Source organism: Leptodactylus fuscus, chromosome 1, assembly GCF_031893055.1.
Source record: "Leptodactylus fuscus isolate aLepFus1 chromosome 1, aLepFus1.hap2, whole genome shotgun sequence".
Taxonomy (NCBI): Eukaryota; Metazoa; Chordata; class Amphibia; order Anura; family Leptodactylidae; genus Leptodactylus; species Leptodactylus fuscus.
In genome coordinates this window covers 62,966,539-63,038,627 of record NC_134265.1, presented here as the reverse complement: position 1 = coordinate 63,038,627, position 72,089 = coordinate 62,966,539, and the positions used below count along the sequence as shown (strand labels likewise).

At 44.8% G+C, this 72,089-nt stretch overlaps 3 protein-coding genes across 3 annotated transcripts; 2 read left to right on the top strand and 1 right to left on the bottom strand.

Moving 5' to 3' along the window:
- Positions 1 to 16,780: 16,780 nt before the first annotated feature.
- On the bottom strand, positions 16,781 to 21,807 carry POLR3G (RNA polymerase III subunit G). The gene is made up of 7 exons (XM_075262440.1): positions 21,691 to 21,807; positions 21,160 to 21,289; positions 20,603 to 20,671; positions 19,622 to 19,675; positions 18,638 to 18,702; positions 17,520 to 17,636; positions 16,781 to 16,864 (listed from the first exon to the last, which is right to left on the bottom strand). Exons 1-7 carry the CDS (start codon positions 21,805 to 21,807, stop codon positions 16,781 to 16,783), a joined length of 636 nt encoding a protein of 211 aa, XP_075118541.1.
- Positions 21,808 to 29,990: 8,183 nt separating this feature from the next.
- MBLAC2 (metallo-beta-lactamase domain containing 2) lies at positions 29,991 to 41,781 on the top strand. The gene is made up of 2 exons (XM_075262439.1): positions 29,991 to 30,481; positions 40,178 to 41,781. Exons 1-2 carry the CDS (start codon positions 30,031 to 30,033, stop codon positions 40,561 to 40,563), a joined length of 837 nt encoding a protein of 278 aa, XP_075118540.1. The 5' UTR covers positions 29,991 to 30,030; the 3' UTR covers positions 40,564 to 41,781.
- A 10,454-nt stretch (positions 41,782 to 52,235) lies between these two features.
- On the top strand, positions 52,236 to 60,581 carry CETN3 (centrin 3). Its single transcript, XM_075262438.1, has 5 exons — positions 52,236 to 52,329; positions 55,502 to 55,637; positions 56,256 to 56,370; positions 59,322 to 59,513; positions 60,359 to 60,581. The coding sequence occupies exons 1-5, from the start codon at positions 52,313 to 52,315 to the stop codon at positions 60,400 to 60,402; spliced, it is 504 nt and encodes a 167-aa protein (XP_075118539.1). The 5' UTR covers positions 52,236 to 52,312; the 3' UTR covers positions 60,403 to 60,581.
- The last annotated feature ends 11,508 nt before the right edge of the window (positions 60,582 to 72,089 follow it).

The window sequence follows — 72,089 nt, the reverse complement described above, 5'->3', positions numbered from 1 at the left end:
GTGTGGAGACGTCGCACAACAGCCGTTCCAGCAGGTACAGGCGTTGTAGGAGTGCATAGAGGCTAGCAGCGGCAACTATAGACTTTAAAAACTATCCGCACAAGCGCCACACTTTCACCAGTAGCTCAGGAACATTGGGGTACCTTTTTAAAAAGATTAGCAGCAATGAGTTAAAAACGTGGCCCAGGCATGGAATATGTTGCAGGCTGCCAAGCTACAGAGCCGATCCCAGGTTACGGCCATTATCACACATGACAACATGCCTGGGCCCAGGTGCAGTGGCAAAAACCACATTGCCGTGTCATCGAGGATGGCATGACTCACTTTGTAGGCAGTGTGCTGTCTGGCCCCCAAGCTGATGAGCTTCAGCACGGCCCGCTGACGTCTCCCCACACCAGTGTTGCAGCGTTTCCAGCTCGTAGCTGGGGTCAATCTAACAGCGGAGGAGGAGGAGGGTGGTGTTTCAGCCCTCCTCCCAGGAATGTTGTGTGGGGAGACAAGTCAGGAAAATTCTTGAAACGGGGAGAGTTTTGCATCTTTGCCCTTGCTGCCTATGGACATCCCTTTGCCTCTAGCCACCATTTTCCCTGCTTTGCTTGCCTCCACATCCACACTGCTTTTGCCCCTAGACATCACCCCAGTCCATGCCTCTGCTTTTACCCCCAGTTTTTTATGCTTAGCTTCCCTCCACATCAATAATGCTTGTACCCCTAAACATCACCCCAGTTTCTGCCTGTGCTTTTCCCCAGCTTTTTTTGTTGATTTAGCTTCCCTCCACATGCACACTGCTTTTGCCCCTAGACATCACCCCACTCCATGCCTCTGCTTTTACCCCCAGTTTTTTATGCTTAGCTTGCCTCCACATCCACACTGCTTTTGCCCCTACACATTACCCCTATCCATGCCTGTGCCATAACTCTGCCACCCATGGAAACTCATGGTGCAGAAAGTGAGGGAGCTGACTTTGAGCAACCTTTGGGTTTTGTAGACGGTATTCCATGAAAGGTCTGTGCAGCTCACACACCCTGCTCAAGATATGGTATTGTAGGGTTTCAGCGTGTGTGAATGATGGACAACAGCCTGTGTTTGGACAGATGTAGGCCTTGCTAGAGTGTTTTTAGGCTAGCAGCGGCTAGTGTAGACTTGTGAAAGTGGGTGTCCAAGCGCCACACTTTCACCCTTAGCTCAGCTAATTTGGGATATGATTTGAAAAATCGTTGCACCACGACATTGAACACGTGGGCCAGGCATGGAACGTGTTGGAGGCTGGCAAGCTCCAGAGCCCTCTAAAAAGACAAAAAAAGCCTGGCCCCAGGGGCAGCGGGGATAAAAAAAAAATTGCCATCTCATCCAGGATGGCATCCCTGACCTCAGAGGCAGCGTGCTGTCCGTCCCCCAAGCTGATGAGCTTCAGCACAGCCTGCTGATGTCTCCCCACACCAGTGTTGCAGCGTTTCCAGCTCGTAGCTGGGGTCAATCTAACAGCGGAGGAGGGTGGTGTTTCAGCCCTCCTCCCAGGAATGTTGTGTGGGGAGACAAGTCAGGCCACCACATTTTGCGACCCGGTCCACGCCTCAACTACATTCAACCACTGTGCCAAAATTGAAAGGTAGCGTCCCTGTCCGCATGTACTTGTCCATTCGTACCTGGTCACGTGGAACTTTTGGGCAAAGCGCTGAACTTAGGGACCGCCTCATGTTTGGGGAAAAGTGCTAGTGTGGACGGCACAGGCGCAGTAGCCAGCAGGCCCAAAAAGGGCAGAGTGTCCACAAGCCAGGACCCCAACATCTCCTGGGCCAGAATTTTTGAGATGAGGCCGTTGAAGCCTTGGGCATGTGGGTGGGTTGTGCTGTACTTTAGCCTGGAATGAAAGGCCTGGGAGATGGGGAGTCGCATTGCAAAGTATGTAAACCACACTCAGTTTGTCCTCGACCTATACATTTAGAAATTATCTCCCCCAGCGAGAAACGTGGCTTTGATGGGGGAATTTTTCTAAGGAAGCTAGAAAAGAGGGCATCTTGGGCCTTGCTGGCTCAGGTCTAGCTTCTGTCATGCAGCTGTCTTCTGCCTCTGGACATCCCTTTGCCTCTAGCCACCTTTTTCCCTGCTTAGGTTGCCTCCACATCCACACTGCTTTTGCCCCTAGACATCACCCCAGTCCATGCCTTAGCTTCTACCCTCAGTTTTTGCTGCTTAGCTTGCCTCCACATCCACACTGCTTTTGCCCCTAGACATCATCCCTATCCATGCCTCTGCCCCTAGCCATAACTCTGCCACCCCTGGAAACTCATGGTGCAGAAACTTTGGGAGCTGACTTTGAGGAACCCTTGGGTTTTGTAGATGGAACTCCATCAAAGGTCTGTGCAGCTCACACACTTTGGTCAAGATATGGTATGTAGCGTTTCAGCGTGTGTGGACATCAGGCAGATGTAGGCCTTGCTGGAGTGTTTTGAGGCTAGCAGCGGCTCCTGTACACTTGCAAAAGTGGGCGCACAAGCGCCGCATTTTCACCAGTAGCTTCGGTACATTTGGGTATGTTTTCAAAAAACATTGCACCACTAAGTTAGACGTGGGCCAAACATGGAACGTGTTGGAGGCTGGCAAGCTCCAGAGCCGCTACCAGGTTCCAGCCATTATCACAGGCGCAAAAATGACAGGCCCCAGGTGTAGCAGGGAAAAAAAAATGCCATCTCAGCCAGGATGGCATCCCTGACCTCGGAGGCACTGTGCTGTCTGTCCCCCAAGCTGATGAGCTTCAGCACGGCCAGCTGATTTCTCCCCACGCCAGTGTTTTAGCGTTTGCTGCTAGTAGCTGGGGTGGAGGTTGCAGCGTCGTAGGGTTTCAGTCTACTCCTGCCATGAATTTTGGCCTGGGAGAGGAGATAGGGTACCTCAGTTTGCACCCCGGGACCAGACTCCACCACATTCACCCTGCCTATCCTTAAAGATAAGCAGCATCCCTGACCACAGGCGCTTGTCCAAGTGTCAGTGGTCAAGTGGACCTTGCAGCAAAGCGCGGAACTAAGGGCCCACCTGATGTTGAGTGACACGTGCTGGTGCAAGGCAGGGACGCCACATCGGGAGAAGTAGTGACGGCTAGGGACGGCATAGCGAGGTGCCACAGTTGCCATCAGGTCCGGGAAGGCCGGAGTTTCAACAAGCCGGAACGCCAACATCTCCTGGGCCAGCAGTTTAGCGATGTTGGTGTTCAAGGCTTGCGTGGGTGGGTGGTTAGCGGTGTATTTCTGCCGGCGCTCCAATGTCTGAGAGATGGTGGGTTGTTGTAAAGAAGCGCCTGATGGTGCCCTTGATGGTGCAGGAGAAGGAGATAAGACAGAAACAGGGGAGGATGAGGGAGAAGTCAACAAAGTGGCGGAGGCAGATGAAGTGATGTCCTGGCTCGTCCTCTGGAGTGCATCGTTGCTGGTCATCCGCCACCAAATCGACCGGAGATGGAGGAGACTCTAGTGTTTGAGCATCTGGACACAGATACTCGTCTGTTAGGTCCGTGGAATCGCGAAATGGAGGGGCAGGTTGCGGTACAGTCAAAGGAAGGGAGAACAGCTCTGGGGAGCAGGGACAGTTGGGGTTATTGTTCTGGGAAGATTGGGAATTTTGGGTGGAAGGAGGACAAGACTGTTGGGTAAGAGGAGGAGAGGAGGTAGAGGCTGACTGGCTGGTGGACAATGTGCTTTAAGCGTTATCCGACAGCCATTGCAAGACCTGTTCCTGGTTCTCGGGCCTACTAAGGTTTGTACCATTCAGCCTAGTTAATGTGGAACTTTTTTGCAAAGCGCAGAACTTAGGGCCCGCCTGATGTTAAGGGACACATGCTGGTACAAGGCTTAACTCACCCTAAGGGCCAAAAACACTGCTGGTGCAAGGCTCTACTCATGCCAAGGGCCTCAATCTCTACTGGTAGCTCAGCTTAAGGTCCTGTAACTTTGTTTGGAAGGGCTCATGTTAAGGGCTAGAAAAGTCAATTTTGGAAGGTCTTACCACATCACTCACACACACACACACACACACACACACAATGACAGTTGTGGGTGAGGACTAAAGGATTTCCCATTGCCTATTCCATCTGTGGTTGTCATGGTTTAAAGGGGTGGTTGTTACTGTTTGTTGAGCTTAAATTGGGGTTTGTGTCCATCCATTTGGGGAGTAAAGAAGGTTTCCAGGTATTTTCCCACTTTGATAGAGGTTTTTTTGAATGTGGAAAGTGTGTAGTTGTTAGGCTGTGATAGTGGGGTAATAGAGGGTCTTTGGTGTGTTAGATGCCCCCAGACATGCTTCCCCTGCTGTCCCAGTGTCATTCCAGAGGTGTTGGTATCATTTCCTGGGGTGTCATAGTGGACTTGGTGACCCTCCAGACACGGATTTGGGTTTCCCCCTTAACGAGTATATGTTCCCCATAGACTATAATGGGGTTCGAACACTCGAACAGTGAGCGGCTGTTCGAATCGAATTTCGAACCTCGAACATTTTAGTGTTCGCTCATCTCTAGTAACCATTCGAGGATTTCATTCCACTTGAAAAAGCAGGACTTTTTTCTCTGCCTTTTTCAGACGGAAACCCGGCGAACACAATTATAGTTTATTGGTAACTGCTTTTTAAGCAGATTGGGTTTCTGTTGTTTGGGTCCCCAAGTGGTCTCAAAGAACAGAATCCTCAACACTAGTGTGAACCTAGCGTAAGTAAAAAAAAAAAAAGGCAAACTATTAAACTGTCTGTACACTGAAATATGGTTATATTATGTGGGGAGGGATCCCTTAAGCCAGAATTCAATGATATTTAGCTCAAGTGTCACATGGGATAGACTGTCCCAGAGATGATTTCAGGGTGTCCATAGAACATGATGAGTAGCTATATATTCAGCTATTCGATGACTATAGAGGGCATTGTAGGGATCTGTTCCCACACTGACATTAAAGAGTCTTTTTCCGTTGATCTGCGTCACAAACACCATAATTAATTTGAGTGTGAGTCAATGCAGTTACACAACAAAGCATCAAAAAGACCAAAAGGGAGGGATATTGTACTATTTATATACAGGGCGTAGAAGCCTCTGGTTAGCGGAAAGCTTTATGTACAAAGTTGAATACTACTGCTTTCACTGAAAAACTCCAACTTTTCATTGCATATTGTGGAATGTGACCTTTAATGTATCTCTATATTCCTCATATAGGTTTTCCTACTAATGTTACATATTCCCTATCCAAAGAATAAGAGATAAGTGTCCAGGATTCCTGGGGATCCCATTACAGAGTAAGTAAGTGGCCATTTTCTTGTGGCCTGTGGGCATGCGCAGTCGTCTCTGCCTAAGGCCTAGAAGTTTGAACGCAGCTCCGGAAGACGACGCGCAGAGAGGCCATTCCTGAAAAAGATGGAGGCGGCGCTGGAGATTTCTCCCGCAGCATTGGGGACGTCCCCAGTGCTGCGAGTGAACTCATTTGCATACAGGCGAAAACCAGTATTTCTACCGAACGGCGGCGCGGAGAAGACATCTAAAGGTAGGAGAAGGATAGCCTTTCTTTCCCCCTACGCCCAACCAGCAGCACAACTGGGGTATTTCTGCCCCTGTGTGCTGTTAGGACAGGTGGAACTTTTAATTAACTAACAGCTTTAACCCCCTATAAGAGGCCGCAAGACCTCCTCCCCCCTGTGTTTTTTTCTGTCCTGTGCGGACAGGACAGGTGGCGGGGGGGAGAGGTGTTGCAACCTCTTACAGGGGGCAACTCTCCCTCCGATTTTCAGCTTCTTACCTCCTCTCCTTGTCTCCTCCCGTCCGGGGTGTTCTCATCCTCCCCCTGTGCGGGCGCGCGTCTTCCGGCACTTCGGCGGGTCAGGAGGCGGGGAGGAACTTCTCTTCTCCGGCGGCGAAGGGGAACTGTAGTGCGCGGCCGTGTTCCCGGGCGGTGGACTTCCACTTCTGGGTTTGCCGCGCATGCGCAGTTCTCTGGCCGTCGGTCACCGCTAACTGCGGTTTTTTGTGCTATTTTCTCCCCCCTCCCTTGCTGGTGGTGAGGGGGGGGGGGGGAGTATTCAGGTCTCCTCCTGGTCGTGTCCAGTTTCCAGGGGCCCCGTTTGGACAAGATTCGGGTCTCTGTATTGAGTTGGCGGGGCCTCATCGTAAACCCCGCCCCTATTGGTTTGCCCGGCTTATTTAAACTCCCCCCTGTCATCACTGCTTTGCTTGCTCACTCTCTGGGTGCTCAAGCTGTCGGTTTGTCCCTCAAGCACTTGTGGTGGTTAACCGTATTGTTTCAGGTTTGGCAGGGGGGGAGGGGCGGGCAAACCTGGTTACTTATATGGAGCCTGAATAACTTTGTATTTGCTTTCTCCTTAGCATGTCCTCCTCTTCATCCTCCGTGCTCCCTTCCCGGGGTAAGACGACTTCCAAGAGGAAGCATTTATCCTGCGGTAAATGCAGGATTCCCTTACCCGACGGATATGAATATAGATATTGCCATGGATGCAGAGGCCCCCCCATCAGAGGATACACCCCTGCGTGATGTGGTCGGCTGGGTAAAAGACTTCGTTCATCAGTCTATGAGAGAAGTTAAAGATACCATTTCCCACATGGCAAAAAGACCTCGAGTAGAGCCTAGTGAGCTCTCTCTCCCCCCTTTGGAGGATCTCCATATTGGGGAGGTGGATTCAGAGGAGGAATCCGAGGAAGCGGAGAAATCTATATTTCCATTGGAAAAGATGCCAAGGCTGCTCAAAACCATCCGGTCAAGGGACCGTGAGAGCGGGGAAGGATCCAGCAGAAGATCCAGGTCCTTCAGGGCAAATTCGGATTTAGTCCGAAAGATGGAGGCTGAATGGAGACGGCCGGAAAAAGCCTTTAACTCCACTAAACGCTTTAGATCCTTGTTCCCCATTGCCGAATCCCAGCAGGGAACCTGGGGGTTCCCCCCCCAAAGTGGATATGGCCGTGGCTAAGCTATCTAAACGCACGGTGGTGCAGTCGGAAGACGGATCGAATCTGCAAGATCCTATGGACCGCCGCATCGAGGGCTCCCTGAGGCGGATATATGCAGCCTCCTCCGACCAGGCTTCGGTGGGCATCTCCGCCAGCAAGGTGGGGTCAGGCCTTCGGGCTGAGTTGTCTTCCCTGGCTAGGGACATTGACACCGGAGTACATCGAGATGACCTGCTATCGGCCATGTCAGATATTAATCTGATGGTAGACCACCTATCAGAGGCTACCTTTTACCAAACAAAGCTGGCTTCTAGGGCAATGGTGCTTTCCACCGCGGCCAGACGCCTATTATGGCTGAAGCCATGGAGAGCCGATAATGCCTCCAAATTTAATCTGTGTGCCCTCCCCTTCGAGCCTGGAAGGCTATTCGGTAGGGAATTAGACCGAATTATGGAAGGCCTCGCGGATTCCAAGGGGAAGAACCTTCCTCAACCCTCCAGCAGCGGAAGACCTTCCTTTCGGGGCCGCGGATTTTCCAGGAGAGGTTCTCGAGGCCAGAGACGCTCTGGCCCCCAGGCCAGAGGGAGAGGTCGTGGTTCCTCCCGTGACCAGCAGAAGCACTCATCCTTCTGACTATCCGACCTCTCTTCCCCGCGCCCCCGCAGCTGTAGGCGGCCGGCTTTCCCATCATTCGGCCGCCTGGATTCTTCATATTCAGGACCCCTGGGTCTTACAACTGATCCAGGAAGGATACAAAATAAGCTTCATCTCTCATCCTGCAGAGAAATTTATAACAACTCGCCCTTTTCAGGGCACCAAACAACTTCATCTAGAGAAGTCCGTTCAGGAGTACGTGGACAAAGCTGCGCTGGAACCTGTTCCTCTTACAGAACGCGGCCAAGGCGTCTACTCTCCGGTCTTCTTAGTTCCCAAGTCGTCAGGCGGATGGCGGATGATCATCGATCTCAGATACCTGAATCAATTCAACCACAAGGTATGGTTCCGGATGGAAACCATCAGATCGGTGCTCCCCTTCCTGCAGCCCGGAGATCACTTCGTCACCTTGGACCTAAGGGACGCATACCTCCACCTACCTATTTTTCCAGCCCACAGGAGATTCCTAAGGATTGCTGTGTACCTAAACGGAAAGTTGTCTCATTTCCAGTTTACGGCTCTCCCATTCGGCATATCCTCGGCCCCCCACACCTTCACAAAGGTAGTGGCTCCGGTCGCAGCCGCCCTGTGCCTCCAAAGGATCTTTATAGTTCCGTATCTAGACGACTGGCTCCTAAAAGCCCGGTCAAAGGAGGTTCTCGCCACACAACTAGAGACCACAGTGGCTTTACTAAACGAGCTGGGCTGGCTACTAAACTGGCAGAAGTCAGTAGTGGTTCCATCAACCCGGATCCAGTTCCTGGGATTCATCTTGGACTCTCTCAGTATGACGATCTCCCTGCCCTCTCCTCGCAAGGAGAAGATTGGTCGAGCGGCTCATCACCTATCCATTACCCGGAAGGTTACTATCAGGACGGCCATGAAAGTCCTAGGTCTCATGTCCGCCACCATCGAGGCAGTCCCCTGGGCCCTGTGGCACATGCGCCCGTTACAAAGCGAGATCTTGAGAGTCTGGAACCACAGTCCTTCAGGACTTCAGAAGCCTATCCAGTTATCCATCAGTACCCGTCAATCACTGGCTTGGTGGTCTCATCTCCAAGACGGGAAGTCCACGGTCCAGACCTCCTGGATCCTGTTGACTACAGATGCCTCCCTCACAGGATGGGGAACGCATCTAGGGGAGACCCCAGTACAAGGTACATGGAATCGTCTGGAGAAAACGCGCTCGTCCAATTGGCGCGAGCTTACGGCAGTTCACCGTACACTTCTGGCGTTTGCACCTCACCTGCAGGGACAAGCTGTGAAGATAAGGACGGACAACTTAACAGCAGTTCACTACATCAACAAACAAGGGGGAACCAGATCCCCCTCTCTCCTGCAGGTGACCAACCTAATATTTGCCTGGGCAGAGAAGAATCTGTCCCAGTTGTCGGCAGTTCACATCCAAGGTCGCTTGAACATCCTTGCGGATCAGCTCAGCAGAGGCCTGGTGACGTCAGGCGAATGGTCCCTGGATCTGGAAATCTTTCACCATCTTACCGAGATGTGGGGTCTCCCCGAGGTGGATCTGATGGCCACCCAATACAACGCCAAAGTAGAAAGGTTTTGCTCCCTGTACCGGGAAGACAACCCTTTGGCGGTGGATGCCCTGTCAATACCTTGGAGGTCCAAACTGGCATACGTTTTTCCTCCCATTCCGATGATTCCGAAGGTATTGGCGAAACTCAGGCAGGACCAGACCTCGGCAATAGTGATCATGCTGTTCTGGCCAAAAAGGGCATGGTTTACCCACCTCATTCTGATGAGTCGAGGGATCTACTGGAGGCTTCCATCAGTCCACAACCTGGTAACTCTAAACAGACAGCTCTGCCAGGACCTGGACAGGTTCAACCTCACTGCCTGGAGGTTAACCGCGCCGTATGTGGAGATAGAGGATTGTCCCAGGGAGCGTTAAGGACACTAGCCCATTCAAGAGCGGAATCTACTAACCGGAGGTATCAGAGGATCGCCCGAATATTCCGTGGCTGGTGTGAGGAGAACCAGCGCAACTCTGACAGAAATTCAATTGTGGAATTCCTACAAGATGGCCTAGAGAGGGGGCTATCACCAGCCACCCTGAAGGTGCAAGTTTCAGCTCTGTCCGCTCTCCTGGAGACTCGGCTATCACAAGATCCTCTAATCAAGCAGTTCCTAAGAGGGGCCGCCAGGCTCCGCCCCCAGGTACAAGCTCCAGTCCCCCGGTGGGATCTGGCTGCGGTTCTACAGGGGCTCTGTGCTCCCCCCTTTGAACCTTTATCTGAGGTGGATTGGAAGTACCTATCATACAAGGTTACCTTTCTGTTGGCAATAACCTCCGCCAAAAGGGTTGGAGAACTACAGGCCTTAGCGGCCTCGGAACCCTTTATAACCTTTTTCTCAGACAGGGTACAACTGAGGTTTGTTCCAGGATTCTTGCCAAAGGTACGTTCACTTCAGAATATCAACCAGGTAATTTCTTTACCTCCCCCACTTCCGAGTGGGAAGAGAAGATGCACAAGCTGGACTTGGTCAGAGCACTACGGATCTACCTGGACCGCACAGCCTCCTTCCGGAGATCAGAAAATCTGCTGATCAATGTGTTTGGCCACAATAGAGGTGTCAAAGCATCGAAGGTGACTCTGTCAAAATGGATCAAGGAGGCCATCACCTGCTCCCTACGTGCTCAAGACCTTCCGGTACCTGAGTTTGTCCGTGCCCACGCCACCAGAGCGGTGGCAACGTCCTGGGCAGAAAGACGTTCCCTTTCCTTGGAACAGATATGTGCCGCTGCTTCCTGGAGTTCACAGCTGACCTTCGCCAGGCACTACAGGCTGGATTGGCATGTGGCGGATTCCACAGCGTTTGGACAGTCTGTCTTGGCATCAGCCTGCCAGGATCACCCACCCTAGGGTAATAACGATACTTGCTAAATCCCCAGTTGTGCTGCTGGTTGGGCGTAGGGGGAATGGAAGATTATGAATGATAATCTGTTTTCCCTTAGCCCAAACAGCAGCACAAGGCTCCCTCCCAGATCCTTGTCATTGTATATATTGTATTTGTATACTTTGGTACTAACACAGGGGGGAGGAGGTCTTGCGGCCTCTTATAGGGGGTTAAAGCTGTTAGTTAATTAAAAGTTCCACCTGTCCTAACAGCTCACAGGGGCAGAAATACCCCAGTTGTGCTGCTGGTTGGGCTAAGGGAAAACAGATTATCATTCATAATCTTCCATAAGGCTATTCCTACATGTGAATGACAAAAAATGTGATTATAATAGTAGAATTGCTGTAACTTGCCCAATAGCATACCTCCCAACTTTTGAAGAACTGAAAGAGGGACAAAACATGTGGCACGCGTAGCAAATTTAGCCCCGCCCACTTTTGTGTTGACCCCGCCCATTCTCATTAATTTTTCATGTGCCCGCACACAGTATAATCCTCCTACAGTCACCCGTAAATTATATGTCCCCCCTCTATCTCTCCCCCAGTTTCATATACACCCTTCATCTGTCCCCAGTTTCATGTCCCTCCTCCATCTCTGCCCCCAGTTTCATGTCCCCTCCATCTCTGCCCCCAGTTTCATGTCCCTCCATCTCTGACCCCGATACATGTCCCCACATCTCTGCCCCCAGATTCATGTCCCTCCATCTCTGACCCCAGATTCATGTCCCCACATCTCTGCCCCCAGATTCATGTCCTCTCCATCTCTTCCCCCAGATTCATGTCCCCTCCTTCTCTGCCCACAGATTCATGTCCTCTCCATCTCTTCCCCCAGATTCATGTCCCCCATCTCTTCCCCCAGATTCATGTTCCCCCTCCATCTCTGCCCCCAGATTCATGTCCCCCATCTTTTCCCCCAGATTCATGTCCCACCTCCATCTCTGCCCCCAGTTTCATGTCCCTCCATCTCTGTCCCCAGATTCATGTCCCCCATCTCTGCCCCCAGATTCATGTCCCCCATCTATGTCCACAGATTCATGTCCCCCCTCCATCTCTGCCCCTAGATTCATGTCCCTCCATCTCTGCCCCCAGATTCATGTCCCCTCCATCTCTGCCCCCAGATTCATGTCTCCACATCTCTGCCCCCAGTATCATGCCGTCCTCTCCTTCATCTGCCCCCAGTTTCACGTTCCACTTCAGTTTACAACTTACACTTACCTTCTCCTCGCTCCCCCGCCGCTCTCTCTCTCGCACAGAGTTGTAGACGCGATTTGACGTCATCACATCGCGTCTACACAGCCAGTAGGCGGCGTGCAGTGGCGAAGCGAGGAGCTGAACTGTGACAGCTCCTTGCTTTAGTTGCGTATGTGTTCAACTCAGATCTGCATCCTCTGGACGCAGATCTGAGTTGAAATCGGGATATACCTCCCTCCAACCGGGACCGCGGGACACGTCACCGGAATCGTGAATGTCCCGTGGAAATTGGGACGGTTGGGAGGTATGCAATAGGTGTCCTATATGTCCAGCCAAGAGGACAGGTCATGGAGAACATACAGTATCTTTAAGCTGAGGGGTCAAACCCCTGTAATGTCCTTACTCATTAAAATATAACAATTTCTGTATCATTGGACATTCAAATTCAGGATAGTTTTCTATCACCAAAACATAGGCATAGCATATATGATCTATAGAGAATACACTATTTATACTTAACTAGCAGGAGGACCCAGCTTCGCACGGGTGTATTACATTTTTTGTTTGTGTAGTGGCCCCATAAGAATTGTCCAATATTGCACTGGTGTGTTTTGTATGTTGTTTGTGTGTGTGTCCATAAGCGTCATGCGATTATGTGTATCTCATTTCAGATATCAGTGAAAAACCTGTGATCAGTTGCTATGGATACCTGGAGTAAAGCTGTGTGAATTTGACCTTGTGTAACAGTGTCGTTCACAGTGCCCTGCTTCTTTAAAGCTGACATACAGCAGTGAAGAAAAATGGCTGGGTTGCTATGGAAACCTGGAGTGAAACTCTAATGTGTGGTACTCTGTGCAGAGCCATCTATCTAATCCTCCAGCGTATGGTACTGTGTGCTGAGGCACGTATCTAATCCTCTGGCATGTGGAACTGTGTGCAGATGCACGTATCCAATCCTCTCCCATGTAGTACTGTGTGTAAATGCACATATCTAATTCTCTGACGTGGGGAACTGTCTGAAGATGTGCGTATCTAATCCTCCGGCGTGTAGTACTGTGTGCAGAGGCATGTATCTAATCCTCCCCATGTGGTATTGTGTGAAGACGTGCATATCTAATCATCTTGTGTGTTGTACTGTGTGCAGATGTGCATATCTAATCCTTCCCCAGGTACATTGTGTAGACGCAAGTATCTAAGCCTTGTTGGTGTGGTACCATGTGCAGATGCACATATCTAATCCTCCGGCATGTGGTACTGTGTGCAGATGCACGTATCTAATCCTTCCCGTGTGGTATTGTGTGAAGAGGTGCATATCTAATCCTCAGGCAAGTGAAACTGTGTGCAGACGCGCATATCTAATCTTATGGCATGTGGTATTGTGTGCAGACGCAAGTATCTAATCTTGCCCCATGTGGTACTGTGTGCATACGCAGGTATCAAATCCTCACCAGTCAGCGCCGCACCTCCCATGAGGCGACCTGAAACGACCGCTTCAGGCGGCACTATGCCAGGGCCCCAGGGAGGGTGGCATTTTTGCTAACCTAAGCCAGTCCAGGACAAGCTGTCCTGGACTGGCTTAGCACTGAGTGGTGGTCTGGGGAGGCCACTAGAGCAGCGCTGCTCCAGCAGCCTCCCCTCACGCTCAGGCGCCCTCTCCGTGCCTGCTCTCTGCCGGTGAACGGTGCTAAGCCCCGCCCCCTTCGATTCGCCACTCCTCTCAGCCATGCCCCCGCTCCACCCCCTCCTCCCGGCGGGGGTGGGTGGCTTTCTGTAGTTCGCCTCGGGCGGCGAAAGGGGCAGGTTCACCCCGCCTCACCTATGTGGTATTGTGTGCAGTGGCGCGTATCTAATCCTCCGGCATATGGTATTGTGTGGAGAGGCGCGTATCTAATCCTCCTGTGTGTGGTACTGTGTGCAGAGGCACGTATCTAATCCTCCCCCGTGTGGTACTGTGTGCATACGCAGGTATCAAATCCTCGTGTTTCCCTGAAAGTAGGACACCCCCGAAAGTAAGGCATGTGTGTGTGTGTGGGGGGGGTGTTCCTGTTGAATTGCCTAATATAAAGCACCCCCCGAAAATAAGGCATGCCCGGCAGTGGTGGGCGGGGCTTAGTGGGGTTTGGGGGCAGGGCTTAGTGGAGCTTTCGTGGGCGGGGCTTAGCGATCCCCACTTCACTGACACAGCAGCCGTGCTCTGTGCTCCATGTGCATAGAAAAGGCGGCTGCTGCCTCTGCTGTTGTGTTCAATGTCCCTACTGCTGTAGGATGAGCTCTCCCACCTCATCCCAAAGGCAGCAGCCAGCTTTCCTGTGCACACGGAGCACAGAGCACGGCTGCTGTGTCAGTGAAGTGGGGATCACTAAGCCCCGCCCACGAAAGCTCCGCTAAGCCCCACCCACCACTGCCAGGATGAACAGCAGCACCAGTGCTGCTAGGAAGATGGGAAAGGTAAGTAGGATACCTTCCCCGCCTCCCCTACACTACACTACCTACAACTGGCTCCGCTAAGGAAGTGCCAGCATGACTGCTGGTTGTAATAAGATGTCATCCCCGAAAATAAGACAGGTCCTATATTTAGGGCAACAATTTAATATATAAGACACGGTCTTATTTTCGGGGAAACATGGTATGTGGTACTGTGTGCAGTGGTGTGTATCTAATCCTCCGGTGGGTGGTATTGTGTGAAGACGCATGTATCCAATCCCCTGGCATGTGGTAATGTGTGCAAACGCGCGTATCTAATCCTCTGGCATGTGGAAATGTGTGCAGACGCGCGTATCTAATCCTCTGGCATGTGGAAATGTGTGCAAACGCGTGTATCTAATCCTCTGGCATGTGGAAATGTGTGCAGACGCGCGTATCTAATCCTCTGGCATGTGGAAATGTGTGCAGACGCGGATATGTAATACTACAGCATGTCGAACTGTGTGCAGATGTGCGAATCCAATCCTCTGGCATGTTGTACTGTGTGCAGATGTGCATATCTAATCCTCCGTATGGTACTGTGTGCAGACACGCATATCTAATCCTCGGTCATGTGGTACTGTGTGCAGACGCACGTATCTAATCCTACGGCGTGTGGAACTGTGTGTAGACGCACGTATCTAATCCTACGGCATGTGGTACTGTGTGCAGATGCGCATATCTAATTCTCTGGCATGTAGAACTGTGTGCAGACGCGCGTATCTAATCCTCCAAAGTGTGGTACTGTGTGCTGAGACGCGTGTCTAATTCTCTGGCGTGTGGTACTGTCTGCAGAGGCATGTATCTAATCCTCCAAAGTGTGGTACTGTGTGCAGATGGACGTATCTAATCCTCCCCTGTGTGATATTGTGTGAAGAGGTACGTATCTAATCCTACAGCGTGTGGAACTGTGTGTAGACACGCGTATCTAATCGTACGGCATGTGGTACTGTGTGCAGACTTGTGTATCTAATCCTATGGCGTGTACAACTGTGTGCAGATGTGCGTATCTAATCCTCTGCTGTGTGGTACTGTGCGCAGGTGCACGTATCTAATCCTACGGCATGTGGTACTGTGTGCAGACGTGCGTATCTAATCCTCCCCTGTGTGGTATTGTGTGAAGAGGTGCGTATCTAATCTTCCCCCGTGTGGTACTTTGTGCAGACACACGTATCTAATCATTCAGTGTGTGGAACTGTGTGCAGACGCGCATATCTAATCCTCGGTCATCTGGTACTGTGTGCAGACGCAAGTATCTAATCCTCCCTCGTGTGGTATTGTGTAAAGAGGCGCGTATCTAATCCTACAGTGTGTGGAACTGTGTGCAGACGCGTGTATCTAATCCTATGGCGTGAACAACTCTGTGCAGACGCGTGTATCTAATCCTCCGGCATGTGAAACTGTGTGCAGATGCACATCTCTAACACTACGACATGTGGTACTGTGTGCAGACGTGCATTTTTAATCCTCTGGTGTGTGGTACTGTGTGTAGACGCGCATATCTAATCCTCTGGCGGTGGTACTAAGTGAAGACATGCGTATCTAATCCTCTGGCATGTTGAACTGTGTGATGTGCATATCTAATCCTCCCCTTTGTGGTATTGTGTGAAGAGGCGCGTATCTAATCCTCCCCCGTGTGGTACTTTGTGCAGACACACATATCTAATCCTTCAGTGTGTGGAATTGTGTGCAGACGCGCATATCTAATCCTCGGTCATGTGGTACTGTGTGCAGATGCACGTATCTAATCCTCCCTTGTGTGTTATTGTGTGAAGAGGAGCATATCTAATCCTACGGCATGTGGTACTGTGTGCAGACGTGTGTTTCTAATCCTGTAGCGTGTGGAACTGTGTGCAGAAGGACGTATTTAATCCTTTGGTGTGTGGGACTGTGTGCAGATGTGTGTATCTAATCCTCTGTCATGTGATACTGTGTATCTAATCCTCTGATGCGTGTATCTCAGTTTGGATATCAGTGTTGTATTGTGCATGTGGAGTGACCGTGTGTATTTCAGTTGGAATATGAGTGAAAGACTTGCAGGTTTGTATTGGCTAAGGGGAGGGGGCATTGTGCTTGGAATGCTGTATCTCAGCAACGGTACGTCCGAGCAAGTTGGAGTCTTGTCTTAAACCTTCCTGGATACCTGAAGTATCTCTCTACCAAATTTGGTGAAGATCGGTCCAGTAGTTTGGTCGCGCATAGAGAACAGACAGACAAGAATTCATTTTTATAATATTGAGAGATAATTAGCTAGTAAATGTTATATGGGTGACTTCAGAGACTGCCACCATTAAGGTAGAACAGGAGACCCCAGTTACCCCTCCTCAGCACATCATTTTAATGCAAAGGAGTTGTCAGTCCAGGTGCACTGACACTCCATTCAGCTCTAAGCCATTAAAGGTCCCTTTTATAAATCCTGCTGGAACGTTGAGAGAATTAAAATGCATTGCATTTTATTAGGTGGGTTTTTTGCATACATGGTGGAACAAAAACATACAATATACAAGAACAGAAAGTCTATACATGATATCGGTGCTGCAATGTACACGCCTCTGTACAAGTTTAGTAATTGAACACTCAAACACAGGTGAAATAATAAAGATACCAAAAAAAAAAAAAAGGTTTAGTAAGTGGCTTCATCCATGTTGTCATCACTGTTAGCAACCTCATCTCCATCTTCAAAATAGGAAGCAATATAGTCATTTTCCTACAAGGAAGTAAAATTATGTTTTAGAAAATACAGAATTCACATAAGCAAAGAAACTTCTTGTTATTGAGATAACCTTGCTATACTTTACTGACTAATGTAACAAACTCCGTAATATATCATAAGGGATTATCCATAAACATACCAGTATATTTATGGCCTATTCTTAGATGGGTATTGGTATGGCAGCTATATCCATGTATCAGGTAAATTGAAGGGAACATAGCTCTCCTGAGAACTCACCAATTGATCTGATCATTAGGGGTCCTGTGTACTGGACTCCCCCCTACTCATACACTAATGGCCTATCATAACATCTTCATAATTAAGGGCCCTGATATGGCAGGTCAGTGAAATCCATGAGACTGGGGCTGATCTGAGCTGCAGTACCAGGCACCACCACATGTAAGGATGAGCTTTTGTTTTTGGATAAACATTGAATGGGACATAGCTCTCCTGAGAACTCACTGACCCCTAATTCATCCGATTGGCAAGGGATACTGGGGTCGCACTCACCCGAATCCCAAGGAATGGCCATTAGTATATATTCCTGGAAACCCGCCATTAAGCAAAAATACCTATTAATTCACAGGTAGGTAGCAGAGGAAAGTGTATAAAAGTGGCATTATATAAAATACTACATATGAAGAAATACTTCCTCATGTTCTTCATCTTCAACTTCTACTTCAGCCTCCTCCTCTTCTTCCTCCTCTCCTTTCTTCTCTTCATTTTCTTCATCAGATTTTTCATCATCTCCTTTTTTCTCTAGTTCCTGTAATTAGGAGAAAATATTCAATTACCATCAAAACAACAATAGACTGCAATGATATAGCATTGGAGGAGTCTGTAATAGTATCCTAATGCTGCTCATGAATAAGTATTACGACTCTCCAAATGTCCACTTGTTTTACAAATTTGCCACATAGACTCTCATCTGTAACTAGTCTGAACACAATGTGATGCATGTATGACACAGGCGAGTTACTTCTCCATGCGTGTTGGTGGATATATACATTCCATATCCTGCTACAGCTGAAAGAGTAAGAGAATGCTGCTCCCATCCATTTGACCCCTATGGCTGGGTTCAGATGAATTTTTGTGGACTGGATTTTGAGGCAGAGGCTCAAAGCATTTGTTTAGAAAAAAGCAAATTTGGTGTCACAGCACCCCTTACGTGTTCTGGTATTCTGTTGTTATGCTGTCTGTCTTGTTGGTGATGTAAATGTGATGTAATGATATGACTGCTGCAAGGAAAACTCTACAAATTTGGCAAGTGCCACTTTCCTATTAAGCTTAGTGGCCACAGTGAAAATTGCAGGATAGAATACTCTTAAAAACATGTTGGACAACGACATAGTGAAAAAAATGTGCAGGTGCATGTCTGCTGTGAGTGTAATACAATAGCAAGCAAACATAGAAGATATAGCATCAATCTGCAAGCACTAAGATATACACAGACACCACAAATATTGTAACGTTGTGTCCAGTGGGAAGCCAACATTTATTATTGAATGCAAAACTCCAAAAAACTAACAAGGTTATTACACGTGAAATTTTCCCCATAGGATAAAGTTGAAATCTGATGTGACTGCTGTGATTTTTTTTTTCTCTCAAGAGGTTTTACCCCAAAAATGTATATAATATAAAATCACATATGATACATAGAGCCTTACTATGTGAACAACATCAATGTAATAATGCTGTATACTGCCAGTTAACTTATGAGCAGAGCTTAGGCCAAGTCATTCCCATAGACACACACATCAAAATTACCTCAATTTTCTTCATTACGTCCACATTGGCAACGGCTTTATCAGCTTTGGCCTTTTTTTCACCTGCTATATATAATATGAAAATAGACACAGTAATATTCTAAAATGTCCTGTATAAATGTGTAAATGGGCGGCAAAAGGGGCTCATGAACAGTTTGCGCTTAGTTCACATCAGCATCGGTTGTCTATTCTTTTGGTCTGGCGGAAGATCAGAAAAAACAGACAAATGAACCGCAGGAATAGAGGACACCAACAGGGTCCAAGGGACCCTACTGATTGTCACATGTCCATTCTTTTTAACTTAAAATGCTGGTTGAAATAGACTTGCAGGATATTTTTGTCCAGCAATTGTATACGACTGTGCAATGGACAAACACCCGCTGCAGATGTGTTCTTACACCTATGACTGGTTCCAGGCTGCTGTAATGCAGTTGAATATTAGCAGGTGAATTACTGGACTGAACTGGCAAGATAGGCGTATGTTCACAAAGTGGAAATGGAGGGGGAATTGGAGGAAGACTTCAAGCTCAAATCCTTTCATTTCCAGCTCTCTAGCATCCTGCAGCAGATAGTTGCGATTGGCAGGTATCACTTCCTCCCATTGGGCTACTAAAATAGTAGCTGTAATATTGTTGCTTTACATAGAGCATAGAAAGCCAAAAATAGCTGCTTTAATGATACCATAAAAGTCTCAGAAATCGATATTAGAAAGTGTCTCTTTCCAAACCCCATTTTTAGTCCCTCTTATTTGTAAAGAAAGCGCACAAGAGGTCTCACTGAACAGGGTCGGAGAAAAATACTGCAATAGAAAACACTGTAAAGTTCTGAAATCCTGTATGCAATCCAGATATCCATACAATGTGAATATATAGTTCATGGCCCAGAACACACTAGTTATACAGGTTGTAGATGGAGAACTAGAAGCTCCTCATTTTGTGTTTCTCATCATATATACTGATCTTTTCTATATATGGATAGTTTATACCTTTCTTTTTTTTCTTCTTGACAGCTTTCATTTCTCTGGGAAGTAATCTCCAGTCTGCCATTGGAAGAAAGGCAAATAAAAACACAGTCAGACTATATGTGAATTTTCCAATATCTGCAAATGTTTTTTTAAAAAACTGCTCCCCTACCTTCACATAAGTGAACACATGCTTGCAGATACAATAGTAGATTTAATGTACTGCTTGCAATAGAGAGCAATGAAAAGAGCTGCAGGAAAAACTGTGTTGCCGCCGTGGTTATTTTCCACAATGCTTTTTTTGCTGCATGAGGTCTTAGCTTTAGGCAGGCTTCACATACTGAGGATTTGATATAATTTTTGTAATCACTCTAAGGGTAAGTTCACACTCTGTTTTTTAGACTGGATTTTGACGTGGAATCCGCCTCAGAATCCGCTCCCAAAAAATGCCTCCCTTGGCTCAACAGTCGCTGCATTCCACTGCAGATTAGGCCCAAATGAATGGGCCCAGTCGGGAGGGAGTGTCGCGCCGCGGACGTCCGCGACTGATTCAGCCGTGAAATTCGTGGCAAGATAGGGCAGCTCGCTTCTTTTTTCTGCGAGTGGGAAGAAACTGCTCGCAGATAAAGGAAGTGAATGCTTCCCATTGAAGTCAATGGAAGGCGGTTTTTTGGACCGGATTCTTAGGTGGCTTCTGCGTCAAAATCTGGTCCAAATATCCCTGTGTGAACTTGCCGATTAGGAAATCCCATGTCTATTCTACGTGAAGCTCAAGTAAACTCTGCAGCATGCTTATTCGCGTTCCATTTGTAATGGAATCTGTGTCAAAATCTACGGTAAATACTACTGCACCGATTTATTTCATGGCAAATTTTATCTGTAGTATAAGCTCCTGGCCCTAGCATCATACTCTCTGCATCTTCTCTATAAAGGGTTAACCGCCTGCTCTTATTAGACAAGCTATAGAATATGATAAACTCAATGTTTTATATTACTTTGTATCACCTGGGGTCCACTGTTCAATTCGCTTCTTCTCCGCTTCCTTCAGATATTTTATACTATACTTTTCAATACCTGAAACAAAAAAGCTATATACTTTGTAGAGTTCAAAGATAATATTCAGAAGATTCAAAAAAACATTCCTAAAATGTAATTTTTGTTTCACTATTGTGTAGCGAGGGGATTGCGGAACACTTTTGTAATAAGCTTTATTAACCTTTTGTACTTTGTTTTAGTAGAAAACTAATTCTAAAATTCTCCCTCTAATTAATGTTTAATTAAAGATTTTCTCTAATAATCTCAGTGGTGACAGTCTGTTGTCTTAATAGGTTGCCAATAGATACGGCCATGATTGGATAGAAACGACCATGAAAGAAAGAACATTCTATATACTGAAATCCAGCTGTGATTTCCTTATTATGGCCTGGTTATCTTCACATACATGTAGTGTCCAAAATAAGGAATTTATGGATTTTTGACAAGTGCCAGATCATAGAAAGTTCCTGCATTCATGGCCGTATCCATTGCATACATCCATCCATACAGTAGCCAATGTACTATACCTGACTTTTGTTCACTTGTTCCCATATAGTAAGGTAAATATTTCATGTTTCCTCGTAGTTCTTGTTTTAATGCCAATAAATAGCCATGTTCTTCTCCTTCTAGTAAGCAAGCCGGTTTGTAGTCTATATGCTAGTATAAGCAGGAAAGGATAGAAGCAGAATTTAGCTAATATAGGAATCAAAGAATAACAGTTCTTCTTAAATATGAAGATCCTATTACACATACACTATTATTCCCATAATGCAGGAATCAATATCATACGGATGAGAATGAAGACGCATAAGATGTACATTAAGGTATCTTCTTACTAGGCTGAAAACTGAATCCATAGGAAGGTAACATGCATTTTATAACATCTACCCATCATTATAGGGCACAACAAGGACTTTACGCTGTCAAAGGCCTATTACAGATCTCAACTGACATTTGTCCTTTTCTTTAATCTGGTTGGGTTACTTCCTTGTTTTTTTGAGTGGCGGGTGGGTGTGGGGCTTCTGTTCATAAAACCATAGCATCAACACTTCACTTACTGGGTACGCCTCTGAGGGCTGTACTTGCGTTTCTGGAAGAGCATCACCCCTGGAAAAGCCAATGGCTTGCAGGTCAAAGGTAAAGTTTGCTCCTCGTCCCCTTCCTTTACCAGCCATACCTGATACAAAACAGTAACGTTTTGACATAGGATTACTTTTCTATTGTTCTTACTATTAACTAATATGTAATATCTGACATTTATACAAAATGTAATGATAAAGAAGGCAGAATGATATGCAATGCTGATAATATCTTCTTGTCCAAAGACCATTAGACTACTTCATGTTCCCTAGGATCTAAATTTGTACAGGTAGTCCTCGGGTTACAACGGTCTCGAGTTACAACGTTTCGTGGTTAAGACTAGAGATGAGCGAGTAGGTCCTTGCTAGTTGGGAGAGCTGGCAGCTTGCATTTATGCGGGAGCTGACCTTTTCTCATAGGAATGCATTGGCCAGCGTTGATTGGCCAGTGTACAGCATTCGGCCAATCAACGCTGGTTCTACCAGAGGCTCGTCTGTGAGGAGGCGGAGTCTAAAATCAGACCACAATGGAAACTGCTGTGGTCCAATCTTAGACTTCGCCTCCTCACAGACGAACCAGCGTTGATTGGCCGAATGCTGTACACTGGCCAATCAACGCTGTTCAATTCATTCCTATGAGAAAAAGTAAGCTCCTCGTAACAGCAAGCTGCAGGCTCGTCTTTGCAAGCTGCCAGCTCTCCCTGTACAGTACGTGATTTAGTGTGCAGTAGTCCGGAACCGAGAAAGACTGTACTGTACTGAACATGGTACAGTCTTCCTCGCTGCACACTAAATCACATTGATCCGTTCCTACGCGTCGTCGTATGGCACGTTTCCGACTTACTGTCATCGTCCTAATTAATTAGGCTGAGTGCCAGGCGGTGAAGAAGTCACACCACTCTATATGTTGGTATTCGTTCCTCTCTCAGCTGAGGAATGTGTGTTGAGGCACTTTTATTTAAAACTATGGGGATTAAATAGTAGCAGAGAAAGTAAGAGAGATAACAACAACATACATTTTCATATTCATTCCTGATTGGTATGGGACATGTCAATCAAACAGAAAAAGTTTAAAAAGTTCCATATATAGCCAGCTACTACTGGTCCTGCGTGGTAACCTTGGAGAGCTGTCTTCTGGCAGCAAGCCAAGCATTTGGTTTTTTTTGCTCCCATCCTGGATGCAGGCGCCATCTTATCATATAACGTTATACCCATTTCAAGCATAAGCAACTATATCTAGCATTCAGCTTTTAAGATTAACAATGTTTTTCATACATTACATGATTATAAGCTTCACAGTACCACCCCACAGAATTTGGGCCTAAAATTGGACCAATAAAACATTGGCGGAAAGAACGTAAATGTATTCTCCGATTCTAAAGTACTTCTATATGAAATCAGAATGATATATTATTGCAAAACCACAAGAAAAATGCACTTACATTTATGCTTTTTTTTCTGCTGATTTTTGGGCATTTGTGACAATTGTGGCAAAACATTGTGGTTTTACATAGCCCCTTTACATGTGTATTACCACAAAGCACACTACTAGAATAAATATATGCAGTACATCTATTAGACACGCGGCCTCTGGGATCTACAGTAATAGCATAATAGATGACATTACACATGTAAAATCCACACAGACATATGATTTGCGTTGTTTTTTTGTTTTTGTTTTACTTGCAGCATGTCAATTACTGCTGCGGGTTTCATCTGCATCATCTTCAATCGTGAAACTCAGTTTGTGTATGTGCCGGATTTACTAACCTGAATATCATGCCAGGACACAGACTCGTAGCATTATAGTCATCTATGCTGCTAGGACTCCCTGCCTCTTGGCTATATATTATCCCATAGAGATTACAGTACAGTATGTCACTGGTAAGCAGAGACTCCTAGCAATATAGATAACTATAATGGCATACTGTTGAGGCCAGTAAATCTGGTTCACACATGGATGTAACTTGATTGCGCAAAGTTAGGGCCCCTTCACACAGAGTATATGCTCGCTGATTTGGGACGTGTAACACGTTCCATATCGGCAGCGTTAAAACAGATGCCATTGCTTTCTATGGGAGTCGGCATACCCTCGTATCACATTGAAATCTATAGAGAAAAAAGCAGCCCATTCATTTTTATGGGGAGCGCACGTATGCCGGCTCCCATAGAAAGCAATGGGATCTGTTTTAACGTCGCTGATACGGAACGTGTTACATATTCAGAATCAGCGAGCATATACTCCACGTGAAGGAGCCCTTAGCCTTAAGCAGACCACACACATATTTATCTGCAGACTTTTGGCAGGCCCAGCTAAATTTGGTGAAATCTGATTAGTACCGTATAGCTGTAGTGGTCCTCTACATAAGATCAACAGCAGATTCTACTAAAAAATAAACTAGATCTGAGAATTATCGGCACGTAAATATCTTCTGCATATGATATACATAGCTTACAGGTACAACCAATCTTCTATTATTTTTCTGAATTCTTATTATACTGTAGATACATAATTGATGTGCAGGCTTCATATAATGCAGAACACAGGAAACAAGTGAGGTTATTACTATTTACCAGCAGAATGTGAGAACGTCCAAAAAAAGCACACGGCAAGATCTTCTCTAGAGACCTGCAGCTCCTAGGGCAGAGTACGATACACCAGCAGGACTCATATTGGGAACAGATGAACTAATCAAGGGAGAACTTTTTAAAGAAGCAGTGACCTTTTTTTTTTTTTTTTACCTTTACCCTAGAGTTACATGAAGACATTTGTTGCATGATTTTAAAATTCATAGATTTTAATGCAACACGATGTCACTACGACAGGCATGCGTCTGCACTTGCTTTTTTTTTAAATTTTACTGACAATAAATATTGTCATTCTGTCACACCTGCACATATACACATGAATAAAATATGCAAAAATACAAAGATTGTAAAGAAAGCACTTGGATGTCACTTGCAACATAAAGTCGAGCATGGTTGGATTTTTGTGCAACTTTTGCATTGACTTTTGCATGTTATGCGTTGCATGCAACACCATAGAAATGCATTGCTTTTTTGTTGTCATCCATCAGCTTGGAGACAACTGAAAACAATATAGCGTGCAAATGTATGCAGTTGTATGCAACCCTTATAGGCTAACCGTAGCAGTAATATCACACAGCACTGTCATGCAATAATGTATTGCACGATAAAGTGCACATATGCAGGCGTGGAGCACTGGACTAATAAATCAGGTCATATAAGTAGGCATAAGGGTGTGTTCACACATCAGTATGCCATCCGTCCGTTTGAATTCCGTTTGACACTTTAAAACGGACTGATACACATACTGAGTGCAAACTGACACCTTTTTATTCTGAAAGCAAACGTTCTCTGTCCCCTAGAGGACAGATAAGGGGATTAAAAGTAGCAATTGTAAACAGAGTAGAGATAAGGAGGACACAGGGACATTTATTATATGTCCTTATCTTTACTTTGTTTACAATTGCTACTTTTAATCCCCTTATCTGTCCTCTAGGGGACAGAGAACGTTTGCTTTCAGCATAAAAAGGTGTCAGTTTGCACTCAGTATGTGTATCAGTCCGTTTTAAAGTGTCAAACGGAATTCAAACGGACGGATGGCATACTGATGTGTGAACACACCCTTATGCCTACTTATATGACCTGATTTATTAGTCCAGTGCTCCACGCCTGCATATGTGCACTTTATCGTGCAATACATTATTGCATGACAGTGCTGTGTGATATTACTGCTACGGTTAGCCTATAAGGGTTGCATACAACTGCATACATTTGCACGCTATATTGTTTTCAGTTGTCTCCAAGCTGATGGATGAAGACCAGCTCTCACAACCATATTTTTTGTCTGTGTGCTATCCATTTTTTTTTCACAGATAGCATGGCCTCATTCAGTCTTCTGGACCCATGGACACAACTGTGTTGTTCAAAGGTTTATATGGGGGTCATGAGCCTAGGCTACATACCTAAGCACAGGTCCACTTCCTGTCTATTTTCTGACTCAGGCTCATACTTGAAGCTTTTGGCTTTGTAGAAATAAAAAAAGCACATTATGTTACAAAACTATAGTAATTCAGAAGTTAAAAATAGAATTTGTAACTCTTATGAAGAAGCCATGTATTTCTACATAACTCTGCATATCATCACATCAGCAAGAACACTAAAACCTACCTGGTCATTATGGCCTTTTAAAGGGGTTGTCCCATCACAAGGATCCTATCTATACTGCTTTTTAATGCGGATGTAAGACTTTTCCTAAATACATTGCTTCAGCAAAACTGCTTTGTTTGTCCTCTATCTTACTTTATTCAATTCTTTGTGGCCACAGCCCTCTTAGCTGCTCATGAGTCAAGTGATGTATCTGCTGCTCTCAGGGGGAGGGAGGAGGGGCTAAGTGCACGGGAGCGAGCCTGTGTTTCTAGCTATTCCTGTGTCTACACCACGTGACCTTCCTGCTCTCAGATAGGGGAGAGGAGCTGCTATCATTTCTTCTGTTCCCCCAGTTATCAGGCTAGCTAATTCAATTGTGTTCATTATGGCAGAGACAGGCAGTGTCTGTATGTAACACAGAATGGAGTTGCTCCTGTCTGTACTTCATAGTCCAATATGGGTGGGCGGAGCTACACGTGAATTTGGGGACGGAGCTAAATGGCATGTTGCATGTGAAACCCCGCCCACCAATTGATGCAAGAAACCAGGAAGAAAGAAGATTTTACAGCAGTAAAGACTGATGAGTATGTGAGGTGGGAATACCCCTTTAAGGCCTGATCCAGGGTTAAGCTAGAGCTACATGGTGACATTGTGTTTGAGAAAAAAAAAGTGGGATTGTTGAAACTGTCCCACAACTTTGATGTTTACCTATATCAAATAAAGATGTAGTTAGCCTTGTGCTCATGACTAGAGGGGATCCTGTCACATAGTTGTAATACAGAAGATGACAGCTCAGTCACCCTGACTATACTTATAGTAAAAAACAAAAGAGTCACCGAGCACACTATATAGTGTAGAATGTCTGATAAATTTTGGTGGAGATAACCAGAAGATGTAATTTAAAAGGACCAAATGGCCTCGCACCTGATGAGGTTGTGACAATCGCTCACAACTACGTTTGGGGTTTACCGTCAGGTGGAGGAGGCAGCACGTCTGATGGACACCGGCCAAGGCATCATTGTCTTATTCAATAAAATCCTGTTGTGACCTGAGAGCGCCGTCTTTCCATTTCATTGAAAACGGTATACTTATAGTAAAACTTTTTTTTAGCAGAATTGAATCTTCCTTGCAGGCAGAGATGTTATTGTCTCTAGCTGTCCATGTGATGCTGTGCTAAGGTATTTTTGAATTGATAACACAGGAAGAGGAATCTAAAAATCAAGATGGATTCTAATCAGAGCAGACAGGATGGTGCATGGAAACAAATGCAGTATACTGTAAAGATCTGCAAGTGTAGAGTGTGAGAGACAACCAGGTGAGGGGTGCAGGGATGGAGAACAGTGTTTTTGCTGGACTGCTCCTTTAAAGAAGTGCATGTATATAAATCCCACTTACTGAGTACTTTTGTTTCCATGGAGACACTATTTCACATCTACCACCCACGTTACAATTATGCTGGATAAATATGTTGCAAGCAAGAAAATATCCATGATACCTATTGCCAACCTCAGCCACAAGTGTGTTCATTGTCCTCAACAGGGAATCACCCAACTCAATGACCTTTGTGCAATGTAACGAAAGTACATACGAGAGAGAACAAAGCCTAAGGTACCTAACTTGATTTGTTCTATGTTTGTAGTCACAATTCTACTATCTATTTGCAAGGAAATGTTTTAACTTGTATAGCAGACAGATGTTAAAGATGTTGTGAACCTTGAAATATTTCTTCTCATTACAAGGGACCTGACCATAAGGTGATTATTAACATGTCCTACTATTTGGACCTCCATAAATCTTCTATAATCTTTGGGGCAACCTGCTTGCAAGTGTTCAGTCTTCCTACAGCGCCGCCACAGGGAAATCAAAGCATCACACAGTTTACATTCCACATCTGGACTTCTGCCCTATTAGGACATGTAAATGTCATACAAGGAGTCTCCCCTCATTGTGACACTGGAATACAATCCTAAAGCGAGATTAGCTGCAAAGTGCACAAAAACAGCCGAAGCGGGTTGGCTGTATTTTATAAATGACTTATAGTTAACCCCTTTGACTATTAATTATAGAATATAATGTGTTGCCAATATTACCATCACAACTCATGATCTGCTATTAAGTCATTCTCACAGCACAATCTGTCCTTACTGTGCCAAGAAACTGTAGGATTTCTGGAAATGGGAATGATCTCACTCATAGTAGGATCCATAAACCAAATCCATGAGCAGTGTTTTCTCTAATTCAGTTAATATCATAGTGAAACAATAAATAAGGCAATGTCATTGTCTATATTCTTACAGCGGCTATGCCATAAACAACTTTTATTCTCTGTCCATAGGATAAGTAGCTGATTGGTGGAGGTCTCAGCAGTATTTTACCTCTGTTGTCAATGTAGTAGTGGTGACTGCAGGTGGATGTCTGCCTCATTCTTATCAATTGGAACGCCAGAGATAGCCAAGTGTTGTAGTTCAGCTACCTCTGGTACTCTTATTGAAATGAATGGAGTTGCGGTATCCCTGTATCCATCATGGCTACATTGACAATGGAAGTAAAACACCCTTGTTCTCAGGATTGGTAGGATTTCCCCATCGTCGTTCCCCCATTGATCAGCAATTTATCTATCATATGGATAGAGGATAAATATTTTTGGAGGCATAACCCCTCTACAGAGGACATTTCATGTTCTCATACATATTCAGTTTTATATACTGCTAGAAAGCCGACAGTGGGCTGAATTCAGCGCTTTGCCAACTTTCCCATTATGTGCCCTGGAGCTGGATATCTCCCCACTGTCAGAAGGGCATTCCTCATAGCTCAGCGTCATCACTGGGCTGTGAGGAACGCCCACCCCAACAGTATTCGCCCATAGCCCTTTACTGTCAGCGATAACCCTGAGCTATGAGTGACGCCCCCCTCCAGTTAAAGTCTATGGACAAGTACTGCATGGGAGGGGCCGTTCTTCACAGCCCAGCAATGAAGCTGAGCTATGAGGAATGCCCTTCTGACAGTGGGGAGATATCAGTGACAAAACTAATGGCAGGAAAGCGCACTGTCTGCTTTCCAGCAGTATATAAAACCACATATGTATGAGAAGAAAGGTCCACTTTAAAGGACACGACTGGTGACGGCTCATACAGTTTTATCTTTGTGTAATGACAGTAACCTCTATTACAAAATTGTCTGATCATTGTATGAGCAATGCTACCTCATAGATTGTAAGCTCCTGCAAGCAGGGCCCTCAGTCCCATTGTGTGAAGTGACTATCTCTTTATAGTGTATCTTTTTGTCTGTACTTGAACCCTACAAATTGTACAGGGCTGCGGAATATTTTGGTGCTATATAAATAACATGTATTATTATTATTATTGTCATTGACCTCATCATTATGGTCAGTCGATAGTTTTTCAAGAGATGTGCAGTTTTTGATGACAATTGGACACTTCGGTCCTGTAGTTAAGTAAATGCCATTCGGGGTCCAGGTGTTGGACTTTCTGTTCAATTATACCTATAGGGAAACCACCGACGTTTCTATAGCAATAATTTACATACTGCGATTTCCAAAAATGCAATGTTTTTGGAAATCACAGCTTATCAGATGCATGTATTTTCCTGGGTTCACAAGAATCAGGGACTTTGCAGGGACTGTAAATGCTGCTTTTTTTCTGTGGCGTTTCTGCTGTGGCCAAATCCTGTCGTTTATGCCATGTGTGTCCCCAGCCTAAATGTCATACATGTTTGAGTAAGGAATGCTAGGTGATTTCATTTGAAAGTCTGCAGTATTGTACAGCTCTAATACAGGTTATACATCAGCATTAGTAAAAGTACAAATATTCTACGTGCATTGAGTCTATGGTTAGACTGGTGGACATTCCCTTTAAGGCGCCCCCAGTAGTTGCTAAGTAGCTCAGGTCAGTCCCCGATCACCAGCGATCTTAAAGAAACTCACAAGAAGGGGCGGGTCTACACGGCAATCTTTCCCTAGTACTTCATCCTCATTGGCCCACTAACTAATGACGCGCCTCAGGACTCATCTGCTATTGGTGGAGGCCCGTTCGGAAGCTACACTTGGATGACAAGTCTGTGGGCGCTGCCCTAGGTGCTGACTGCAACAGGCGCCGTGCCCGGAGTGTCCGGACTGAGCGTCCCGCCATGGCGGCGCTGGAGTGGTACGCACACAAGGCCCTGGGCGACGGCGTCTTCTGGATACAAGAGCGCTTCTATGAGTCCGGGAACCGGGCGAACATTTGGCTGGTGCGCGGCTCCCACCAGGACCTGGTTATAGACACGGGGCTCGGGCTGCGCAGCCTGCCGGACTACCTGTGCGCTGCTGGGCTGCTCCCACACGGCAAGGAAGGCGGCTCCGGGCGCCGGCCGCTCATGGCTGTGGCCACTCATGTCCACTTCGATCACGCCGGTGGCCTGCACCAGTTCGAGCAGGTGGCGGTGCACCGGGACGAGGCGGACGCGCTCATCCGCGGAGATAACTTTGAGACCGTCACCTGGCTGTCCGACAGCGAAGTGGTGAAGCCCCCGACCCCCGGCTGGAGTGCCAGTCAGTTCAAGGTGCAAGCGGTGACCCCCACCCACATCCTGGAGGACGGTAAATACGGAGCACTGTACACTGTGTATACTATACACTGTATAGGCATGGAGCTCAGCTACCTGCTATTAACCCATTAGTGGAGGCAGGGACTCCCTCAGTATTAGCACTGCTGGGTCCGGGGGGATTCACTAACACTGGCGTAACACGAGTCTGACCTTGCCCTGGAGTCATGGCGTAATTGCTGCACATTGGTGCTCAGTACCAGGACAGAAAGATGGCAGGAAACTTACAGAGGTTTAGCATTGCAGACACCCATAGGATAGGAGAAAAGTGTCTGATCCCTGGGGTTGCAATCAGTGGGAACGGGGTACAATTATAGGGGTGCAGCGATAGCACCCAAAGGTCCCACTGCCACATAAAATATACCGCTATGTTAAAAGATACCCATGAATAACCATGAAGGTGGGTTGGGGCCCCATTACCAATTTTGCACTGGGCCTAGGAGTTTTAAGTTACACCTCTGGCTGAGGCCCTCAGTGATCACAAGAAAGTGCCCCCAGTGTCCATGGAGTAGTAGTGCACATGTGCTCCAATAGTTTGGGTGCATTCACACGGAGTAAAATGGAGTGTAATTTTTACACGTGTAAAAAATTTACGCGCGTATTTTGGAGCGTTTTTTTACATGTGGCGTTTACGGAGCGTTTACGGAGCATGTTTTTCTACACGCGTAAACGCTCCAAAAACGTTCCGTAAACGCCACATGTAAAAAAAAACCACTCCAAAATACACGTGTAAATTTTTTACACGTGTAAAAATTACACTCCAAATGCACCCTAACAGTCACTTCTGTGGGGCTTATGGGCTTGTGACATTCCCATAGAAGTGAATGGAATTGCAACTAAACATGGCACCACATCCCAATTCACATGGGGTACTGGGAGTCACTGTTTCAAAGTTCTCATGATCTCTAGGAGTCCAGAAGGAATAATAGAGGGACACCACACTGCAGAGTTCTAAGAAAGGATTCTCCAGAATTGTTATTTTATGAGAAATACAATATTCCCCATAACATCAGAGAACAGGATACAAAGTTTCAGTATCTCACTGCCAGAATCTGTCTTGCATAACTTTTCAACATTTTGGCCATAGTCATGTAACACAATGACTATGTATAGTTCCATATCCCTGGGGTGGTCACATAATATTAATTATGTTATTTATAAAGTAGGAGGGGGGGTGGAGTTAGATTAGTGTAGGGATTTCCGGTTATCCTGGACAACCCCTTTAATAGTAATTGGTAGACTTTAAAGCCATGGCCCATTTATAGCCAGAAGCTATGAATGTTGATTGTGTTGACTTATGTTACAGGGTGATCCCCCATAAGTATGATGTTAGTATATATAGTATAATATATAGAATAACTGACAATTTAATGTAAAGGATATCTCCATATTTTTCTCAGAAGCCAAAGTTGAAGAACACAAGAAAGCACTGCCTCACTGAGGTCCATCCATTGTATACAGAGGTGTCCCCACTTCATTTAAAGTCTATGGCAGATATTTACAAAGCAAAATTTAGGCTTAAATTGCACCAGAAATTGGTATAACTGGATCGTTCTAGATTTATGAGTTTTAGGCTGAGGCCCCATGTTGCTGAAACACAGTTTTTTGTTGTTGCAGATCTTGCTGCGGTTTTTTGAGCCAAAGCCAGGAGGGTCATTCCATGTCAAGTGAACCAATGATTTTTCCCTCTATATTTTTAATTCTTTTGAGATTTTGTTATTTGGTAATAGTGTGTCAGAGAATGCAAAATGTGAAGAAAAAAAAATTCTAGAATTTTTTTTGGATTTTTAATTGATTTTCAAAGTTCAGAAAAAGTGCGAATTTCTGTGTTGCCTGCTTTTACATTTCTCCTCATAACTTAGGCTAGAAAAAAGATAGAGAAACAAAATAAACGCCATTCTACTCAGAACTATACAGGCTTTCACCAAATATGTCACCAGAGTATCTTTGTTAATATTTTACCCATGTGAACGCAAACGCAAAATTTTAAAACGCATTTCTGAAAAAAACGTTTTATTTAAAAATTTCAAAAAAATGCACATGGGCCTGCTATGCTCTTAGCCACATCTGTACCAAAATTCAAGTTGGGATCGCGATGGGATTATATTTTAAAATATAACTATTACAGTGTCATTCCGAAAATCTTGAATTCAGATCTGTTCAGCCTGTGGACAGTGAAGTCCATGAAGTGGTAGAAGGTGGCACAAGATTGGCAATGGATGACATAACTGGTTATGTGACCTGTGAATATGATCGGCGCTGGTGGCTGGCTACTGTACTCTCCAAAGATTGTGAAAATGAAGACATAAAATTGACTTTTTTGCATCCTTCTGGTCTTCACCATCCTTTTTGTATCCAAGAAAACCAGACGTTTTACAAGTCAACAAAAATCAGATATTAACTCAGGTGGAGCCGAACACCATGATAGGCCATACATACTCTTTGACGCAAAAGGAAATGGCCATTGCTAGTAAGCGCTTATGGACAAGATTACATTTCACTCACTAGAAAGGACAAATTGATGATAAAAGGCCAGTAGTTTAAAAATGTCCTATTAATTGTTTGATTAGTTCATATTTTATAGAATGAGGATTTATCTACTGGACTATTTTTCTTAATAAATTACATGTTTAGTGATATAATAAAAAACAATAGTTACATGTAGAAATAGGTGTTATAAATATTGGTTCTTGTACTCTTGTTAACATATAATTAGGATGAGACTATTTAGAAAATCGCACTTGAGGATATGAGCAGCTTTTTTCTTTCGGTTTGTTCAATGCATTCAGGTTGAAAATGCTGAACAAGTTGTGTTCTGATGATAAGATGTATTTGTCTGGCACTTACAGTATTTGTTTTTTATGTTTTTTTATTGTTGCATATAAATGTTGAATTCAGCAAGTTGTAATTTGAAAAGAAAAAAGGAAGAAGCTCACACAAACATAAAATCAGATGATTCAAGGCTTAAAAAAAAAAATTAAAAAAATTGATCCCAATTTGGTCCCAAGTTGAAAACCTGTACAAATATAAGCAAGAAAACAAGTAACACAAATGCATTTTTTCACAATTTTAAAACATACGTTTTTTTCACAATTGCGCATCAAAATTTTGAATTTGATTTCTCCAAAACAAAATATAAAGAAACATCGTCTTGTGACATATCAAATGAAAGCCGTTACCGCTCTGTGAAAATTGATGCCTCTCCCACCTATTTATCTTAATTCTAGCCCAACATATGTTAAAAAATGTAAAGCCATACCAGGCCAAAATTCACACTTTTTCAAAACTTTAGAAGTCTATAAAAAATTAACTGATGAAGAAAAAAATTCAAAACTTTTTATTTGTAATTAACTTAAGTTGTACTTCATAAAAAATAAAAATAAAAAAAATCTAAAGACGTCAGGTAAAAAAAATATTCCTATTTGGATCACTTGATATGGAATGACCCAGGAGTGGATTGAGCAGAAGGTAGAAGTATAAGTACATCCTATATACATATGTCCCATTCCTTTTGTAGCCATTCTTGGCTTTGGCTCAAGAAACCGCAACAAAATTTGCAACAAAAAAAGCTGTGCTTTTGCAACGTGGGGCCTTAGCCTTATTTTTTTTTGTACATGTTTAACAATTTTGAAAAGTGTCTAGGAGAGGGGGCATGGCTAAGAGGAGCTACAAGTGCGCCAGATTTATTAGGGACGTACACCAATATTTTGTGCATAGAAATATATATCTACATTGAGTAGTAGATATAAATTGAGAAGTAGTGTAATCACCAGGCCTGTATAATGCAGTAAGTTAGATTACTTTCTGGGTGGTCTCTGCAGTAAGATGTTTGCTGTCCTGGTATTCTTTGTGTATTCACATTTCTAGATGGGAACTGCAGAAACAAAGTTCATGTGCTGGTTTAGCTGTGTCTCCTACAGTTTCCCTGCACAGTGTTGCTCCAGTCACCCACATCTGGCCGAATTCACTAAAATTAGGCTACAATGCAGTCCCCTGCACAGCCACTGTTGTACAGAAAAACAGTGAATCATTTTTTGGATGGAGCAAAAGGGCTGCATGCCGACTTATGCTCCAAATGTATATCAGGAGATGGTCTTAAAACCCCATTGGAAGCAATGTGTTTTTTAAAGGGATCCTATCATTAAAACTCAATTTTTTCTTCCTACCATGTAGCCTTAAGAAAGGCTATTCTTCTCCTACCTTTAGATTTCTTCTCCATGCCGCCGTTCGGTATATAATCCGGTTTTCGTCAGTATGCAAATGAGTTCTCTCGCCGCACTGGGAGCGAGCCCCAGCGCTCAAACAGCACTGGGGCGTCCCCAATGCTGCGAGAGAACTCTCCAGCGCTGCCTTTCTCTTCTTCAGGAACGAGTCTTCTTTGCGTCTTCTTCTGGCAGTGGCTTCAAACTACTAGGCCTCGGGCCTAGGGCAAAGCCGACTGCGCATGCCCGCCGGCCACAAGAAACTTACACAGTATTGTAAGCGGCCATTTTCTTGTGGCCGAAAGGCATGAGCAGTCGTCTGCCCGAGGCCTAGAAGTTTGAAGCCACTGCCGGAAGAAGACGCGAAGAAGACTTGTTCCTGAAGAAGATGGAGGCAGCGCTGGAGAGTTCTCTCGCAGCATTGGGGACGCTCCCAGTGCTGTTTGAGCGCTGGGGCTCGCTCCGAGTGCGGCGAGAGAACTCATTTGCATACTGACGAAAACTGGATTATATACCGAACAGTGGCGCGGAGAAGACATCTAAAGGTAGGAGAAGAGTAGCCTTTCTTAAGGCTATTCCTACATGGTAGGCAGAAAAAAAATTGAGTTTTAATGATAGGATCCCTTTGAATGACCCGTTCCAATCAGTTTTTATGATTAGTCGACGGATCACAGAAACCAACTAGGTGCAGAGACAACGCTGCTGATGTGAATCCAGCTGTACCTCTTTTCATTGACCTCTTCTCTTCCGCATTGAGGTTGTACTTCTAGAAACTTGTGACAAGGGGTGGCCCTGCTGGGATCCTATCAACCAATTGGAAGGTCTCTGAGTGGTCTCATCCATCTCCACCAATGTGTTATCAGGTATATAGTGAATCCATGGCCTTACTCTTGTCAAAGTAGAGTGCAAAGTGTGTCTCTCACTTTAGTGCAGTATTTCTCGTGAAAAAAGTTCCAACCGAGTACCCCAAATTGACACTTTGGTGTCTGTCATGTGACAGATCCTGCTCTTAATCTTAAGTGGTAAAGAGAAACTGGCATGCACAGTGTGCCAAGAAAATCCTTTTGCTTGTGGGGCAGCAGTGCCAGCCGCACATATAGGTTGGGACCTATTTGCCTTTTCAGCATAGGCTACCCACTGCTATAGCGGAGACCCACACCCCTAACCTTGAGCTGGCTTCTTCTTGGCAGCCAGTGTCTCAATATTTGAAGATGATGGGTAGTTTGGCTGGCACCAGCCCTCCAGAGGCCTCAGGACCTGATCACTCATTCTGCCCCTTGCAGAGAAATGGTTTCCAGCCACGTTGCATGCCCCATGAGATGGTATGGTGTGGCCCATGAGATACGACCACTTTAGTGGACCTGGCATGTCTCTGTATTACTTGGTTCGCCATTCCTTTTGCTGTAATTTGAGTTAGATCTAGGTGAATGTAGACAGAAATAAGACATAATGTTCTTGTACAGTGCAACATGAACCCTTTGCATTGATCTGGTTGTAGAAAGCACATCCAGATCTTGTGCATATTCTGGTTTCCACGGCGGAAGCATTTACTAGTTATGATCGATTTGCCATCATACAGATTGAGGTGATCACCCCTTTTAGTGCTATGCTCAGAAGGCAGTTCTTAAGTGGGTAGCAGACATATAAAAGTACTGTGCCGCATGCTCGGGGAGTAGTAGCTTATCTCCCATGTAATAGCTTCTGAATGTTTGTTCACACTCAAGATGATGGAAGTGTTATCATCCATTATGTATGTCATGTTGTGCTCCGCGCGCCCATGCATATTAGATCAGCAGCCATAATTACTTGTAACTGTTGTAGGATGAGCTCAAGGTTTCCTGGAAGTGGTGCTTGTAATGTCTTCACTGGGGACCACTTACATGTCATTGTACAACACACACAGAGTCCGCGCTTGTGTCATAAAGCCATATTAGAATGTGATTATTGGTCTGCTACATGTAAGCACGGCTTCACACACATGGGATAAATTGCCCACTAGTGTTAAAATGTGAGAGCAGGTAGCAGATGTACCCAAATTATTAAGAGACTTCAGCCGGCTCACCATAGGAGGTCTTGTACAACAAAATTGAAATCTGCACCATTCAGAGACTGGCATAGACTTGAGATATAGCTCACTTCAATTTTCTGCCATGACTTAGGGCTAGTTCACACAGGGCTAGGGCCCGCGTATTTTGGTCCTGATTTTGATGCAGGAAGCTGTGTCAGAATAGGACCAAAATGTGCCTGCCGCGACCGAGGGTGCTGTCGCGAGGCAGACTCCGGGGCAGAATCAGCCCACAGCCTCAGGGGCCAAATATTTGTGACCCCTACCTTAGGCCACACATTGCAGATTTTGCTGTGATTTTTATGAGCCAAGAGTAGATTTAGCAGAATGGAGAAGTATACCATAAGTATTTTCTTATGGCACATGGCAGAATCTGTCACTGAAAAAATAAACCTCCAGCTTGGTCTTGCCGCCAAGTCCCCAGCTTGGTTTAGCCGATTAGCCTCATTCATGGGGACTCCTGAGGCTCTGCTTCAGCATTGTTCCGCAGGGTTGATATCTGTCTCTTGCTAAAGCCCCACGTTGCGGAAATGCATCTTTGTTTTTTTGTTGCATATTTGAGCCAAAATCAGGAGTGCCTTTAAAAAGGAATGGGAAATATAAAGGAAGCTCTAAGGGTAAGTTTACATGGGTTTTTTTTGGACCGGAATGTGAGGCAGAGGCCACCTCAGGTTCCAGTCCAAAAAACGGGTAGCTGTGCACTCTGCTCCAGATTAGGCCCAATTCAGGAGGAGCCTGAAGAATGAGCATCTCGCTTCTTTATCCGGGAGCCGGAACAAGCCAACACCTTTCCGGCTCCCATTGATTTCAATGGGAGCCGTCTTTTTGGTCAGGATTTTGAGGCGAATACGGTTTCAAAATCCTGACCAAAAAAACCCATGTGAACTTACCCATAGGCTGCATTCACACGGAGTAACGCCAGCGTGTATCACAGCCGTACACGCCGGCGTTACAGCAGGGCTGCCGTACACTTCCCATTCATTTCTATGGGAGCCGGCATGCGAGCGCTCCCCATAGAAATGAATGGGCTGCTTCTGTCACTGCGAGCAGTCCCATTGAAGTGAATGGGAAGTGCCGGCGTATACGGCAAGCTCTGCTCATGCCGTCCCGTACACGCCGGCACTTCCCATTCACTTCAATGGGACTGCTCGTAGTGAAAAAGGCAGCCCATTCATTTCTATGGGGAGCGCTCGTATGCTGGCTCCCATAGAAATGAATGGAACTGCTTTATACGCCGCTGATTCTGAACGTGTGTATTATGCTCAGAATAAGCTGCCGTTTACGTAGTGTGAACTCACCCTTAGCAACTAATACCAAAATTGTATAAAGGTGCTTGTTCGCATACAGTACCAAGTGGCATTTTGACAATGCTGTAGGTGTCCCCTTTCAGAAAGTATATATGTATGGGGGGGGGGGGGGGGTTAACATGATTTTTTAACGTTGCAATTTAGGTTTTATTTGTCCATCTCAAAACTGTGAAAATTGCTCTGACTACCAGAGGTGCAAAATATCCAGAGATCCTTGGCAGAGAAAGAGTTAAAGGTTCCATAAACAAAACTTCTCATCTGTCCACAGGTTAGGGGATGTGTGGCTTGGACCTTCACTGATAAGAACAATGGTGGTCCTGTCGCTTTGTTCGACTTTCTGGGACTACCAAAGAAAACCCAAGTACAGCACTCGGCTATCTCTAGCAGCCCCATAGAGATAAATGTATAGTAATGTATACAGTCCTATGAAAAAGTTTGGGCACCCCTATTAATCTTAATCATTTTTAGTTCTAAATATTTTGGTATTTGCAACAGCCATTTCAGTTTGATATATCTAATAACTGATGGACACAGTAATATTTCAGGATTGAAATGAGGTTTATTGTACTAACAGAAAATGCGCAATATGCATTAAACCAAAATTTGACCGGTGCAAAAGTATGGGCACCTCAACAGAAAAGTGACATTAATATTTAGTACATCCTCCTTTTGCAAAGATAACAGCCTCTAGTCGCTTCCTGTAGCTTTTAATCAGTTCCTAGATCCTGGATAAAGGTATTTTGGACAAACAATTCAAGTTCAGTTAAGTTAGATGGTCGCCGAGCATGGACAGCCCGCTTCAAATCATCCCACAGATGTTCAATGATATTCAGGTCTGGGGACTGGGATGGCCATTCCAGAACATTGTAATTGTTCCTCTGCATGAATGCCTGAGGATTTGGAGCGGTGTTTTGGATCATTGTCTTGCTGAAATATCCATCCCCGGCGTAACTTCAACTTCGTCACTGATTCTTGAACATTATTCTCAAGAATCTGCTGATACTGAGTGGAATCCATGCGACCCTCAACTTTAACAAGATTCCCGATGCCGGCATTGGCCACACAGCCCCAAAGCATGATGGAACCTCCACCAAATTTTACAGTGGGTAGCATGTGTTTTTCTTGGAATGCTGTTTCTTTTTGGACGCCATGCATAACGCCTTTTTTTTATAACCAAACAACTCAATTTTTGTTTCCAAAATGAAGCTGCCTTGTCCAAATGTGCTTTTTCATACCTCAGGCAACTCTATTTGTGGCGTACGTGCAGAAACGGCTTCTTTCTCATCACTATCCCATACAGCTTCTATTTGTGCAAAGTGCGCTGTATAGTTGACCGATGCACAGTGACACCATCTGCAGCAAGATGATGCTGCAGCTCTTTGGAGGTGGTCTGTGGATTGTCCTTGACTGTTCTCACCATTCTTCTTCTCTGCCTTTCTGATATTTTTCTTGGCCTGCCACTTCTGGGCTTAACAAGAACTGTCCCTGTGGTCTTCCATTTCCTTACTATGTTCCTCACAGTGGAAACTGACAGGTTAAATCTCTAAGACAACTTTTTGTATCCTTCCCCTGAACAACTATGTTGAACAATCTTTGTTTTCAGATCATTTGAGAGTTGTTTTGAGTAGCCCATGATGCCACTCTTCAGAGGAGATTCAAATAGGAGATCAACTTGCAATTGGCCACCTTAAATACCTTTTCTTATGATTGGATACATCTGGCTATGAAGTTCAAAGCTCACTGAGGTTACAAAACCAATTTTGTGCTTCAGTAAGTCAGTAAAAAGTAGTTAGGGGAATTCAAATCAATAAAATGATAAGGGTGCCCATACTTTTGCACCGGTCAAATTTTGGTTTAATGCATATTGCGCATTTTCTGTTAGTACAATAAACCTCATTTCAATCCTGAAATATTACTGTGTCCATCAGTTATTAGATATATCAAACTGAAATGGCTGTTGCAAACACCAAAATATTTAGAACAAAAAATTATTAAGATTAATAGGGGTGCCCAAACTTTTTCATAGGACTGTATTTCATTACACATATTGGATACTGAGCTCTGCTGTTCATGTATTCATCATCACATGTTTTAACAAGACTTGTTATATTTTTCAGGTGACATCATCAGCCTCGGTGACAGACAGCTGACAGTGATGCACATGCCAGGACACTCACGAGGCAGTATTTGCTTACACGATAGAGATCGCAAGATCCTGTTCAGCGGTGACGTCGCTTACGATGGATCGATGATAGACTGGCTTCCTTACAGTAATATTCCTGAGTATGTCAGATCTTGCGAACGCCTCAAGGCTTTGGTGGACAGAGGCCTGGTAGACAAGGTGCTTCCTGGCCATTTCAACACATTTGGGGCAGAAAGACTTTATCGCTTGGCCTCCAATTATATATCTCATGCTGGAGTTTGCCACAAAGTGTCCACCTATGCAGTGCGGTCCTTTGCTGGTTTAGCTCTGCGCGTCACAAATTCTAGGAGAACAACCTAGAGAGCCTGGCCTGTGCCAATGAAGAACGAAATACTAAGAACTCCTATGCAAACATCTGAAACCAAACAAGATGACAAGGTGTTCTATATGTAGATACCTTTATTACCTCCCATACGAGCTTGTATCATTATCTAGATATTCTAGGGATAAAGCCGGCCAGACTGTGGAATGATTTTATGGACATAATGAGGTGAAGAATATTTATTTTTCCTAATCTGATGTGTCTCATATAATTTACTAATATTAAAACGGTTGGATACTTAATTGGTACTTTATATCAGTGACTCTCAAAGGGGATTGCCGACCATTTGTTTTTTGAAGTGGCACTCAGGGCACAACTAATGGTCTATGACCTTAAGTTCCTGAGTCACATTTCTGTAATACCAAGCTCAGCCACTATACGATGGACAGCGTTGTGCTTGGCACAGTGCTCATGTGAATGCTGAAACCTCCTCAAACAGCTGGTGGTGGTGGGGCATCAGAACTCTAGTCTTTTTATGGAAAATTATATGACATCTTTTTTAAGTTCTGCTAAGTTTTCTAGATTAGTGAAGTCATGTTTTACTCCACCCCTGCTTAGTCGGCCTCCTGTCCTTTGCAGATGGTGCAACTGGCCATAAGATGGCTACTGATGTATGGACATCTGGCCAAATAAGTCATTATGCCGCCTACACAGTACCAATGAAGTGGCCAACCCCTTTATCTGAAATGGAATGTGGTAAAATAGAAGATACAGATAAGGCACTTTATGTAAATGTCTTGCACTTGCAAAATGTTCACAAGTAGGAGCAGATGGTGGACAAATGGTGATATCTTGCTAAGTGCACAAGGCCGTGTGTATGGTCACATTGGTGAATGACAGCATTATATAAAAATCCGCTCAGTAAAGATTGTATTAAAGGGATGTTCCAGTTTCAATTTTACTACATAGCGGGGCTTAAAATAACTAACAGTATGCACTTATCCATTCATCTGGGGATCCAGCAGAGACTCCCCCATTCATGAGCCCAGCAGAGATTCTCTGTTTGGGCCCCCGGTCTTCCTGAGCTTTGGCCTCTACAAATGCGATTCAGTGACTGAGCAGTGATGTTATGTTCTAATGGAGGATCAGAGGTCGACCCCTGATTGGCTGATGCACTCATGAAAGTAACAAAGAGCGGGGACCTGAATACATGGTATGTGTTATTTTAAGCATAGCTATGCAGTATAAATATGAACTGGGGCTCTGTCATTCAGAAAACGGATTTTGAGCTAAGCATATGCCTGAATAGCCTTTAAAAAGGTTATTCAGGTGCTGTCTCCAGTTCTTCCAAAGACCCCCCCCCCCCCCAACCGCTTTTAGTAAAAATCGGTAAAAACAATATGCTAATGGGCTCACAGACCACCCTGGGCGTTCCCCAGGGCCGGCGAGCACCCCCTGCATCATACCTCATTAACCCCCCTCTGTGGCTTGTGCTCCGTTATTCCCTCCTCCTCCACAATTGCTGTACCACTGTTGAGGTAGTGACCTCCGCCAGAATACGGGTCACTTCCAGTGGTCAGTCACCTGCTCCAAATCAATCAGGCATGTGCGCGCTTGCTAAGAGAGACTCTGACACAAGGTGGTTCAGTTTCAATCTCAGGCCATGCTGGACGCCGTGGCTACTCACACAGTACTGAGGTTTATTGAGGAAGTTACAGTTTTTATACAGGAATAAAGATAAGATAACGGCAGGCTGTAAGCATATACGTCTTGTATCCGAATACACTGGCGATCAGTCATTGGCTCTTAAATTTCAACATCTCTTAGCTTTCGAGTTCCCAGGAAATGATACTGTCTTTCTTGTAAACCACATGACGATCATGTGCGTCAGCATCTGGGTGTGGTACTGGATACAGGCGCCATCTTAATGTATAAACGTTGCAAAATATAATTTCTTAAGCAGTATAAAGCATGTATAAAAATAAGAATGGACATGGTCTACCTTCACACCACCACCATCCTCTGTTGTCTTGCTCCTGGCACATCAAATCCCATGCATGCGCATTAACACTCCATTTTGAGCGCTACTGCGCATGCCCAAGCGCCATTTTCTTGTAGCTGCCTATAGAACTCAGTATACTGCTCAGTATGCTGTTCTATAGCGGGCTACACCAAAATGGCACTCGGGCATACGCAGTACAGAGCGTTACTACGCAGGCACAGGATTTGAAGTGCCAGGAACGAGACAGCAGAGGAGGATGTAGGCGGTACAGCAAGTGTGGAGGAGGGAATAACGGACCAGTGACCTTCCTCTGCCTCTGCCACAACTTCAGACAACCTCTTACATTTATGTTTCAGCTTTTTTTTTCAGTGTTATGGAGAGACAGAAAGATTGATCATCCGATGTCAACATTTTCCCAGCTGTATGTGCTGGAGGAAAGTTAGGGGAAACATGCCCAATCCTTTTGTTCTTAGGCGAGATGAGCCGAGTTATCTGGCTGTTACTTACTCCCCTGGTGTCAATCAGAATACATGCATGCTTGGTCAGCTCTAACGTGCATGTGTATGGGGGGAGTTGCTAGGAATGGCTGTACCGACAGCTAAATAGACTTGCCTAGCAGTTAATAAGTACAAGTCTGGGGCCCCACGAAGCGGAAACACCAGGCAGGTTTACAGTCCCTGCAAAGTGAATGGGATTCTGGCTAGTCTCATCCACACATTGCAGAAAATATCCACAGCAGAAATACTGCGTATTCTAAAACCGTCACGTTTTTAAAGCCGTAAATTACAGCCTGTCAGTTATACTTACAGAAACTCTAGCATTCCCTATAGGTATAATTAAAAAATAAAGTTTTTTCCGCAAAGCATTTTGGCTGCAACTCGCAACGTGGAGCTTGTATATCTGTTCACGGAAAGCTTTACCCTATATTCACACAACAGTAAAAATCAGACATGTGACGGCTGTTTTTTTAATGGCCATTACACGGCCGCATTCATTTCAGTGTGTGTGAATGGGAGCTATTTTGACGGTCCAGCGGAAACACATCACGTGAACAATATTTTGACGGTCCAGCGGAAACACATCACGTGAACGATATTTTGATGGTCCGGCGGATCACGGTTTTTATCACAGTGTCTCTTTGCAATCTTGCAGAGTTTTCCTCTGTGGACTTCCTTCCTCTATTATATCTATATGGAAAATGCCTCCGTTTCCGCAGGTATAATTGACAATGATGCTTTTCTGCTGCATATTTTTTCAGCTAGATGTGGATGGGATTAGCCAGATTTTCCTCTACTTTGCAGGTACTGTAAAATGCAGCGGTTTTTGCCGCAGCCAAAAATGCTGCATTTTTGTAACATGGAGCCCAGGCCATAAGGTTGTTTTTTTTTGTTTTTTAACCAGAATTTTGCTACATGGAGCCTTAGCCTTAAACTGATAAATGGCACCAATATGTCTGCAACCCAGCAGATCTATAAAGGTATATATAGTAACAGGCCCCTTTAAGCTACATTATATAATTTTACCAGTTAGTTCCCTGCACAGAAAGCGGTTTTCTCCCTCATCAGTATACACTACAAATACTGTGCCGTACACTACATATAGACCCCCCCCACACCCTCCAATAATTGCCCCCAATTCCATAGAAATGCAAGTGCAACAACGTAACATCTATAAATAGGAACCTTTTCATTCATCCCTTAGATATGGGTGTATGTTGTAGGAATACGTCTGCCAACATATATGAAACAACACAACCAGCAGATTTTTGCACGCTGTTATGTATTGCAGTTTTCAGCGCAAAAACATTTACTGTACATGGTAACAATAGGGAGGTCAGTGTGAAGATAGCCTTATCTATATAGATCTGTTCTGTTCCAGTGTTATCTTCAGCTATAGCTCTATTTTACTGCCACCCAGTGGCCAAAAGTGATAGTAACCGCAAGCCTGTATAATTTACAAATATGAGTGTGCAATGTATGGAACATAGTGCAATTGTACAAACATCTATATAGTTTATTTAAAAATGTTTTATATTAATGAAAGTAATATATATATTCTTTAAATTCTGAAGTGTGATATTTACTGTGACTTAAAATTATTTTTGGAACATTTACAGCAATACTATGCTTATGCTTAAAGTTACCAGATAGTTTTGCAGATATGAACTATATCTCTATGCCGCGCCATGATTCTAAGAATGTATTTTCTACAGATGCAGAGAGCAACATTGCACTTATGTGATGTGCATTCATTTTTCCAAAGTACAATTTGTAATGCATTAGTTGTTTTGCCAAAATATTAATAGCTATATATGCAAATAAAATGCTGATACTAAAGTCTTGTGTTTCTTCACTATGTGTATTTTGTAGGGGTTTTCCAATTTTAGGCTAAGGCCCCATGTTGCAGAAATGCAGCTTTTTTTTGTTGCGGTTGTGTGAGACAAAGCCAAGAATGGCTACAGAAGGAATGGGAAATATATAAGAAGTTCTTATACTTCTCCATTCTGCTCAATCCACTCCTGGCTTTGGCTCATAAAACCCCAGCAAAATCTGCAACAAAAAAAGCTGTGTTTCCGCAATGTGGGGCCTCAGCCATTGGGTCCATTTACACGGAGTAAACGCGCGCTATTTTGGCAAAATACACTTGAAAGAAATACACGTTTAAAAATAAGACTCCCATTGACTTCAATGGCATTTTTTTACACGTGTAAAAAAAACACATCGAAATACACGTGTAAAATGTCATTGAAGTCAATGGGGGTCTTATTTTTACACGTGTATTTTTTACAAGTGTATTTTGCCAAAATACACGTGTGCTTACTCCATGTGTACGGGCCCTTAGGTTGGTTTCACACAACTGAATGTCAGACGTGTGTCCTAGATTTACTGACATGCCAACTTATGCTAGAATACCCTGCCTCTCCACTACATACTGTCTAAAGGTGCATTCACTCGATGTCTTTTGGCACGTAATGTGCCACGTAGACACCGCGGGATCTTTTGCGGGCCATATACGCTCCCATTGTTTTCAATGGGAGCCGTTACCGTATACGCGGCGCTATTTTGTGGCCGTGATTTTGCGGCGGCCGCAAAATAGCGCCGCGTATACGGTAACGGCTCCCATTGAAAACAATGGGAGCGTATACGGCCCGCAAAAGATCCCGCGGCGTCTACGTGGCACATTACGTGCCAAAAGACATCATGTAAATGCACCCTTAGGGTGGGTTCACACTTGCGCCAGATCTCCGCTTTCAGGTTTCCGTCTTCTGCCCGAGAAACTGGACAGGAGATGGAAAGCGGCAGACAGTTTTCAAACCCATTCATTTGAATGGGTTTGCAAAGTGAGCGCCCGTGAGCGTCTTGTGCCTTTTTTTTTAACCGGACACAAAGTCGGACATGCAGGACTGGTGGGAGAATGAAGGTTTCATGACCCCCACTCCATCAGAGGAAGCTACCAGTGCACACAGATGGAGAGTGAAAGAAAAGATGGCTGCAAGCTTGACTTGCTAACCCATCAATGCAAATATTGTGGCATAGTTGGGAGTAAATGTTGCACATCTTTGGTGCATGACCCTTATTTGCCACATTGTTCCTTCTGTGCCCTGCTCACCATTTTTTACAAATGTGGACAGAGCAGGATGGAGACCAAGGCAGGCCGGGATGGGAATGCCACAGCTTGATAAATTTACTATAATACATACCAGAAAGCTTGTATGAGTTATACCTAAAATCTACACTCATACTGTGTATTAGAGGTGACAGGTATTGGTGAAACTATAGCCCCTCACCCATTCACTTTAATTAGGGAGTAGGTCTGCTTCCAGACATAAACCTAGTGTATGGCTTCTGGAAGCTGAAACACCCGATTGACAGGGTCCTGGTTTTTGGACCCTAATCGATCTGATAAATATAACCTATGCTGTGGATGAGAGATCAGTATCAATTACCTTCAGGTCCTGGACAGCCCCCTTAGGCTAAGGCCCCACTGGGCGTAAACGCAGTGATAAAGTGCTGCGGAAAGAACCGCTGCGTGATCGCATTCTGGTTCTTTCCGCAGCGCTTTTAAGAGAAAGTTCACAGAGTTTTCCTCTGCGGTCTTTCTCTTAGGATTATATCTACGGGAAAGCCGCCGGCATTTCCATAGATATAATTGACATGCTGCGATTTACAAATCCACAACGGCTTTGCAAATCGCAGCGTGTCCGCACTGCATTTTTTTCTGCAAAGTGGGCATGGGATTTGCATGAATCCCATCCCCTTTGATTGCACTGTAAAACGCTGCCATTTTTCCCGCAGCATCTCCGCAGTGGGCAAATTGCGGCATTTACGCCCAGTGGTGCCCCAGACTTGTTTTGTGGGCAATTTTTTTTTTTTTTAAAAAAAGATCTGTTAGTGCTATTAATGGGTTAATAAGTGCACCCAAATACCTTTAACAGTGTTTTGACTGATTTCTGGGTTTCTCTGTGAGCTCCTGGTGTCCTCTGCATTTGTTTACAAGCGTAGTTCCTGCTGTCTTAGCCTACAAGTAACATGATGCAATACTCTTCACTCAGATCCCCCCTTTCACACCCCCTTTCTGCCTTTCTGTTTCCCTAGCCTGTGGACTACTAGCCCTACCTACCTTAGTCCCTCAACCCCCTCCCCACCCCATCATACTTACCTGTCTTCTTGTCCTGGAGATCACTTTCTTCTGTGCCGCTGTCTCCTCCTCAATTCAGTTCTGTCCGTGCCTGCACAATAGAGCCATTCTATTATTCATGCATGGAATGCCTAATGCTTTTGTTCCTGTCTGTTGGCGTTTGCACAGTAGACCCTGAGTGCTCTATTGCGCAGGCGCCAGCCTCCCTGAAGGAAGAGACACTTTGTGCCCAACAGAAGAAGAGGATGTGAAGATAGGTAAGTATGATGAGGTGGAGGGGAGTACTGATGATGTTCCGCTTACGGAAACGGAATGTCATTGGAAAATCAAAACCTGTGCCTGTGGCGGTCACATGACCACCCTAGGCAAATGGATAATTATACTTTTCTTTAAAAAAAACCCCCAGAGTAAATTAGAATTTAGGCGGGGATAGAGGATTTAACTAAGTGTTAAATTTTTATTTTATCCCGGACAACCCCTTTAAGAATGGAACATGAAATGCTAGTCTTAATAAATTCCCCCATATTTTCCTTTCCATTCATAGGTGCATCTGTCCTGCAGCTCCTTTTGTGCAGATGGTTCATCGTGGGACTTGCAAGCCATTTATATTTCTGGCGCTAAACCTTTTTTACTTGCTTTAGAAGAATAAAAACAGAAATCCTACTGGATTGTTTCAAATATTTATTGTAAATTAATGGTGAATATAAGAAACTTTGTTATATGTAATCAGTGGAAATGTGTCTTCTACTGGCTCCTCTCCTGCCTGGCAAACTGCTCAGGTCACTGAAAGATCTCCCTTCATTGAACACAAGCTGCAGTTCAAAGAATTCTTAGGGTATGTTCACACAGTGGAAAATGAAGAGGAATTCCAATTCATTTTCCTCCGCTGGCATTTTTGGACGTGTTCTAGCAGCAACGGGATGCCGATGCAGTACGTCAGCATTTTGTCGCGGTATCCCGTTCCTGATTAGGCCTGGATGAACTGGCCTAAACAGGAGGGAGTCTCGAGCCGTGGACCCCGCGGAAAGATCGAGCAGGACACTTCTTTTTTCTGCGTTCTGCTGCGATCTCTGTCTGCCATTGAAAACAATGGGAGGCAGATTCCGGGAGGAAACTGCTCCGATTCAGGGGCGAAATACGCCCCAAATCCTCAGCAACTTCCTCCGCTACCTCCGCCTTTGTGCAAGGTGGAACAGGAGGAGCACTTCTAAATTAACCTCCAACAGGCCACAAATGTGCATGTGTCTGCACAAATGGTTCGAAACTGACTCCATGAGGATGGTATGAGGGCCTGATGTCCACAGATGGAGGTTGTGCTCACAGCCCAACACCGTGCAGGATGCTTGGTATTTGCTACAGAACACTAGGATTGGCAACTTCGGCACTGGCGCCCTGTGCTCTTCACAGATGAAAGCAGGTTCACACTGAGCGCATGTGACAGACGCCGCCGTGGAGAGCGATCTGCTGCCTGCAACATCCTTCAGCATGACCAGTTTGGTAGTGGGTCAGTAATGGTGTGGGATGGCATTTCTTTGGAGGGCCCAGACCTGAATCGGATTGAGCACATCTGGGACATCATGTCTCGCTCCATCCACCAACATCACATTGCACCACAGACTGTCCAGGAGTTGGCAGATGCTTTAGTCCAGGTCTGAGAGGAGATCCCTCAGGAGAACATCCGCAACCTCATCAGGAGCATGCCCAGGCCTTGTAGGGAGGTCATGCCGGCACGTGGAGGCCACGCACACTACTGAGCCTCATTTTGACATGTTTTAAGGACATTACATCAAAGTTGGATCAGCCTGTAGTTTGTTTTTCCACTTTAATTTGGGGAAGAGGGGTGGGGGGACACGGGGACTCCAAATCCAGGCCTCCATTGGTTAATAAATTTCATTTCCATTGATGATTTTTGTGAGATTTTGTTGTCATCACATTCAACTTTGTACAGAACAAAGTATTCAATGAGAATATTTCATTCATTCAGATCTAGGATGTGGTATTTGAGTGTTCCCTTTATGTTTTTTTTTTTTGAGCAGTGTAGAAAACACTAACACCGTAACAGGAAAGGAATTCACAATATCAGAATTACTTGCTTTGGGGCTCAATGTTAGAATAAAAAAAATTATGGAAAGTTGTTATTTAAATACGAACTTTGGTTAAAAGGCTTAATGGCAAACAAGAATGTGAACTCCTCCGGGACAGCAGGTTCTGTGAATGAAGACAAAAATGGAAAAAGTTGTTATGTATTCAAAACCAAATGAAATCCTGCCATCTAGTGGTATTATTACCAAAGTGCTTTTCCCTACCTCTTTTCTTTTTCCTGTAGTTCATTAATTTTAAAATTCTGTGGTTTCCTTAGGAAAACTGGAAATATTTGGTTTTAGAGAACAGGATTTCTGTTTCCTTGAAACTGAGAGTGAATGACACAGACATCCAGGAGGATCGGCGGAGTCTGGAGCATTGGAGAATCTCACTTCTCTGTATGGCAGTCTGATGGATGAGTCTGCGTTTGGTGGATACCAGGAGAACATTACTGTCTGACTGCATTGTGTCCACTGTAAGGCCGGGTTTAGACGGGGTATTTTGGACTGGAATTTGACACGGAGGCCGCCTAAGGTTCCGGTCCAAAATACGGGTAGCCGCGATTGGATGGTGCAGTGCAACGGCATCCAGTCTCACACTACAATCCGGATTAGGTCCAAATGAACCGGCCTAGTCGGCAATGTCTTCAGGCGGATTCGCCAGGCATGTTTTGTGTGAAAAGCATACAGACTCCATTATAGTCTATGCGGTCCGTGGGTTTCCTTAGGTAACCGCTTTTTTATGCCTATAGGTTTCCGTTCAGGGTCCCCAAGCAGACTCCCCAAACAAAAACCCAAATGCAGATGTGAACCGGGCCTCAACCCATCTACACATTGAAGAAAAATATCCGCAGTGAACATGCTGCAATTTCAGAAACAGTTGCGTTGTTTTTGCAAATCGCAGGATGTCAATTACACCTTCATAAACACTGGCGGTTTCCCCATAAGTATAATTGAAGAAAACTCTGCTGAATTTCTGTGAAAAGCGCTTTTTTTTACTGCAGCTCACTACGTGGGTCCTTAGCCTAAAGTTTGGTGGAGAGCGATAATGGGGGAGCTGCTTTTAGGTATATTCTGTGGATGGGTCATCAGTTTATAAATCTTCATATCATGGACAATCCCTAGGGGATCTATCACTGGGAAAAGTCATTTTTAACTAATCACATCCTTGCACAGGCTTTAGAAAGTCTATTCCACATCTACCTTTAGTATGTAGATTGCCTCAGGGCTTGATCATATCTGTGCCCATACTCTGTTCTGCAGGCTACCGTTTCCTGCACAAAACAGAACCAGGAGACGGAAACCTGCCGGCATGTTTCAATCCCATTCATTTGAATGTGCTTGAAAAGTCTCCGGCCGTCTGCACCGGTGAGCGTTTTATGCGCTCCGCGGCAAAACCGTTTTTTTAAAACCAGATACAGAGTCTGACATGCAGTACTCTGTGTCCGGTTTAAAAAAAAAAAAACGGTTTCGCCGCGGAGAGCATAAAACGCTCACTGACCCTGTCAGCATGACAGGTTTCCGTCTTCTGCAAACCTGAAAACGGAGTTCAGGCACTGATGTGAACCCAGCATCAGTGGTTTCTGAATAAGTCTGTTTTTATTCATATGCTAATTAGGCTGGTGCACGATACATCGTGCACCCCTTTGCTATTGTTTCCTGTGCAAGAATGTGATTAGTTAAAAATGACTTTTCCCAATGATAGAGCCCCTTTAACCCCTTAGCGACCCATGACGTAACAGTACGTCATGGGTCGCATGGGGATGTATGGCGCGAGTTCACACGCTGAGCTCGCTCCATACACGGCAGATGCCGGCTGTATCATACAGCCAGGACCTGCCACTAACAGCAGCGATCGGTGCCCGAGCCTATCGCTGCTGATAACCCTTTACACACTAACATGATAACAAACCTTTACACAGGTAACATGTCATTTGTACCAAACAGTGAACGCTGTAAAAATTAAACCCATAAGAAAATGGCGCAAATGCATTTTTTCTCCAATTGCACCTCATTCTGAATTTTTTTCCAGCTTCCCAGTACATTGTACAGCATATTGAATGGTGCCATTACAAAGTACAATTTGTCCCGCAAACAATAAGCCATCATGTGACTCTGTGAACTGAAAAATGAAAAAGTTATGGCTCTTGAAATGTGAGGAGGGAAAAACGAAAATGCAAAACCAAAAAATGGCCTGATCCTTAAGGGGTTAATTATAATTTGAAAAGTTTTTTTTACTGCACCATGTGAATACCCCACAGCACACTGTAAGTGATTGGTATATAATGGCCATTCTCTACATACACTATGCAGCATATAGTTTATGGCAGCACCCACTATATATGACATTATATCTTGTGTTTCCATTCCAGAAGCCAAAATAATCACGTTTTACCCTCCATTGGGTCAGTGAGGCCTATGGCTACATTTGCTGTATATGCCAGGACTCCCATTGACAACGTTTATGTCAAACATACAGCATGATGTGAACACAGCCTTATGTGGCCTCTTTATTCGATGTGAGGACAGAACTATGGTTGGCCTTTATGGTGACAGTGGTTTAATATTATGAGACTGGCCAGCACATAACACCTGTGACCAGTGAGGTAGTGGCCAGGTGTTAGGTTGCTGCTCCCTCTCAGCACTACACTGTACAATCCGCTGTATGTGACCGCAAGTTCCCGCTCCTTCTGTTAGTATCAGCGCCAATATGCTGGAGCTACACTACACTGCTGGAGACACATAGGGGCGGAGTTACTCGGGACCGGCTGTGAAGACTGTACATTAAACTCCGCCCCTTTACATCTCCAGTGACTTGTATTGATCCATGCCGGGGAATACGTTATGATACGTATTACTTTTTAGCCAATCATAATATTCCTTTTAGATTGACAAATATGACACCCAATCACAATGCACCGTTGCTTCCAAGCCGCTCTGGTTTCTAAGGGGAAGTGATGACGATTTCACCAATCACGTATTACAAACATTGTTTACTGGGCGGGCTCAGGGCCTTGCTGTCTGACCCCTGTGTGCCCAGATTAGCAGGTCGGAGAGAGGGGAGACATGAGCCTGGCTGTGAGGTAAGACTGGCTGTAGGGACATGGAGGTACAGAATGGGGAGAGTGTGCCAGGGAAGATGGTAGGTACACGTCATGTAACTAGTGCGGGCTGTGTAGGTGACTGTTCAGGTGTCAGATGTATGTACTGCTGCCCTCAGTATACTGACCCAATGTAAACATATAGCTATTTATTGCCAATACACTCATTCTCTGCCATGATCAGGTAAGACAGGGGGCGAATACGAGCTGCTCACTAGCATAACTGCTGACAGATCTTATATCTGTGCCCACTACATGGAAGAGGTCATTCAGTAACCATGGAGCAATAGCAAGGCTTGTAATGGGGCCACACGCTACCTTGACCAGGTGAAACAGCAAGTTCAGAGGAGAATGCACACAGCGATGTCACAGTGCAGAGAGAATGCGCACCGCGATGTCACAGTGCAGAGAGAATGCACACAGTGATATAACAGTTCAGAGGAGAATGCACACAGTGATGTCACAGTGCAGAGAGAATGCGCACCGCGATGTCACAGTGCAGAGAGAATGCGCACCGCGATGTCACAGTGCAGAGAGAATGCGCACCGCGATGTCACAGTGCAGAGAGAATGCGCACAGCCAGGTCACAGTGCAGAGAGAATGCGCACAGCCAGGTCACAGTGCAGAGAGAATGCGCACAGCCATGTCACAGTGCAGAGAGAATGCGCACAGCCATGTCAGTGCAGAGAGAATGCGCACAGCAATGTCACAGTGCAGAGAGAATGCGCACCGCGATGTCACAGTGCAGAGACAATGTGCACCCCGATGTCACAGTGCAGAGAGAATGCGCACAGCCAGGTCACAGTGCAGAGAGAATGCGCACAGCCATGTCACAGTGCAGAGAGAATGCGCACAGCGATGTCACAGTGCAGAGAGAATGCGCACCGCGATGTCACAGTGCAGAGAGAATGCGCACAGCGATGTCACAGTGCAGAGAGAATGCGCACAGCCATGTCACAGTGCAGAGAGAATGCGCACAGTCATGTCACAGTGCAGAGAGAATGCGCACAGCGATGTCACAGTGCAAAGAGAATGCGCACAGCGATGTCACAGTGCAGAGAGAATGCGCACCGCGATGTCACAGTGCAGAGAGAATGCGCACCGCGATGTCACAGTGCAGAGAGAATGCGCACCGCGATGTCACAGTGCAGAGAGAATGCGCACCGCGATGTCACAGTGCAGAGAGAATGCGCACCGCGATGTCACAGTGCAGAGAGAATGCGCACCGCGATGTCACAGTGCAGAGAGAATGCGCACCGCGATGTCACAGTGCAGAGAGAATGCGCACAGCCAGGTCACAGTGCAGAGAGAATGCGCACAGCCATGTCACAGTGCAAAGAGAATGCGCACAGCCATGTCACAGTGCAGAGAGAATGCGCACCGCGATGTCACAGTGCAGAGAGAATGCGCACAGCGATGTCACAGTGCAGAGAGAATGCGCACCGCGATGTCACAGTGCAGAGAGAATGCGTACAGCGATGTCACAGTGCAGAGAGAATGCGTACAGCGATGTCACAGTGCAAAGAGAATGCGCACCGCGATGTCACAGTGCAGAGAGAATGCGCACAGCGATGTCACAGTGCAGAGAGAATGCGTACAGCGATGTCACAGTGCAAAGAGAATGCGCACAGCGATGTCACAGTGCAGAGAGAATGCGCACAGCGATGTCACAGTGCAGAGAGAATGCGCACAGCCATGTCACAGTGCAGAGAGAATGCACACAGTCATGTCACAGTGCAGAGAGAATGCGCACAGCCATGTCACAGTGCAAAGAGAATGCGCACAGTCATGTCACAGTGCAGAGAGAATGCGCACAGCGATGTCACAGTGCAGAGAGAATGCGTACAGCGATGTCACAGTGCAAAGAGAATGCGCACAGTGATGTCACAGTGCAGAGAGAATGCGCACAGCCATGTCACAGTGCAGAGAGAATGCGCACCGCGATGTCACAGTGCAGAGAGAATGCGCACAGCCATGTCACAATACAGGGTGATTATGGACAACAATGCTACAGTACAGGGATAATGCACACAGTGATGTTATAGTACAGAGAGGATATGCACAGCGATGTCACTATAGGGAGAAAGCACACTGCGATGTCACAGTACAGGGATAATATGTACAGTGATATCACAGTACAGGGAGAATATGCACACAGTGATGTCACAGTAAAGAGGAAATATGTACAGTGATGCCACAGTACTGGGAGAATGCCCATTATGACATCATAGCACAGGGGATAATGTACTCACAGAAAATATCACTGGGTACTTTGTGACGTCAAAGCATATAAAAAAGTAACTTCAATAATGTCACATACAGACATTATGATGTCACAGTAAAGTATTGGAGGCCCATTCATAGTGGTCAATAGCCACTTACTGTTTCCACAACAATATTCAATATAATATACTTGATCAGTTCATAATAGATTTCAAGGTTAATTTTGCAGTAATTTAGTAGAACCTTCTCTTTACTTCTAGTGGATAACAATCTGTCCAGGTCATGTGATGTACACATGGGTACACGGCTGCACCTGTAGTCAGTCCTGCACCTGGGTGTCCATCACATGACCAGGACAGATCAAGGTTTCTATAAATGGCAAATAAAAATGTTGGTTCTCCTACAGCAATGGTGAAAATCTCAGCTTCTTTTTGAAAAGACCCCCCTGTTTTTTTTTATATATCGGTAAAACCGATATGCAAATGAATCTGTCCGTGCACCCTGGGTATTCCCCAGAGCCATCGAGCATCCTCCCTGTGTCATACCTTTGTAACGCCCCCTCCTTTGCTTGTGCTCTGTGATGCCCTCCTCCGCCGTAGCTGTAACCGCCTCCATTGTCTGTAGTCTCGATCCTGCGCTTTGAAATCTCGGGCATGCGCAGTAACGCTCTGTTCTGAGCGCTATTGCACATGCCTGAGCGCCATTTTCTTGTGGAGAACTGCCCAACCGTACTGCGCATGCGCAGCATGCTTGTGTAGTGCTCAGGAGAACTGAGCATGCTCAGTAGCTCAGTCCTTCTGTACACCCGAAAGTGAAGTCATTAAGGCTATTCAGGCATATCACTATCTAAAATCACGATTTCCCAATGATAGAGCCCCTTTAAACCTGTGCATTTGATCTATGAATGACTTGTCCTTTTATTTTCTACTAGAACTGATTTAGCTGTTGACAAAACAAAAAAGAAGAAAAAAAGGGAACTTACTGAAGAACAGAAGCAAGAAATCAAAGATGCATTTGATCTGTTTGATACTGACAAAGACAAAGCAATAGACTATCATGAATTAAAGGTAATGACTTGACAAAAAATTCTAGTGCTTCTCTATCTGCACCCCAAAATATTTACTGCTAAGAATCTGCCTTTGCCAGGGCTCCGGTTTGCAGGAGACCCCTATTCTATTCATAGTTGTGGTTGTCACGTCTGAGATCCACAACTATCACACATGTTATGTCCATAATTGTCTAAGATGGCAATAGCATGTGGTTTTCACAATATGCCGTCAGTTGAATTTGTTTCATTTTTACAGGGTCACTATCATTGTGGCCAACTTCTCTTGTGTCATAAAGAAATGATCGGAGTTGTGTTTGGTCGGACTTCAGCTCTTAGTCCACCACAATCACAAGGAAAAAGGATCTGTTGAGGGTTTTCCTTCTTCACCAGCTCTGATAGCTTTCCTTTAGTTATTAGAGTACTTGGCAATGACAATATATTTTCCATGGCCTATATTCACATTTGAGAAATACCACAAGGGGCCAAAAGGCAACATGCTCAGTGGTGTGTCTTATTGCCTTCACCTCGCTAGGTCTTACTCTAGTACCAATAGCTAGATTTCATCTTGATAATGTTTTCTGGTAAAATATTTGAGCTGATCCTGAGTTGATAATTTAACATGTTTTCTGTTCGGCAGGTGGCCATGCGAGCGCTTGGGTTTGATGTTAAGAAGGCAGATGTATTAAAAATCCTGAAAGATTACGATAGTGAAGCAACAGGGAGGATTACATTTGATGATTTTAATGAAGTTGGTAAGAGCTCTTAATCCTGAGACCTTTTTTTTTCTTTACAAGGTTCCTGAACTTGTATTTTTTGTGTTGTTGGTGGGATTGTCCAGGATTTGGAGCAAACTCTGAGTCAGCTAAGGTGTGTTTAAACAGAAGAAAAAGACAAACTTACCTCTCCCCAAAGCTCAATTGTCCAATCACAGTCCCCTTTCCCTCCTGTGCTGGAACTTGCTGCACCAATCGGTGGTCTCAGTGGTCGCTGGTAAGGAATCAGTGATCAGTGTCCCTCTCCAGTAATCGCTGAGGTCTCAGCAGTCACGTGAGCCTCTTGGCTTCTGGCGATGGCGAGACCTGACATGGGTCAGAATGCCAATCTGGACTGTACAATACAGCGCCAGGGATAGATGAGTGTGTTTTTTCAGAAAGCACTGAAAAAAAGTTTATGTATTCCCTATTAGAATGCTTTTTTCCCTCATTGCTGGTATACCTCTGTCTTGTGCAATGACTAGGCATGACATGACTGCTTTGGGATATTTTTATGCACAAAATGGAAAATCATATTCCCATCACCAGTTCACCGCTGGTCCGTTTTTTGACTCTTTCTAGGTTCCTGCTAGGTTTCCTAGGTCCCTGCAGGTCCTTTTCAATTTGTCACATACTAATAGACTGCTTCAGTCAGTGATCGGCCAGTGACTTTCTGTGTGCCACCTTCACTTGGACCCCAATTGATCACTAGAATTTCACCTAACTGCACAAGTGCAATAAAAAGAACGTCAATCGAGCATGGGTATTGCTACTACACTTAAAGGGATCCTATCATTTAAACACTTTTTTTCTAGCTGACACGTCAGAATAGCCTTAAGAAAGGCTATTCGTCTCCTACCTTTATCAGTCGCCTCCGGCCCGCTGTTCGGTAGAAATACCGTTTTTTACCGGTATGCAAATGAGTTCTTTTGCAGCACTGGGGGTGGGCCACAGCACTCAGAAAGCACTGGGGGTGTCCCAAATGCTGCCAGTGACGCCTCCATCTTCAACAGCAACCGCCTCTTCTGCTGTCTTCTTCTGGCTGTGGTCACACTCCGGCGCCTGCGCGGTCGGCTCTGCCATCGGGACACAGTCAAGAGATGAGTGCACAGGTTGGCCAGCGGCCATTTTTTGGAGGCCACTTACGCACGCATGCGCAGTACGCTCCTGTTCTCCATAGAACTACAGGAGCGTACTGCGCATGCGCACATAGCGGCCTCCAAAAAAATGGCCGGCCTGTGCACTCGGCTCTTGCCTGCATCCCGATGGCAGAGCCGACTGCGCAGGCACCGGAGTGTGACCCCAGCCGAAAGAAGACACAGAAGAGGCGGTTTCTGTTGAAGATGGAGGCATTGCTGGAGAGAGTTCTCTGGCAGAATTGGGGACGCCCCCAGTGCTGCGAAAGAACTCAATTGCATACCGGTAAAAAACGGTATTTCTACCGAACGGCGGGCTGGAGGCGACTGATAAAGGTAGGAGACGAATAGCCTTTCTTAAAGGGGTATGCCCATGTTGCGTACTCACCAGTCTTCACTGCTGTAAAATCTTCTTTCTTCCTGGTTGCATCATTTGGTGGGCGGGGTTTCACATGCAACCTGCTGTTTAGCTCCACCCCCAAATTAGTGTGTAGCTCCGCCCACCACATAGCGTGATCCTATGGGGTGGCTGAATGGCCTGTGATGTCATCAAAGGTCCTTAAACACTATATGCACAATATTGGACTATGAAGTACAGGCAGGAGCAACTCCATTCTGTGTTACATACAGAGACTGCCTGTCTCTGCCATAATGAACACAATTGAATTAGCTAGACTGATAACTGGGAGAACAGAAGACGTTCAGAAATGAAAGCAGCTCCTCTCCCCTATCTGAGTGCAGGACCTAGGTCATGTGGTGTAGACACAGGAATAGCTAGATACACAGGCTCACTCCTGTGCACTTAGCCCCTCCTCCCTCCCCCTCAGAGCAGCAGATACATCACTTGACTTTTGAGCAGATAAGTCAAGGGCTTTGTCAACAATGAATTGAATAAAGTAAGATAGTGGACAAACAAAGCAGTTTTGCTGAAGCAGTGTATTTAGGAAAAGTCTTACATCCACATTAACAAGCAGTATAGATAGGATCCTTGTGATGGGACAACCCCTTTAAGGCTATTCCGACATGTCAACTAGAAAAAAAGTGTTTAAATGATAGGATCCCTTTAATGTCTTTAGTGTCGTGCACTGTTATGACATGATCTTGTCAGATTTATTATGTCTTGTACGCTAACTACGTATTAAATTTTGCAACTTTTTTTTATTCTATGCCATCCATGCCAAAAGGGGGCGTAGCTAGGGTACACAGGGGCCTGGTCCATTGACATTAGAAATCTAGCATAAATGATGCAAAATGTACGCCAGCTGTGAGATGACTTAGATTTCCTTCCAGGCACACGGCGGAGGGTGCGCCTCATTTATATGGAGATGATTCTTGCCATAAATGAGCAGCACCCTCCGCTAAGGGTTATGAAAACTTCCTCTCGCTGTGATTGTGGGTGATTGAGACCCCTATTCTAGTAGTAGGTGGGGTTCCTATTAATTATTAATTGTCTATCCTGTGGTATTTTCTCTGAAAATATTTTTGCAATGTATCATGTATTTCACTTTCCACTTTTTGTGTCCCCGCCACACACACTGATGTCATCCATTAGCTGACCCGTGGGGCAAATTCCTGGTTGCAGAGGTGACCTAGCTATATATATGCTACATTGACTGCACTAAGGGAGTGAGATGAGGCCTAGAAATCATCTTATGTATTTAACAGACTTTTTAATTACTTTTTTAACACCGCCAAACCAAAAAAAAATATTTGGAAATTTTAGAAGTATATTTGTACATTGATGAACCTCACCTCCTACATCTTGCCGATTTGTGTATATACAGGTAAAGTAATTCCATATTTATTTCATTTTAGTGACAGACTTAATATTAGACCGCGATCCCCAAGAAGAGATGCTGAAAGCTTTTAAACTATTTGATGACGACGATTCAGGAAAAATAAGTTTGAGAAATCTCCGTCGAGTTGCCAGAGAACTTGGTGAGAACATGACAGATGAAGAACTAAGAGCTATGATTGAGGAGTTCGACAAAGATGGTGATGGAGAAAGTAAGTCTGTCTGAAGGTCACCCAGTCTAGCAACATTGTTTCTTATTCTTTCATGTAATTAGAAATGATACTGTAGTTTAAAGGGGGTTTTGATGGTTATTAAGGCTCGTTCACACGGTGGCAAAGGGGCGGTGGTGGTCTATGCAGACCGCCGGGCTTCTTTTTTGAGCTAGCGGCGGGCTGCTGCTAGTGGAGAAAAGAAGCGACAAGTCCTATCTTCAGGCGGAAGCCGCGGCGCGCTGGGCCGCGGCTTCCGCCTAGCGGCAGCACCCTCCTGTTACGGCTCGTTCATTTGAGCCGACATAGGAGGGGAAAGCCGCGACCGCGATGGTCGTGGCAGGCGGGTTTTGACCAGAGAAAGACGCCGCGAGCCGCATCTCTCTCTGTGTCAAAACCTGCGCGGTCGGTTCACATTTGACATGACCCTAACTGTTAGAAAAAACCACCTATACTTTGGTCACTGATCCCTCACTGCTCCCATTCTAATACTGCCAGGGCTCTCTACCAGTCACAAATTCCTGATCCCTCTACACGCAGCCAGTTAGACCTCATTCACATGACCATGTGCAGTCTGTGGGTCAGTATAAATGGCACAAATGACCCACTTCGTGCCAGTTTGTCATCTGAGGTTTTCACTGACTCATAGAATCAAATGAATTGACAAAAATGCTGTCTTTGTGTATGGGCCCATTGAAATATATGGGTTTATATTTTACAGCCATTGTGGACACATTGGTTTGCATGAGGCATTACTAGTAGGCGAGCCTCCTTTGTGGTTTACTGCAGAAGTTTATTTTTTAAGGCTTTACTGTAAATTTATGTATTCTATTTTTTTTTCTCTTTAGTAAATCTACAAGAATTCATTTCCATTATGGCCGGTGACGAATAACCAGGAAACTAGATCTGCCTATTGCAAGAATCATGGCGATCGCTTTACCTAAGGACCAATATCCGTGCTAAGAGTCAGTGTTTGTAGCATATTATGTTACATGGGATTTCTTCTCGCGTTCAAGTGTAGTTACGTTTTTGTAAAATATTTTTTTTATGCAGCAGTGGAAATAAATTGTATAGTAGTTTGTAAATATCTACTTATGTCTTTACATCACGATTACACGATATGTGACATGGATTTGATGTCAAAGTTATACGTAAACCCGGTTACAAACTCATATAAGGTACATACAACGATTCCCTTGACCAGTCTCTTACTGCCATATGTGTACACTTGGGCGGGAATGTGATACTCTGTGGGTTGGGGGTGTACAGAGTACCAGGAAGAGACCTGCTTAGATTGTGGGAGAACATACAGGGCACATGTCCTGTTCACAACACCAGGTTGGACCAAGTCCAAGTAAGTCTAAAACTCACCATACACAGAAGATATTTATCTGCAGACCTTTGGCAGATCATGTCAGATCACTAGTTAAAGGGTGTCTGTCACTAGGTGAAGCATTTATACGTCAAGCTCCAAATGTACCGTAATGCTTTTTCCTTATGAAATGTATTCCTCCGTTGCAGTTGTATTCATTTATTTCACAATATGCAAATCAGAAGTCTGGAACACTGAGGCAGCTCCATTGATCCAAACTGCTGCGCTCTACATTGTCCAGTATCGCCCTCCTTTCCCCCCTTCCTTCTTTTACAGACAGTGCCAGGGAGCTATACTGAAATCTCACCTATCCCTGACATTAAAAGAACGGAGGGTAAAGGAGGGTGTTGTGAGGTATAGCAGTTAGAAGTAATGGAGCTGCCCTCAGTGCTCATTTGCATATTCTGAAATAAATGAATATCTCGGTATGGATTTTCATAGAAAATAAAAGGTGTTACCCATTTAATATGCTTCACCCTAGTGACCGGGTAAGGTAAACTTTTAGATTCTGATTTAAGGTTCTAATAGCTTATAACTTGACCTTACAGCAACAGAAATCTTAGTGAGCGACGCCATAGGAAAAGTCATTGGTTGAGGCTGCACATTCTGGGGTCAGTTAAGGGTGGAAAAACAAGTGACAGGTTCCCTTTAACAGGAAATCAAATAAGATTTCTTGCTCATGTGCTAAAGAAAGACAAGGGTGTTGAAAGAATCTCCTGGATGTGTGTGCGCTATTGCACTACAGTCATCTATAGAAACAGTATGTGAGGATGAGACTGATATTTCTTTACACGCAGTAGATTTACAGCAGAAATTTCTGTCACTGAAAATCTGCTCTATACATGTGAATGGGCTTGTTTTCTTAGATAGTTTTCTTTAAGTCCCATAGACCAGCCACAGACATTGCTACTGTATGAATATTTGGCAGCAAGTTTATTGAAAGAAACTGCTGCAAAGATGGCATTCCTGTAGGAATCAAAGCAGGTCTTCCAATGCTTTCCAAATTTGCATGGCATCACAAAGGTTGAAATTCATGTTATCTCTGTGTATATGAATGCTTAGCCGAGTGTGCATGTGTTCTTAATTTGGGCTGGAGCAGTAGGGTAAGTTCACATGGGGTTTTTTGGTCAGGATTTTGAGGCCGTATCCGCTTCAAAATCCTGACCAAAAAGATGGCTCCCATTGAAATCAATGGAAGCCGGTCAGTTTTTTTTTCCGGGAGCCGTTTGTTCCGGCTACTGAAAAAAGAAGCGACATGCTCATTCTGTCAGGTGGATTCGCCTCGCAACATCTGCCTGAAGGCACTCCCTCCTGACTAGGCCCATTAATTTGGGCCTAATCCGGAGCGGAGTGCGTGACTGGATGCCGGTGCAGTGCACCCAGTTGCAGTTACCTATATTTTGGACTGGAACCTGAAGCAGCCTCCGCTTCAGGTTCCAGTCCAAAAAACGCAGTATGAACTTACCCTAAGACCTTATGCACATGATGGTGAAGTTTTTAGCTGGATTTAACATTTGTTAAAAACAGATGTACACCTGTTATACTTCCATTCCTTTTATTAATGGTAAAGTGACATCCATTTTCAATCCATTTTACATCTGTTAAACACACAACAATTGATTTCTATTGGGCCCGTGTCGGTGAAAATGGACAAAGGTGAAGCAAGTCAGTTTTTTCGATAACCATGTAAAAACAGTCCAAAAACGGACATGTGTGAAAATGGACATAGACACATTGAAATTAATGTGCTCTTAAAACAGCCATGTGATGAACAATAGAAAAATGGCTGTCAGGGAGCCGTTTTTCATTGTTGTATGAATTAGGCCTCATGCACACAATTGAGTATGCTGTCCGAGGTGGGGTCGATTTTGTAGTGGAATGCACTGAGTGACATCCGATTGCTTTCCATAACGCACTCGTCTCTATGGGGTCTTCTGAAGTGTTCTGTTCCAATCACACAGAACAAGATCAGACCTTCTCTTTATTCAACAGAATGGCATCTCGGATCCCCCCTCAGGGGTGCTTCAGCCTGCAGACTTAAATCGTGTGAATTAGACAAGGGGCAGCTTACACCATTTAGGCTGGGATTTTTGGAGCAAATATTGATGCAGAATCCGCCTCAGAAACCAGTCGAAAAAAACGCCTCCCATTGACTTCCTTGGGAGCCGTTCACTTCTTTTTTTCCTATAGCAGTTTTGTGCCGCTCGCAGAAAAGAGGAGCAACCTGCCCTTTCTTGCTGTGGATTCCGTGGCAGAATCCACCGCAGAGTATGCGGCATGACACTCCACTTCCGACTAGGCCCATGCATTTGGGCCTAATCCGGAGTGGAATGCTGCAACTGGATGCCGGTGCAATGTATCGGGGCATCCAGTCGTGGCTACCCGTCTCTTGGACCGGATTTTGAGGCGGCCTCCGCCTCAAAATCCAATCCAAAAATCCCTGTGTGAACCCAGCTTTAGAATAAAAGGATCAGGTATGGTGAAATCATACGCAATTCTTTCTGTTTGCATTTACCATCTTCAAAGACACATTTAATTGTTGGCAGTTTTGGGCGTCATCCAATTTTTATAGCCCCCTTTTATAGCCCACTTTAGAGAACTTCCTTTTTGACGATGGCTTGGTGCTTTGTGATTTCTGGTGCTTGTTGTCTAGGTTTTAGCCTGGCATATACATTGTTTACTTACAGCATTGTAGTAGATCTCACAGGATACCTCTGCAGCTTCCTTTAGTTTTCTTTTGGCACAGTGGGTGGCTTCTATTCTCTGAGGATCCATACAAGGAAAGCTGTCAATCAGTGTGTGTGGGAGTGGGGAAGCGGACTCAACAAATGTCTATCCAGGCAGCTACACTGTCTACCAGTAAGTATTTGGACACCCATGCAAATGAAGATATCTGCGGTCGTGATGTACGTCACACCTTGGTCCCAGTGCTTGGTAAACTCAATGCTGACGCCTATTGCACTATTTTAGATAATAGTGTGCTTCCTACATTATGGCGGTTCTATGTGTCAGACCAATGTCACTTTCAGGATGACAACACCAGCAAGGTCATTTAGCGAGGTCTACCATGGCTTGGTACTAGGGTTGAGCCGATCTTGACTTTTCAGGATCGATTTTAAAATCCGATTTCCGATCATTTTTCATTCGAACCCGATCTCGATCCCAATGCAAGTCAATGGGATTTATTTATTAATCGGAGATCGGATTTTAAAGAGAAAGACAAAGGGAAAAGGCTGTATGCCCCTGGAGGATTGATGTGGAGACCCTGTTCGGAGGAGGTGGGCTCAGGAGCAAGGGAGAGTGTGTGCAGGAGCCATTTTGAGACTGTGTGAGCCTGGATCTGGAGCAGAGGAGAGGTCTGTGGAGGCATCTTCGTGCGGAGAAGGTCCTTCGAGGGCGAAGCTACAGCGAGTATAGCTGAAAATCTGAGACTTTCAGAGTTTGTTCAGACATCATCCCAAGGAGAAGGTTTCTGTCAGAGACTTGGCTGAGAAGGGACACTGACAGTGAGACCGCATGCTGTCTGAGGAGCCCCTCTTCAATTTGTTACTTACAAAGACTAAAAGGTACCCAACTATATTTGTTTGGTTGTACTTGGTGTGGAGGGGAGGGGGCATAGTAGTTTTGTGATAAGATTGTAAACTTTGGTGTTATACCGCCGGTGCCTGTGTCATACACATTGAATTGTTTCTGTGTAATAGGGTAATAAGAGGTAACTGGCAGCTGCATAGGCGCAGCCTGCAGGTAGGTAAATGGTTGGAGTATATTCAGGGCCACATTAGTGAGCACCGTGCTGTACAACACCAGGGTCCCACCTTCCTGGCTGGGCAAATGTAATATCTGGGAGTGTTCTGTTGAGGAAAGGGGGTTAACTAAACTAAGTAAAATTCTGTCTTGGTTAAATTGAATTGGACTCACTTCCTTTGTTCGTGACTTTGCAGTATCCTGGAGAGCCCACCTCGGTACATGGCTTATAGCCTCATTAAAAGCCTATAAAAGGTTGGCAAATTCTTAATCCTGAGCAGTTCCTGGGTTAGAGAGGAGGACCCAAGTTTTATCCTATTCTATCCTACCTTGTGAAGACTGGTGAGACTCCAGTGTGAACTGCTGCCAGTGTTTTGCCTGAGTGTTGACCGTGTGTTAGTTAGAGGCTCAGATGAGCAGGAGTTTTTGGGCCTCGGGCAGAGCTGACTGCGCATGCCCACCTGGTGTAAGCGGCCATTTTATTGTGGCCGCTTACACAGTAAGTGGGGTAAGCAGCCACAAGAAAATGGCGGCTTACACCAGGCGGGCATGCGCAGTCAGCTGTGCCCGAGGCCCGACGGAAGAAGACACGTGAAGAGGTCGTTCCAGAAGAAAATATAGGCGTCACTGGAGAGTTCACTCGCAGCATTGGGGATGCCCCCAGTGCTGTTTGAGCACTGGGGACCGCCCCCCAGTGCTGCAAGAGAACTCATTTGCATACAGAAGAAAACCGGGATTTCTACCAAACGGTGGTGCAGAGAAGACTTCTAAAGGTAGGAGATGAATAGCCTTTCTTAAGGCTATTCCTACGTGTTAGTCACAAAATATTGCATTTTAATGATAGGATCCCTTTAATACTGGCCCTGTGTGGTTGTAAAAAAAGGATGGTATATTTTGCAGCATAGTCCTATGACAAACAGACAGAGCTCCAAATCCTGATTTTGACAACCATTTGATCAAATCCAGAGGTTGGTGTAGATTTCTGGTTTAACTCCAGAGATGAGATGTTTCACTGTGTGCCAAGTTTCAGCTCATTTTTGCCTACGTTCTTGGCACAGCCCAGGTAGCAAATGTGGGCCGTGTGTTTTTTTTCTGAATTGTTCGGAGCAGGGTACAAGCAATCTCCCCCTTAAAGTGTTTCCCTATTCTATAATACCAAATTTGTAAACTCTTCTGCTGCTGCCCTCTTCTGGTAAACCTATGCGCAGGTTCCAAGTAGCTCAGGTTGGAAATCACTGTTGGAAGTATGATAGAAAATATATTTATTTATGCCCAATATTCACCAATAATCTAATAAGATGGTGTTTTATATTTAGAACGAAAATAAGTTATTCTTTATATATTTGTGTTGTGAAAATATCTAGTCTGCGTCTGTACTTGATAAAGGAATTTCAAGTTCAACTTCCATCTGTTTTCCATCTTAAAGCACATCATATTTCTATCTGCTGTGACAGTGTTACTAGATATTGTATTGATTATTCTATGGTTTTGTAGTTTGTAACTTGTACTTTACACAGACAGCCACAAGATGTCCCTGATCCCACAAGAATACATTTCAAGAAAATTCAACTAAGAAGTCAAAATCTGAGAACTTTTACCTATGGCAATCTCTTTTTTGTTTACACTAGTAGTTCACCAGTTGCAGGCATACTTGCTAACTAGCATTCATTAACTTGCTCTTATTATTTCCAGTGTCAGTATTTGAAAGTGCTTTAGAGTTTGGTTTTTTTTTTTGTAAATTTTTTTTAATAAATAGACATGTAAATTATTTGCATAATAAAGAGTCTTCAGCTAGAAATAGAGGTGGTAAAAAATATTAAGATATTACAGTATGTAACTATCTGCTTCAAACTCGCTGGTGACTAACACACTGTGAAATATAGTAGCAGCATATCGGATAAGATTTTTTCAAAACTAAAGGGGTTACATAGTACGGTTGAAAAAAAGATACAGATGTATGTCCATCAAGTTCAACCACGGATGGGAAATGGTATTTCAAAAATCTCCAGCACAATGTGACCTGTGCAAGCAGATTCCCACATCACCTGAATTTGCTGCAGCGACTTTTAGGACAATACGCTGCTGAATTTCCCTACTGTTCCCTTTGTGTTTGCTGCTTGTGACCTTACAGGAGTTTTCCAATGTTTAATAATTGTATTTAATAGGGTTTAGAATGAGACTACTAACTATGTCTAATACCCCACCACTCTGGTTCTAAAACCATCTGGAACCCCACTGCTCTCAACTTATTTGGTCTGACACACCCAGGAAATGGTAAATCTACTGGTGTCCCAGTATGATTACATACTGCGAGCTGCGCTGCTCACTGACTGCACAAAGTATACTGGTGGGTGTAAGGTCTGGTTCACATCTGCATTCGATATTCTGTTCGGGGAGTCTGCATGGGGAACCCTGGAACAGAATACTGAACGCATTGGCAAGCGGTGAGCAGTGAAAGCACACGGAACCCATAGACTATAATGGGGTCCATGTGCTTTCCGCGCGCAGTCATGCGGACAGAAAAGTAGTTCATGAAGTACTCTTCTTTTTTTTCCCCCTATCAGTTTGTCTTTGTAGAATGGGAGGAAATCCACGCAAACACGGGGAGAACATACAAACTCCTTGTAGGTGTTGTTCCTGGCAGGATTCAAACCCAGGACTACAGCAAGGCTGCAGTGCTAACCACTGAGCTACTGTATTGCCCCATTCATGAAGTACTTTTCTGTCCACATATTCCGTGTGGACACCATGCGTAAAACACACTGACCCCGTTATAGTCTATGGGACCGTGTGCTTTCATAAGCTCACCGCTTGTCACTGTGTTCGGTATTCTTTTTCGGGCGGTCCCCATGCGGACTTCCTAAACGGAATACCGAACACAGATGTGAACCAGGCATAAGTACTACAGTGCTATCCCATTGAAGTCTATGGGGCAGTGCTACAGTAGCTACACCTACTGCTACATTTTGTAAGGCGACTGAGCAATGGGGTTTGTGGGAGTTTAACATTACCGAGAGCCATGCTGTCTTGATACAATGGATCTTCACGGATTCTGTTAGTTGGACCCTTGCATATTGATGGCCTATCCTAAGGATAAGCAATTGATAGTGAAAACTGGATAACCCTATTATGTGCCTACACTGTTATCTTATTACAGTGTAAAATGTTAAAATAGTAATAGATATTTAATAATAAAATATGTATCCTGTATGGTGATTGCTGTAAAAAAAGAAAAAAAAAAGCTTGCAGGCTTTTTTTTTTTTTGCAATGTTGTCACCCCCAAAAATAGGAATAGAAAGTGATCAAAAAGTGGCATCTACTTCAAAATAGTACCAAGAAAAGCTACAGCTTTCCCTGCAAAAACGAGACCTAACACAGCTAAATCACTGGGAAATTTTAAAAAGTTATCAGTGTCAGAATTTGATGCCCTAAAGTTTTGTTTTTAAGTGAAAGCGGTATAACGCAACGTTATAAAAAATAATGAACCCTAATAATAACAAAATTGTAGGGTTTTTTTTCATGGAATTCTCCCAAAATGTAAACAAACCAATGTATATAACATATGGTGCTATGTAAAAATATACAAGCCCTTATATGGTTATGTCGATGGACGGTTATGACTTATAATGTGGAAATGGAAAGATGAAAAACAGTTTTAGGCCCCATATTGTGAAAACGTGGCAGAAACTTTCCTCAGGGAAACGCTGTGTCAAAATAATGCTGCATTTCACATTACTTGAAAAGTGGATTCTGGCTAGCAGAAAAAGGAACCCATTGAAGTCAATGGGAGGTTTTTTTTTCAGCATTGAAATTCCACACCAAATTCCTCACCATTTTCCTCATTGTGAATGGACCCTTAGTTTGGACTGAAGCATCATTGGTTAAAAATAGTCACAAATGGTATCAATTTATTTGAGAAGGGAAAGTGTGTTTGGCTTTGGAGCATTCAGATGCCATGCTGTAAAGTTTCATGTAAAATACACTTGGCACTTTCAGGAGTCTTTGGATCTAATTCTACTACAGTAACTTTTGTGATAGCCTGGCTGTTTTTAAATCAAGTCTACTAACACCAAAATAATTTCTAAGCCACTTACAGTGAAGGAAATAATTATTTGATCCCTTGCTAATTTTGTAAGTTTGCCCACTAACAAAGACATGAACAGTCTATAATTTTAAGGGTAGGATAATTTTAACAGTCAGATATAAAATATAAAAAATTAAATCCATAAAATCACTTTGTATAAATTTTATAAATTTATTTGCATTTTACATAGAGAAATAAGTATTTGATCCCTCTGGCAAACAAGACTTACCGTATATACTCGAGTATAAGCCGACCCGAATATAAGCCGAGACCCCTAATTTTACCACAAAAAAACTGGGAAAACTTATTGACTCGAGTATAAGCTGAGGGGAGGAAATCCACCATTGCAGATAAAAAGTCTGGTCATGTGCATTACAGTTTAGTAACTCCATGTGCCTCATAGTAATAGCAGTTAACCCCATCATGTCCCTGATATTAACCCCCTGTGTGCCTCACATAAGAGTTACTGATATGTGTGACATATGGAGGTAATAATTAGGTATCTTCATAATTAAGGTCCTTTATTAGTACCTCCATATGTCTCACATATTAGTAACCCTTATATTAGGCACACAGGGGTTAATATGAGGGACATGATGGGGTTAACTGTTATTAATGTGAGGCACATGGAGTTACTAAAACTAAATTAATAACCCCAAATGCCTGACATTAATAGGCAGAGTAACTATAGGAAGGTCCCTGTGTGTGTCACATTACTGTAGCTTCCTCTCCTCCATACAGCAGACATCTTCCATAAGACACAATGAATCCTGGCCACTCATCTGCAGGGTAGATGCTAAATCCTAGTGTGCTAAAGGACCTCTGATGACGTCATGACCATGTGATCGGACTCTGGTGTGGGCGGAGCTACTAGGATTTAGACTCAACCTTATCTGCAGATGTTATATACCAGTGGATACAGGACCTTTGATGACATCACAGTCACGTGACCTCATGACAAGCCAGTCACAGAGCAGTAGTACTAAAGGACCTCCCCCTTCCAGGTCCTTCCAGTTTTCTGTGCTCCGTGGACCCTGACTCGTGTATAAGCCGAGGAGAGCTTTTTCTGCATGAAAAATATGCTGTAAAAGTCAACTTATACTCGAGTATATACGGTAATACTTGGCGGTAAAACCCTTGTTGGGGCGCACAAGAGTCAGATGGTTTTTATAGTTGATGATGAGGTTTGTGCACATGTCAGGAGGAATTTTGATCCACTCCTCTTTGCAGATCATCTCTAAATCTGAGCTTCAGCTCCGTCCATAAGTTTTCTATGGGATTAAGGTCTGGAGACTGGCCCGGCCACTCCATGACCTTAATGTGCTTCTTTTTGAGTCACTCCTTTGTTACAAACATGTAGACATGTGGATAATGATTATTATTGATACATGGAAAATACATAGAAGTATAATGTTTGTACTATTTATGCAATGTCGAACATGAGTAAAATGTAAGAGTTAATTGGTAGTAGGTGGGAGTGGTTAATCAATGTTATGGTTTAAAAGATGTGGAGGTAATCATATGTTTAAGCCGAGAGGAAGAGACAACATGTCTCGAAACGCGTCGCTTTATTGTTGATGTACCACCATAGTTACGATGTAACTTTTTTATTGGAAGATTTAGAATAAAAGTTAAATTTTATATATCTGCTGCGGAACTTCTGATTTCCATTCTGGATGTAGCTGGTGTACCTTTATCTGGATTACTAGCACTCCTTTGTTGCCTTCGCTGTATGTTTTGGGTCATTGTTCTGCTGGAAATCCCAGCCATGACCCATTTTTAATGTCCTGGCAGAGGGAAGGAAGTTGGTATTCAGGATTTTCAGGTACATGGCTCCATCCATTATCCCAATGATATGGTGAAGTAGTCCTGTGCCCTTAGCAGAGAAACATCCCCAAACATAATCTTTCCACCTCCATGCTTGACAGTCGGGACGGTGTTCTTTGGGCCATAGGTAGCATTTCTCTTCCTCCAAACACGGCGAGATGAGTTAATGCCAAAGAGCTCAAGTTTTGTTTCATCTGACCAATCTGGATGTTTCTGAGGGGGATTGCAAGACGGAGCTGTGGTCAGATGAGACAAAAATGCATGGGCTGCATCTGTTGTCAACAGGGTCCAACGAGGTTGAACCGAGGACCTTCCGTCTTTCAGATGTCTCTAGCATCTGAGGGAAAGACGGGTGCTGGGAAACAGGCAGATCTTCTTGTGCAATCCCCGCGGAGACCTGTTCCAGGAGCTCAACACTTCCATCTGAAGGGGACGCAAATGCCATAAATCCCAAGGGACTGCCTTGGCCGAGGATGACATTAGGCCTAAGACTCGCATAGCATTGTGTATTGTAACACGGCGGGTCCGCAGAAGAAATTGCGCAGCAGCCTCTATCCTTGCTCTCCTCGGGCTGATTAGGAAGATCTGCATCTTTTGCGAATCTATGATGAATCCCAGGAATTCCCTCAAGGTAGATGGCACAATTTCTGACTTCTCTCAATTGATAAGCCAGCCCAACTTCTGTAGGAAGGAGATGGCTATCTGGAGGTGGTGATGGAGAATTGAAGTAGACTGAGCTTTTATAAGCCAGTCGTCGAGGTAAGGAACAACGAATAGGCCTTGCAGTCTGAGGGCGGTGGCGACTGGAGCGACGACCTTGGTGAAGACGTAGGGGGCTGATGATATGCCGAAGGGGAGAGAAGTGAATTGTAGGTGCTCCCTGTGACTGGATATAAGTACGGCGATCCGAAGATATTTCCTGTGTGGCTAGTAGATCGGAATATGCAGGGATTGTTAGACGCCAAGGCCGTGGAAAATGGAGAAAGCCGACCTCCTACGGGAGGATTGGTCACAGTGAATGGCATCCCATAAAAAAGCAGGCTTCTTCTTGGGCTCCTCTCTGGAACCCCCACGTCCTGCACCTCTCGGGCGATAGCCAGGACGTCTCTGGGACTTGGTGATAGCCGCATCCTCTAGAAGAGGAGGGCCTTTTGCCCCTTACGTCTTGGGGAAGGGACCTACCTCTTCCCTCGGCTAGCCCCTCCATCAGATCGTCCAGCCCTCGGGCGAAAACCTTCCCAGGTTTGAAGGGGAGGGAACATAAGGCAAACAGAGGCGGTGTCCACCCGCCAGGGCTTAAGACAGAGAGGCCTCTTGGCAGTAGTAGTCAGGGCCATAGACTTTGAAGCCAGTTTGAGCTGCTGTCTTGACGCCTCCCTGAGAAAATCCAAAGCTAGGCGAAGGTCACCCATAGAGGCCAGGATATCATCCCTGTTCACTCCGGAATCAATATCGCGTTCGAGGCGGTCCAGACGCACCTTCAGATTGTCTGCCGCTTTGGTGGAGGCTATGGCCACTGATGTTTGGGCGGACGCAGAAGAATAAGCCTTTT

Coding starts and splice junctions, on each gene's coding strand:
- MBLAC2 (XM_075262439.1), top strand. CDS start 30,031: ATGGCGGCGCTGGAGTGGTACGCACACAAGGCCCTGGGCGACGGCGTC. Junction 30,482..40,177: donor CACCCACATCCTGGAGGACG/GTAAATACGGAG, acceptor TATATTTTTCAG/GTGACATCATCAGCCTCGGT.
- CETN3 (XM_075262438.1), top strand. Junction 55,638..56,255: donor TAGACTATCATGAATTAAAG/GTAATGACTTGA, acceptor TCTGTTCGGCAG/GTGGCCATGCGAGCGCTTGG. Junction 59,514..60,358: donor CAAAGATGGTGATGGAGAAA/GTAAGTCTGTCT, acceptor TTTTCTCTTTAG/TAAATCTACAAGAATTCATT.
- POLR3G (XM_075262440.1), bottom strand. CDS start 21,807: ATGGCTGGTAAAGGAAGGGGACGAGGAGCAAACTTTACCTTTGACCTG. Junction 18,703..19,621: donor CAAGAAGAAAAAAAAGAAAG/GTATAAACTATC, acceptor TATTATATATAG/CAGGTGAAAAAAAGGCCAAA. Junction 16,865..17,519: donor AAGATGAAGAACATGAGGAA/GTATTTCTTCAT, acceptor ACTTCCTTGTAG/GAAAATGACTATATTGCTTC.